General features: G+C 36.2%; 2 pseudogenes across 2 annotated transcripts; both read left to right on the top strand.

Annotated features, from left to right (window-relative positions):
* The first annotated feature begins 33,904 nt into the window (after positions 1 to 33,904).
* On the top strand, positions 33,905 to 43,453 carry LOC147509895 (uncharacterized; annotated as a pseudogene). The gene is made up of 15 exons (XR_015215967.1): positions 33,905 to 34,010; positions 34,334 to 35,062; positions 35,156 to 35,430; positions 35,572 to 35,732; positions 35,840 to 35,928; positions 36,008 to 36,100; positions 36,642 to 36,775; positions 37,644 to 37,708; positions 37,790 to 37,964; positions 39,155 to 39,366; positions 39,477 to 39,524; positions 40,189 to 40,333; positions 40,436 to 40,518; positions 42,434 to 42,635; positions 43,027 to 43,453. The product of XR_015215967.1 is annotated as an uncharacterized LOC147509895 (transcript).
* A 726-nt stretch (positions 43,454 to 44,179) lies between these two features.
* Positions 44,180 to 45,456, top strand: LOC147509894 (histone H1 pseudogene; annotated as a pseudogene). Its single transcript, XR_015218633.1, has one exon. The product of XR_015218633.1 is annotated as a histone H1 pseudogene (transcript).
* The last annotated feature ends 26,633 nt before the right edge of the window (positions 45,457 to 72,089 follow it).

Genomic DNA, 72,089 nt, shown 5'->3' with positions numbered 1-72,089 from the left:
TATCATCAAAGCTGAGAGAAATTCAATAATCTGCAAGTCTTATGTCCACATCATGGTTATGATAAGAGCACACTTTCTCATTTTTTCTATCGAGGACTCTCGATGATGAACAAGCAGATGATACAGTCAATGCACAAAGGCAAGTTTACATCAATGGATGGAGAAGAAGCGTACAACTTTCTCGAGAATTTAGCTAAAGAAACACAACAATGGACTACTAGCAATGAGGATGTCGCTAGCATGGAGGGGGAGGCAAAGCAATTTGGTTACCAAGCACATGAACAATCAGATCAAGAACTGAAGTCTACATTGACCAGCCTGGCCACCAACATTGAAACACTGAGTAAGAAATTCAACCAGTTCTCCATGAATCCCTCCAAGATCAACAAGTCTCAAGCTAAATCTCTCCCAGCCATGCAAGCTAGCTGATATTGCGAAGTCTATTCGGATAGTTCTCATGCAACTTTAAAATGTCCTGGTTACTATCAACATGCATCAGTTAGAGAGTACAATATAAACTCATTTCAGAGGCACAACCAAGGTGGTAATAACTTTCAAGGTAATTATTAGAGACAGAACGCTGGACCCCAAGGTTCTTAAGATCAAAGTTATATTCCACTGACAAGTCAAGCTTCATAGTTGGTTCCTCAACAACAATTATACTCTCAGCAGAATTCGAATACAAATGGGGAGTTAGTGCCTGATCCTAAGAGAAATTATACCGCACCTGCCAACCTGGAGAATGCAATTACTTTGCTATCACAGAAAAATCAGAAGTTTGAAAGTGTTCTAGAGCTTCTTGCACAGTCTCAACTCAATTTCCAGTAATCTCAAGCAAGTCAATGTTCTAGAATGGAGTCTCTAGAGGCCAAGGTCGACCAACTCACTACTGCTTTGTCTGTAAAGACACAAGCCAGTCAACCTAGCTTATTGGAACCAATATCGAGGAGTGAAGATGTATGCCACATTGGGACAACTACTAGTACCGATTGATCACCTCCATGATCCGCGTCGACTCGATTACTACTATCGATTAGGATTAAAGATAGACAACAAGGTTGACTTATCTTCTTATGATAACATTGCTACAGTGCAATCGGTCAAGATTTTAAATAAAGTTCAAAAGGAAGTGGGAGAAATCCTTTCAACTCCCATTTGTCAAGATAACCAAGATAAGATATGCAAGAATGCCAAAGAAAAAAAAGAGTAGACACATGCTGATGTGTTTGTACCAAAGGCTCCTCTTCAAAATTCTGAGTTTGTGATGTCCTATATGGTTTTAATTCCCCTTCAGCTTTATGGTTATCATCAATTAATACTAGATAACTGCAAAGCAAGCAGGGGGCGTGGAGGAGAAGAGAGAGGGATAGATGGGTTTGTAGTGGGAGAGAGAGTTGGGCTTGGTTGAGAAAGAAGGAGGGAGATTGAGGAGACGCATTAAACCAACCAAACTCCCTTTTGTCCCACGCACCGTGCCCACCACCCCCCTCAACCTAGATCGTTAAATCCTCGCCACTTGACTAAACTTTCACCAATTAATTGCAGATTTTCCATTGAAATTTTTTTTCACTCTCATTATTTGTATGGGAATTTTAGAATGACAATTTTGCCTTGCAAAAGAAGTGGGTCGATTTTTTTTTTTTTACCACTATTTGAGATAGTCTTAGGTTCTAAATGTATATTGAATGATTTGTTCCATCTATTTTATTTTCTATATGTATTTGTTTTATATTGTGGGTCATGTCTTATTCATAAGTTTGATGTTTGAAGCATTGTTATATGTTATTTCCAATCTGTTTTACGATGATATTTTTTTTTTTTTTTCTTTGTGTGTTAGAAAATTGTATATTAGTTGGAGCAATTTTAGAAGCTCCCTAGGACATGTTTGATTATAAGCCTAAGAGGTGAATTCTATTTACCATCCTATGTTCCTGAACTTTTGATTACATACTGTTTGGTGACATGTAAATAGTTTTACATTCATTCATCTTGTCGGACTTTCAAAAATTCTCCTCTCTCTTCTCCACCCTCCGCTCATGCCCCCCACTGCTTAGCAGTTATCTGGTATAACCCTCCCTTCTTCCAAGATCGTTCGCTCCGCTCACTCGATTATTATTATTACTTTATAATAATTATCAAGTGATTCAGACCGAATGATCTTGGCCGACAGGGGGGGTATGTGGCCCAAAAAGTATTTTGGTTGGTTTCTGTCTGTCCTCATCCTCGAGCAATTTCTCCTTCCCTCTCCCGCTCCCTCCCTCCTTCCTTCTTAACCAAACCCAACTATCTCTCTCCCTACCACAAACCCATCTCTCCCTCTCTCTTCTCCACCTCCGCTCACACCCCCACTGCTTGCAGTTATCTAGTGTAATATGGTAATGTTTTTTGTTTCAGAATCTATGGTTGCAGTTCATCTACCTTTGGAGGATTTGGTTTGAAAATATTAAGATGGAAGCTGAAGGGAATTCTTCTTCATCCAGTTCCACTGTTGCCAACAAGAAATTAATGAATATGAACAATGAAGACAGAATCAGTGGCTTACAAGAACCACTTATTCATCACATCCTCTCTTTCATGGACATGAAAGAAGTTCTCCAAACAAGCCTTCTTTCCAAAAGATGGACAAACCTATGGCGATTAGTCCGAACTCTTAAGTTTCATGAACATTCCTAGATGAATCGTTGGAATGGACGTAATCCTAAACTGAAGAAGAACAAGTTGACTAAGTTCAAGTATTTTGTAGACACGATTTTATTTCTCTGAGATGGATTTGATATAGACAAGTTGTATTTGTTTTTCCTCTCTGCCGAATATGCCAATTCCAGACTGATTGATAGATGGGTTACTTATGGTAAAAAACGACAAGTTCAAGTGCTTAGACTTGGTGGTGTATCTATTCTGTCTTTAGAATCACTCTATTTTTCTGGCCGAGTTAAAACTTTGGAATTATTTGGGATCTTGCTTCCGAGCAATAGTCATGGGGATTTAGTTTTGGACTTGCCAATTGTGGAAAGTTTTATTATTGAATATTGTGGCCATATTAGGGTTAAAAGGCTTGCAATATCTGGTCCTAAACTTAAGTACTTGTAGTTGGAGAATATTTATGAAGGATATAATTATAATACCTCGATTAAGATATCTGCGGCGCCCAGTCTCGCATCACTCAAATGTATTGGCTATACCTACAAAAACTATACCTTGGAGAATCTTTTCGACTCTAGTTATTCTTTGAGATTGAGACATTTGTGTATTACATGGTAACCCACAATATTTCATTTGGTAGATGTTTGAGTAGCATCCTAAAAGGAATCACTAATGCAAAGTCGCTTACTCTATCAGGACATGGCTTTCAAGTATGTTTTCTTTCATATTTCTCTATTATGAAAATGGCTTGGCTAGCATTGTGTACTTTTTTTTTATTAGTGAGAATGGTTCTTATTTCAATTGTATAAAGCTTTCAGAACATTGGGAAAACAAATGTGCTTTAGGATTTCTTTTCTTTTTTATTTTTGGTTAAGAAGTTTGGAACACAGTAATTTGAACTAACACTGTTTTAAATAAGTATGTCGGGTGACATAACAGATTTGTTGACTACAAACTTAAATGCCAATTTAGACAAACTCTATACTCTGAGGTACCTTTCTCCGAGGAATACCCCTCTACTGATTAAAGCTATGGTGTCGAATTCCAATGGTTTGTAACTTTTCTAGGTTGTAAATGGTTGATATATAGATGCTCTCCTCGAACAATTCAGTTGTGGCATATGGGAAAAATACCTTTTGTCAAGCACTTCCTCACTGTCAAAATTGTACCTGTGAAGTAGTTGTTTCTAGATTGCTCTCTTTTTCATTGTCAGGTTTTTGAAGAATTGCCGAATATGTTGGAAGGGGTGCCGGTTTCAGTCCAAAGTTTGAAGTATCCAAGCTTCTGAGAATGGTGTGACAAATCTTACATCTATTCATTGGCAAAACTGTTAGAGGTTTTCCCACTTTTAGAAACTCTTGTCTTGGAAAGAACCCCCAGGTATTGATCGATTACTATATCATATTTCAGGTTTTTTCAACTCTTATCTTGTAGTTATCTGATTCTGACTTAAAGTTACCAACCGATAAGAGCCCAAAACTGTAGTTTTAACCACAGAATGGACATATTTTAGACCAATTATGTGAGTAATAATTAAGAGTTAACACCGATTACGTGTTTTATGCATTTCGGGCTTCAAAGTCCATTATGTGCAGAAATGTGCCACTTTTAGCGAGATAAAGGAGCAAAGGTCGGTTACTAAGGAGTTCCGTGATTAAAGGCCAAGATTTAAGAAGACAAAGCCTTTCTAAAGCCCGGTCCAAAAGCTGAAAAGTCGGCCGGCAGCGTGACAGACACAAAGTCGTGAGAACTTCCGGGGCCATATCTTTGGACTCAGACCTCGGAATGGGGCCTACCTTATGTCAAAACGACCGGCTCGGAAAGAGCTTTCCAATGGTCTAAGCCATGATCCAATCAGAGAAGCAGAAGTTGACGAAAAGTCTGTTGTAGACAACTGCAGCTGAAGAGGCCTTTTTGGACTTAAAGAATTGGGTTTTGGGCCTGATTCTCTGGCCCAAAACATGGCTCCAAGCCCATGCACGATTTTTGGATCTGAAAGTATAAAAACAAAAGCTTAGCTCTTTGTTAATGGTAGATTTTTTTTGGTAGAGAATAGTAGATTTTTAGGTTAGAAAATAAAGGAGCTTAGAATAGAAAGTAGCCATTAGAATAGCTTCTAGATCTAGATTTAATTGTTTTAATTAAGTTAATTTCAAATCCAATTCTTGTTTTAGATTAAACTATTAGAATCATTACTCTTAATTTGTTTGATTAATAAAATAGCTAGTTGTTAAATTTCGATTCTTGTCATTTACATTTGTGTTAGATCTAATTCATTTATTACTTGTTATTCAATTCTTAGTTATTAATTAGATTTTAATTATTGTTTAATTTAGATTAGTAAATTTCAATTCTTTTATATCATGTTTAGTTTAAATTTAATCAGAAATGATTAGCGTAATGATTCTCTGCTAAACCTCCATTAGAGGGGTTGAGAAGCCTTGATGAAAGCTTGATTCCGACTATCGTAGAATCGCCGTAATTTCCTTTCCACTCTAGAAACGATTAGTTCACCATGAGAATGGGTTTAATCATTCACATGCTAGTTATGAATTGGTAGGAATGCCATGTGTAATTAGGAATTAGGAAGAACCAATTGTTCTGCGGTTCAATTCGGATTACGTCGATTAAATGGATTAATAGGATTAAGTCGAGTTGAGGTGGAATCAATCCCCTCTAACTCCTCCTATCATAGAATCAACATAGCATTCCCTTAGTTGATCGATAGTTGACTAGTGCATCTTGTGGGTAGTTGCATCGTGAGTCTAGTTGCCTTTTAAATAAATCTCTCATTAGACTTTACTTAGAGAATACTTATACTTAGAGAACATCAACATGCGGAAGGACTAGGAGTGGAACGAATCACTCTACTCCACTACATCTCATAAGATTCGAGAGTAGAAACTTTGATAAAATAGGCAACGTAAAATATCGTTTAGTTTTACTTACGTTTAGAGTTTCATCGCTTTATTTCTTAGGTAAAACTATTCAATTTTGTTTTATCAAATGGCCATTTGCCATCTTAGTTTCACTTTAGCATTGTTTTCATAGTGTAAGTACTTTTCTTAAAAGTCCCATTAAACCCACCCACCCTTGTTTGATTCATCGCGTGGTTTTCGATTGGCGTTGAAAAGTTCGAAAAATACAAATACGACCGACCGCTATAAAGCGCACTATATACCGAACTTCGAGCGACCGCCCCATGGGAGGCTACGACCCCTAAAACACTGTAATTTGAAAATTACGAGGAGAGCGACGACCAGCCTCTATGAAGCCGCGTACCAGCCCTTTGTTAATTTTTCCGAATTCTACAGTTTTGACTTCGAACTTTGATTTTTCAAATTTTTGATCCCTAACTTGTTATACACACCGAACAGCGTAAAACAAGGCGCTATTCATAAAGCGAAACAAGGGCTTATCAGGTATTCCTTTCTTCCGCACCTGCATCTCCCTCTGTAGAGGTTTATACTAGTATATCAGAAATTGTTTGGAGTGTTGATGTGTTTAGCTAAATTTGGTTTTAGCCTTGTATGAGATTAAAGGTGCGGCGAACAAAACACGAACGTAATTACCACACAACAACGTCAACAAACAAGTCTATCTAGTATACCACCCACTACACCTCTAGCTACTATTTCACACACATCACGACCTGATGCCCGCCGAAGAAGAGACTCCTCTCGACCTTCTACAAAGCCTTGGCGATAGCCCCAAATCTTGCATCGTTCTAGCGGACCCGATTGGGAGATTTCGAATCCCCAAATATTTTAATTTGTTACCCGTTTCTCATGGATTAGACCATGAAAAACCTTATCGCTTTATCGTGGGATTAAACAAGTCCTAACAACATTCCACCATCCCTACGGTTGGTGCGGAACAAATTAAACTTCGGGGTATTCCCTTTCACCTTAGCCGATAAAGCGGCTTTATTAACTTCCCAAACACCTAATTACATTGACTCGTGGGCTAAACTTGTTCAAATTTTATGGAACATTTTTACCCACCCCTAAAAGACGGATGAGATGCTTTCCAAGATTCATTTCTTTCAACAAAATCCTCATGAATCATTTTGAGGCTTGGAATCGTTCACCGATCTCCTTATAGAGTGTCCACATCATAATTTAGCGAAAGACCGTTAGTTCGTGCCTTTTCAAAGGACTTCTACACCACCATAAAGAAGTCCTAGACATAATGAATGGGGGTAGTTTCTTAAGCAAAGGAGCCTCCGGAGGCTTATAAATTTTTAGAGGATCAAACTAAGCAAAATAACAACTTGGGGGTAGTGATGATATCCACCGCTCCCGCTAGTTCATCAAATACAGATTAAGGCCGGCGGTATGTTTGAAATTAAACACGCGATGCCGAGCTTAAAACTCTAATTGAATCACTTTCACTAAAAGGTAGAGGCCATTTCTGTTCAACAAAAGCCTATCCCGTCATGAATGTAAATTCAAATCAATGTAGTTTCTGTTGGAGCCACGAGCATCCCGACTCCCCCGTCCTATAGCCTATGAACAGGGCTTGTTCCATTAATAGTGAACCTAACACCCCTTGGACACAAAATCCAACTTCGGTTGGAGAAATAACCAATCGTCACACCTCCGGTACAATAATCAATATGTTAGGCCAACACAAAGTTTTAACCAAGCTCCACCACGACAAGGACGAGGGGGGGTAATTTTAATAATTATAACAACCAAGTGCAACCTCGACAAAGGTCAAGCACAAGGTCAAGGTAGTTATAATAATTATAATGCTAATAGAGGTATCGTTCCCAGAATAATAACTATCAAAATCCACCCATAAATAATTCATGTGAAATAGTTCGGTCCACCCACCCGTGACTACTACACCCACAAACCGGATCGTCTTGACACCTTCATGCAAGTTGAGCCAAAAACTTTTCCAAACCATGGCTCAATCTAACCAACGAACTTCTCTACAATCCATTAATAATTTAACCAACAGTTGGCTTAAGATAAAGCCCAAACCAAAGGTGTGTTGCCAGGTCACGAAATAACTAATCCTAAAATAACAAACACAGCCTTTGAGGTAACCGATAATACTAGTAATGAATATGAAAATGTAGGTGAGCTAAAGGCCATCACCACTCTCCGATTACGGCGGTGGTTGATAACAAAGTAAATATGCCTATAGTTACCCCACCAATAGCCCTACACCGCTATTTTACTAGATAATCAAATAGAAACTAAAGAGCCTACAAGCTAAGAGGTACCGATTCTGACCTGACCTAAAGAAACGTACGGTTAAACATCCGGTGATACCATTGCTAAATATAAACGAAAACCGCCGTTTCCACAAAATTAGCCGTGTTAACTAGGGATACAAATTATGAGGGAGATTAGGGATGTTTTCAAGAATCTAACTATAAACCTTCCCTTCCCGAAGCTATAAAAAGCTACCACACCATGCTAAGTTTCTTAAGAATTGTAATTTACTAGGCGTAAGACGAATATACCAAAAGCGCCTTTTAACGAGAACAATTCCCCAACTCTATCCGAACATAATGGAATTGTTAAGTACAAGGACCACGGTCGTCCTACCATCAATGCACCTTAGGATATTCTTATCTGACGACCCGTTATTAACAGACTTGGGGGCTAGTGTTAACTTACTCCCATTTTATTTGTATAGACAAATAGGTCTAGGCGAGATGCAACCCACTAAAATGGCGTTGCAATTAGGCGATCGGTCTATTAAGTATCCTAAAGGTGTCGTCGAAAATGTTAAGTAAAGTTGAGGATTTTTTACTATCCCACTGATTTTGTCATCCCTCGACCGAGAAGTTGTTAACGACTCTGTCGATCATCTTAGCGTCCTTTCCTGCCATTTTGCCAATCGCTCATTAATTGTCAGCGATGGTTCAATGTCCATGTCTTTTGGCCATCTTGCTGTTGAAGTCAATGTTTTTAAAACAAAGACACAGGTTACGATTAGCCTATGGATGGAGAGGTAAATATGATCGAGAGCTTTGCTTCGAGATTATTTCAACAACACGTTCCCGATAATCATATGCCCAAATTTCTTTCCTTTGGAAGTTCGGACTCGAACATTTCCATCCACACTGAGTCGATACACATATTACGGATGAGGATGAAATAGATGACTTTCTCAAAAGATGTAGAGGACTATCCTAGTAACGAGGATATGACCAATCTAGATGAGCAATTCGATGAGTTTCTTAGAGCGGTGATAATTCACCCTATCAAGAACTACTTTCCACAACATCCACCCCGGACTTCCCTCCTTCCACCCTTTCAAAGGAATCTCGAGGTTTGCACTCGATCCTTTTGTTTCTTCTGGCTTCATAAGTTTTTAAATCCACCTAGTAAACAAATACTTGAGAAGACAAAAGCGTTTGACACCTTCATTTTCGGACTTGAGATTCCCTACCTACACTATGAATGAGTTTTATGCTAAACCCACATCCTCATTTTTACATGCTTTCCTTCTACAACTTATCCATATCTACCATATTCTCCATAACCATTCACTCTTCCACACTTATTCACTAGAACAACCACTCATTCAAAAATGAAAAGAAGGTGCATGCTAGGTTACATAATAAGGTTATCCGATTTAAGCTTTCATTTTACTAGGTTTAGCGTCATAGGAAATCTTGGTGCTTGATTGTGTTTGGATATATTTTCAGATATTTATTTATGGAATGATCAACAACTATTTTAGGTTGTTTTATATACTATGATAAACTGTATGTTCATACATATGTTTAGATAAGTCTCAAGCCACAATATTTTAGGATATATTGTGATGTTTGGGGATATTTAGTTTAGATATCAATCTTATTTAATATTTACCATCATATTTCAAATAAATATAAATGATATATCAAAAGATATCCACAATATTTGTCGATATAGCCTTTTAGATAGATACTAGATTTTGGATCCGGCATACCCTGGGATCTATTAAATATTTTATGCTGAAAAGGCTTTTATAAAATCGCCTCTTATAAAACATCTCACACAAATTTTTGAATAAGAATATATTTTTATTGAAAATAAACCCGAAATACGCTAATGACCAAATTATGGTGCATAAGGTACTTGAAACTAAGGGATCAAATTGAGATAGCATCATCACTTTGTGGTTTAGGATATTAATCCGTAATTTTCAAATAGAATTATCTTAAACTTCGATCTAGCTTGTATAATAGTTTTATTAGATTTATGGTGATTTAGCGGTAAATCATCACCGTTAAACTACGTCTAATGTGTACAAATCACTAAAACAAATTGATTGTTTTCATATCCTCAAAGAATACACTACTCCCACTTGAAAAGATTTATCACATGAACGTGTCCTACGAACGGGTGCCATTATATTAAATTATTCTGACAAATATTAGCAACTATGCATAGCTATGAGATATAAAAATTATATGAATTACTCGTTTAAATTTCTTGCACCGCTCTCTATAAAAAAGAAGCACCAAACCTTGATAAAACTGACCGACTTCTTTTTATTGTTAGGTTTAATAATAGGAGTTTGATTGAAGTTTTGTGAGAATGTCCAATGTGGCGAAGATAATATTGAAGCTACTTGAATAGCAAGGCATTCTCAATCACAATAAAAAAATATATAATGAACACTATTTAAAATGCAAAACTATATTTGTAAAGACATTTATTCCCCCTACATATAATACAAATATGTTTTAGGGTTATTAGTTCAATGCATTTGCATCAAGTTTCTGATTTTCCATTAATTATTCTTTGAGGTTAGTTTAATGTAGTACGTTGCATCCAGTTTCCAATTTCTTATTAATTATTCTTTGAGGTTAGTTCAATGTAGTTGCATAAGTTTCCGATTTCCCGTTAATTATTATTTGAGGTTAGTTCAATTCAATTGCATCCACTTTATGATTTCCCATTAGTTATGCATTAAGGTTAATTCAGTACAGTTGCATCCAGTTTTCGATGCTTTGTTAATTAGTCTTTGAGATTAGTTCATTGCATTTGCATCCAGGTTCCAATCTCCTATTAATTACTCTTTGAGGTTAGTTCAATACATCTCGCATCCGCCTTCGATTTCCGTTAATTGTTTTTTCTAGGTTAGTTCGATAGTTTACAATTTCTATACAGTTTGCATACATGTAAGAGTCTGTTTTTATAAACTCACTTTCATTTTGGGTTCCTAATTACTCATGTAAGAATGCTAAAAAGGTGGACATTTATGCTTTAAGGTCAGTGCGATGTAGTTACATCCGACTTTCGATTTCTAGTTAACTATTTTTTGAGGTTATTTCAATGCATTTGCATCCAATTTTTGATTTCCCATTAGTTAATCTCTGATTTTAGTTTAATATAATTACATCCAGTTTTTTATTTTTCGTTAATTATTCTTTGAGGTTAGTTCAATGCAGTTGCATCCAATTTTCGATTTTGTGTTAATTGTTCTTTGAGGTTAGTTTAATGCATTTGCATAAAGTTTCCGATTTCCCAGTAATTGTTCTTTGAGGTTAGTTTAATGCATTTGCATAAAGTTTTCGATTTCCCATTAATTGTTCTTTGAGGTTAGTTTAATGCATTTGCATCAAGTTTCCAATTCCCCGTTAATTATTTTTTGAGGTTAGTTCAATGCAGTTACATCAAATTTATAATTTCCCATCAATTATTCGATCATTTAGGTTAGTTCAATGCAGTTTCATCCATTTTTCAATATTTCGTTAATTAGTCTTTGAGATTAGTTCATTGCATTTGGATCCAGTTTTCGATTTCCCGTTAATAACTTTTTAAGGTTAGTTCAATACATCTGCATCTAGTTTATGATTATTTATGCCTTGAGGTTAGTTCGATACAATTATATCCGGTTTCTGATTTCCCGTTAACAATTCTTTGAGGTTATTTAAATGCATTTGCATTTAGTTTCCGATTTCCCACTAATTATTCTATGAGGTTAGTTCAATGCAGTTGCATTCGATTTTTAATTTTCTATTAATTATTTTTTGAGTTAAGTTCAATGCATTTGTATCTAATTTCCGATTTTCCATTAATTATTATTTGAAGTTTGTTTGATGTATTTGCATACCGTTTCCGATTTCCCGTTAAATATTTTTCAAGGATTTGCATCCAATTTCTGATTTCCCGTTAGTTATTCTCTGATGTTAGTTTAATGCAATTGCATCCAGTTTCTGATTTCTAGTTAATTACTTTTTGAGTTTAGTTTATTGCATTTGCATAAAGTTTCCGATTTCCCGTTAATTACTCCTTGAGCTCAGTTATGTATTTGAATCCAGTTTCCGATTTCCTTATAATTATCCAATGTGGTATGTAATACCAACTTCTACTAATCCATTTGTAGTGTCTTTGCAAACATGACATAAAAATTAAATTATGCTTAATTTACTATGTGGGATCATCGAAGATTATCCAATTCTCGATTTCCCGTTAATTATTCTTTAAATTATGCATGGCTCGCTATGTGGAATCTTCACAGAATATCTACGAACGAGTGTTGTTATATTAATTATTCTGAAAAATATTTGCAAATATGCATAACTATTATATATTAATATTATATTGATTACTCAACCAAATTTCTTATAACGTGAAAACCTCACTCTCCATTAAAAAAATATATATAACTCACCTTTGATAAAACCCCTCAACTTCATTTTGTTGTTTAATAATAGAAATTTGATTGAAGTTTTGTGAAATTACCTAATAAGGCGAAGTTCATATATATTGAAGCTACTTGAATAGCAAGGATATCTCAATCATACAGAAAGAGATAAGATAAACACCATTTTAAATGCAAAACTATACTTATCGAGACATTCCCACAATATATAACCCAACTATGTTTTGAGGTTAGTTCAATGCATTTACATCTAGTTTATGATTTTCCGTTATTTATATTTTGATGTTAGTTCAATGCATTTGCATCCAATTTCCAATTCCCGTTATTTATTTTTTGAGATCAGTTCAATGCAGTTGCATCAAATTTCTGATTTCTCGTTAATTATTCTTTTTAGGTTAGTTCAATACATTTGCATCCAATTTTCAATTTCATGTTAATTGTTCTTCGAGGTCAGTTCAATGTATTTGCATCCAGATAATTATTGTATTAATCCAAATTCAAGAAATGTAAATTATTAGTTGAGGTTAGTTCAATGAATTTGCAATCAGTTTCCGATTTCCCGTTAGTTACTTCTTGAGGTTTTGCATCCAGTGTATTTTTTTTAGATTAGTTCAGTGCAGTTGCATTCGGTTTCCGATTTCCCGTTAATTGTTTTATAAGATTAGTTCCATACATTTGCATTATATGTTTCCAATTTATAATTAATTTTTCTTTGAGGTTAATTAGTTCAATGCAATTGCAACCAGTTTCCGATTTCCCGTTAATTTAATCTTTAAGGGTTAGCAGTTAGCTAAATGCATTTGCATCCAGTTTTCGATTTTCCAACAATTATTTTTTTTATGTTAGTTTGATGTGTTTCCATCCAAGTAATTTCCTGTTAATTATTCTTTGAGGTTAGTTTAATGCAGTTGTATCCATATTCCGATTTTATATTAATTATTTTTTAAGATTAGTTTAATGCTTACATTTGTATCCAATTTCCAATTTCCTGTTAAATATTATTTGAGGTTAGTTCCATACATTTGCATCCAGTTTCGATTCCCCATTAATTGTTTTTTTACGTTAGTTTCATTTAGAATACATATTTTAAAATATTTGTCATTATTGTTTTGCCATTATTTTTTATATTTTTCATTTCTATTATATATTTTGTGATGTTATTTTTTGTATAATAACTATGTTTTGAGGCCATGTTAAGGATATATTCAAAATAAGTCGGTGCTTTATCATAGACACTAAAATTGTATAATTTGTAATAGAGAATTAGTTTCTACAAATCACCTAATTTTTAGTAATTTTTTTTATTTGATCAAACATATAAGAATTGGAACACTAAAAGTGTTTGATTTGTAATAGGAAATTACTTTCTACAAATCACCTATTTTTTAGTAATTTTTTTTCTTTAATCAAATATATAAGAATTTGAAATACACTCAAACTCTCCAAATATAAGAATTAGAAATATACTCAAACTCTCTAAAGAGATTCCATGTACGTGGGATTGTAGGCTATTAGAAAATACTATAGGTCTCTACTTTAGTATATAGATAGTAGATTACTTTAGATATATCTACGATATTTGCATATCAAACAAGGAAGGAGTTCTAGGGACATATTTTAGCTTAACACGTAAACAAACTCAAAATCGTTAGGGCATTATAAGTTTTGAATTAGGCTAATTTTTTATTGATATGATCTCCTAACTATTCTAAACATTCTCACAAATAATAAAATAATCCAAAAATTCAAAACTTGTTTAATGTAGTTAACAATTTACAAAATTTGGCTAATTGTAGACCGTTCATTTTCACCATTGTTGATACTGTACTTAGCAAGTTTATAAAAAATTTATTTTTTGAATATTTGTGACAATGTTTAAAATAGTTAGAAAATCATATCCACAAAAAATTAGCCTAATCCAAAACTTATAAATGCCCTAACAATTTTGAGTTTGTTTAAGTGTTAAAATAAGATATGTACCTTGAACCCCTCCCATCAAACAATGTAAAATGTCTCCAAAGATGGGGATATATCCACAATACATATCAAGAAATTGAGTATCGATAAACACTCATATCCTAATATTTTGTACTATGGTTTGAACTGCCCGATTCAAGTTATGAACCAGTGAGCCGGTCAACTCGGTTGTTCAAATGTTAAAAAACGTGTTTAACTTGGGAGTTTTCAATTAACTTGGCCGTGTTGATTCAACCAAATACTTACTTTATTAGCCTCAATTATAATTACAGGTTATAATCGAGTGGCGGAGCGAACTATCTTGGCATAAGGGGGGGGGGGGGTTATGCGGACAAAAACCAAGTTGGTTGGTTTCTGTCTGTCTGTCCTCAACTTCTCTTTCATTTTATCTTCGCCCCCAATACCCTTTCTCCTTCACCAAACTCTCTCTCTCCCTGCAGCTCCGCTCACTCCCCACTGCCATGCAGTATACTAGTCATATCGCTAAATCTACGGTGTGCGGGCTGTACTAAAACTAATGGCGCGCGATTTTTCTCTAACAAAGAACCGCTCTGGTCAAGTGAGCGGAGCGAACCTTCTGGGCCGACAGGAGTATGTAGCCCAAAAAGTATTTTGGTTGGTTTCTGTTTGTCCTCATTCTCGAACAATTTCTCCTTCACTCACCCTCTCCCTTCTTCCTTCTCAACCAAACCCAACTCTCTCTCTCCCGATCAAGTGAGCGGAGCATACGTTCTGGGCCGACAGGGCATGTGGCCCAAAAAGTATTTTGGTTGGTTTCTGTTTGTCCTCATTCTCGAACAATTTCTCCTTCACTCACCCTCTCCCTCCTTCCTTCTCAACCAAACCCAACTCTCTCTCTCCCCATCAAGTGAGCGAGCTTAACGCTTCAGGCCGACAGGGGATATGTGGCCCAAAAAAGTATTTTGGTTGGTTTCTGCCTCATTCCTCATTCTCAACAATTTCTCCTTCACTCACCCTCTCCTCCTTCCTTCTCAACCAAACCCAACTCTCTCTCTCCCCCCATAAACCCATCTCTCCTCTCTCTTCTCCACCTCCGCCCACGCCTCCCACTGCTTTGCCCATCTAGTTATCGAGTGAGCGGAGCAAACGATCTTGGCAGAAGGGGGGGTTATGCGGACAAAAACCATATTGGTTTGTTTCTGTCTGTCCTCACCTCTCCCTCTCCCTCTCCCTCTCTCTCTCCCTCCTTCCTTCCCTCCTTCTCAACCAAACCCTAACTCTCTCTCTCTACCCACAAACCCATCTCTCCCTCTCTTCTCCACCTCCGCTCACGCCCCCACTACTTGCAGTTATCTAGACTAGTCGAGAGTGAGCTGGCTTAACGATCTTGGCGGCAGAGGGGTATCTGGACAAAAACCAAAACTTGGTTTCTGTCTGTCTGTCCTCAACTTCCCCCTCACCCATCTCTCTCTCTCCCCCGCATCACCCAACTCTCTCTCCCCAGCCTCCCTCACCACTCCCACTCGCCATGCAAGATACTAGTTTTATTTGAACTAGTGGTCTAACCACTCTAACCTGTTCCGGTCAAAAAACCAGTTCTGACTTTGACCCAAATCGGGTAAGGTTTACGAAATTTAGTCAAATTTCCATCGGTTCTGATACTCAAATTTCATAGGGTCATACTGGTCAATACAAATTTCAAAATTTTGTGAAAGAGGGAAACCAAAGCAACCCATTGGCAATTTTGGAAACCAAAAAATCCCGCTCTATCATTATTTTGGAAACCTCAATATCCCCGCTCATATGAGGAAACAAAACCTCCCTTTCTCTTCTCTCTCCCTCACTGCCTCACTGGCTAGTACACACTCTTTTCTCACTGCTGTTGCGCGATATTCTAAACTAGCTAGGGTAAGTAGAATACTCCACTCATCTCTCCATTAATTGTTAACAAATTGTTTTTCATCTCTCTTAATTTATGATTTTTCGTTTCTGTTGCTTAGATTTTGCTTGCATTGATTCTGCTTTGATTTTCTTGCTTTAAAGGCATGTTTTGTGAGGATGTTTTATATTTTGTTAGTTATTGATGTGAATTTAATATATCGATACTATTCCGATTTTGCTTGGTTTGAAGATACTTTATTTTTATCTTATTTGTTTGAAATTAGTATCTTCATACTGTTATAATTTTGGTTGGTTCAAGGGTGTTTACTTCACAATGATTTTATTTTGTTTGAAATTATGGGGTGTCTCAAATTCCACATAAACTCTAAAAAATAATAGAGCGAAAAAAAAGTCTTGTTTCTTGAGTAAATTGGACGTATTTTCAAGTGAGCGGAGCAAACGATCTAGGAAGGGAGTTTGGTTGGTTTCTGTCTGTCCTCAATCTCCCTCCTTCCTTCTCAACCAAGCCCAACTCTCTCTCTCCCCACTACAAACCCATCTATCCCTTTCTCTTCTCCACTCACGCCCCCACTGCTTGCAGTTATCTAGTTTAGTCTAAACACAATGTTATCCTCCAATGTTATACATATTGTGATGTTGGTAATGGTGAATAGTGAAGTCCAAGTGGTGCTCAAACGTTATCAGGAACTTAAATAAGTTACATGGTAATGGTGCAAGGGGGAACTGGCCACGTCCCACTTTGGAGCATTGGTACTGGAACAAACCTATTCACTCACAAGAATGAGGCCTCAAGATAGTAGAACCAAATACTTATTCACTTGCAACCCATGGTAAACCTCAAGATAGTAGAACCAAATACTTATTCACTTGCAACCCATGGTAAAGAAAATGTATAGCTATATTAAAATGTGTCGGGTATTTAAGTTAGTTAAAATTCACCATCTGACCAAATCATGTCATATACATTCTACATATATGGTACAAAGGTTTAAATTCCATGAAAACTAGATAAATTTGTCCAAAGTATACATAGCAAAAATAAATATGCAACCCGCATAGGGTACTACCAAAAATATCTACAATATTTAGCCAATAATTAAAAAAAGGGTAAATCTATGCTCAAAAGTATATATGCAGGACGAGTCCGATGTAGACTAGGACTACTTCACTTGGTCATCTATGTTTGCTTAGTGTGTTTACACTTAGGTGTTCATTCTGTGTTCGACCATACTTCTCGTAATTAGAGTATGACTACATTAAATATTCTGGTTGTGTATAATTTTGTTGTTGTTCATCATGTATTTTGGACAATTTGTAGTTTCTTTAAGTTTGTTATATATATTAACTTGTGTAAATGGCATCACACGATGAAGTAGTGGAGTTTAGTTTTGTTACAAAGCTTTCGCACTTGTGTTACCTTTTGTGTTGTGGGTGGCAACTTGGCTTGTTCGGAGGACTCGCGTCATTGAGTCACCACAGGTGCGTTCCACAACCAGTATGCCCCAAAGGGGACCCTGATAAATTTTTCTATATAAATGACGCATAAATTGCTTAGGCTTAAGAGTCATGGAAAATAAATAGATTGTTCCATGTCATGTGATTTTGATTGCTACAGCTGACCCATGTCATGGTGTTATATCCATGTCAGGATACAATACCACTCTCGCACCAAACATTTTATACTAGGTGCACGAGATGTGTTGCGTTGCATATAGCCAGGTCTCAAGTTTGTGAAGGTGAGATTAGGTTTGTTTACTTGTCTTGTTAGTGAGTTGTCTTTTTTGAGAGAAAGAAAAGAATGTGGGAGACGGAGCAATTGAGACAGACCTGGGATGGTTGACCCAATTATGGTTACATATAATATCCCCATTTATTTGAATTGTATCTAAATTTCTTGATTTTGATGTACAATCTCTTTAACTTAAGTTATCTTTTTTCTTTTCTTTTTTAATCCTTGGGCAATTCCTAGTATCTCATACCCATCATTTGGGATATGTGGCTAACTTACTAAAGTAGCTAGGGTTTCAAACATACTTAAAAGGTAAATTGATGACATTGGAGGTTAGTGTTTTGGGAACAATGCTAGGTTAGGGCTTTTGCTTGGTATAGCTCTAACTAAAGGCAAGTGATTCTACATTGGTAGAAAATGGGTATTAAAAACAATAAGCTTTAATGCTCTATTGTCATGCGTACTAAACTATCAAATACTCAATATTGCTTATAAATATTATCTTCCATATCGTTCATCTCTTTTTCAATTTGTAATGTATTTGAGTATGCCTGGTGATGCAATTTTGTACTCTACTCTCCTCCACTGAATGAAAGCCTACAGTGTATTATGGAAAAAGACTGTCTTGGGATACAACTAATTGAATGCAGGTTTGGGTCGCCTTGAACCCCTAACCTTTTCATAACAAAAAAGAACAAAAAAAATTACATTTACTGCATTCACACTTCTTAAACAAGCTGTTAGAGCTTGCTGTGGTGCTCAGATTTCTTGCAGTTTAGTTAACTATAAGAAAATAAGAGGTCAAATCTCTTAACACTGCATTTGACTAAGCCTTTCTCATTTACCGCTCTCAACGTACTTTAATTGGTTGCACGAGTGTTCTTTGCATCATAGCATTATACTGATTACCTCCATCTCTATGGAATCAGAAAAACTTGAAATGCTTATTGCTTGCATCTTTCCTTGCATTACCTTTGTTACGATAATAAGGATATTTAGGTCATTCTGTAAGGGTATTGTAATCAACTTTTTTTTTTTTTTCCGATAATCGGTATTGTAATCAACTGCAGGGCATATATTTGGGGTATGTATATATTTGTATTAGGTTTCTAGGGTTATTGAACAAGTCAATAGAATGTAGCATTTAGATTTGTAATACCTTAACACTATTGTCTTTGCATCAGGTGTAGGTGAGCTCTTACTATTGATTCGAAACACGCACATTTCATATGTTCTTCTAAATGTTGATTCGCTAAACCGTAGACCTACTAGGGCATTAGGTCTAGCTCAAGACTCTTCAGAAGCAGGAATTTCCATGGTTATGACTTCACTTAGTTACCTGGAGTAAAGTATTTTACTTAGTTCATGTTCAAGAATTAATATGTTGCAAAACATTGCAGACTAGTGATCGGTAGAGCAATAAAAATAGTGAGATAATGATTGTAAACAAAATCGATGAGTAAGATTAACTACTAACCGTTTACTTGGACTCGAGATTAGATGCCATTAATTGAGATTTCATTGCTTCTCTTTTTCGGATTCCACTCTTTTTTTCGAATTTCCTAAGAATCATATGAAACAAAAATTTGAACCAACTAACAAAATCCATATTCAACCAAATTCTATATTTTGGAATTATTTATGTTCTGAAGTTACACACTTATCCAAAAAGCTTGGAGCCTAAGTATCATCTAAAATAGATCATCATATTTATCCATCACTATCCAAAATGCTATTGTGTAGCTATTGGACTCCACCCTACTAGAAAATTTTCCTAACTCTTACCATTCATTACGCATGCAACATTCATTCCTCCAAGGCTCCAAGGAAGCCTCAAAATCCTAGCTCACTTCATTAACACTTAAAACTTACAAAGCATTATATGTAGTAAAGTATGTTATTAAAAACGCTTCACTAAAAATAGTATATACAAATAATTGTCTATATCATTATGTTTGACATACATGATAGTATGTCATATGAATAGTTATATCCAAGAAAGTATGTCATGAGTATCAAATCAATAGTCCTAGGGTTAGATTCTTTACAAAATCCCATGGAATGTTGGTGAATTCAATGGAACCATTATGTTTCACTATAGTTCGACTGTCAGATCCCAAATTCAACTCTGTAAGGCCTACCCGAGCAGATAAAACGAAGCTATCTTGCATCAAGTATGTTGAATTGTTTGATTCTCGAAGTTTGGAATGGAAAAGGTTGAACGACTTGGACTTGGCATTTTATGATGAACGCATCAGGAAGCAGCCCGCGGTGGCTGCAAAAGGATCTCTTCACTGGTCTCTTTATGAGGAAGGCATATTGGTATTTAACATTGCCCTTGAATCTTGGACGAGGATTGGGCTACCGCAGACTAAATCCCCACCAAAGTCGTACAAACTGTTTCAGTTTAATGGTACTATTGCTATTATGTTCAGGTTTTGGGGTGAGGAGAACAATGCTACTGAGAAATTAGAACTTAGGGTTTTACATGATTATGACAACAGGTTATGGAGTGAACCGAGAACGTACTCGTTGGACAAATTGTATTCACTATTCACTACATTACCGTCACCCGTTTTTGCGTCGACCTTCCCACAGAAAATATTGTAGTTTTTGAATGCAACGACAATATCCTTTGGTACGATTTCAGTGAAGAGAAGTTGTTATTTGTCAAAAGAATCCCAACCATCAGCAATCACTCCATTCTCCCATTCATGTCAGACATCAATCTTTCTAGTTTATTATCGATTCCGGTTTCTTATGCTTGTTCTTAAAATAAACAATGTAGTTGGGTTATACGCCAATGTAGTACGGTTATACTGCAATTAAATGAGAACATAATCAATTTTTTTGTTTGTAGCAGTCCTAATCAAATAGCAGTCATAATGTTATACGCCAATGTAGTACGGTTATACTGCAATTAAACGAGAACATAATCAATTTTTTTGTTTGTAGCAGCCCTAATCAAATAGCAGTCATAATGAAATAGCCTAATCAATTGTAGAGGTTTGGTGTTTAGGGGACAACGACCTGATGACTTGGTATGAACTGGTGGAACACGACCTGATGTGTGGACACGTGTACTGCAGGGTAAAACGGAGGGTACTTACACAACCCCCTTTATTTTATGGGTAAATCTAGGGTGCGCAGGAGAGAGAAAGTGAGGATGAATCTGGGCCACTCACACACAGAGGTGAGGGTGTATTTCAACAAAGAAGTACTGATCCAAAGGCCCTCATTCCTGCGTACCCATATATCATGCTCTTATTTTATCCGTTCTTTGGACAGCTGTTGTGGAAAAAAGGAGGGGTAAAATAAAGTTTTAGAACACGTGTTGGACAACTGGTTTGTTTAATTAGGTTTTGAAAAATGTGCGGTGGTTTGTGGGTGAGTTATCATTGTTGTCATGGGAATACGAAAGGTTTTGTCAGTTTTTGAGGTTTGTGCAGGTAAGGGTTTTTGCCTTTTTGGTTTGTGAAAGGTTTTCGTCCCTTCATTCTTCAATCAAAGTAAAGGAAGAGCGCTAGAAAGAAAGAAATTTTTTCCATCCTTTGCTATCAGGTGCGTGCTTTTAATAAAAATTTGATCTTTCTTCTTCTTTTTATTTTGCAATGTCAATGACCAATGATAGTTTGAGTGGGGAATTTTATGTTGATCAGTGGATTGAGAGAACTTTGAGTGATGAAGATGTTAGGGTTCGTAGTGGAGGTGAGGCTTCATCGTCTTTGCCATTGGTACTAATCAGGCAAGTCCTCATCCTACCAGGAGGAACCAGCAGGTATATTCACAATAATTTTAGATCTTCCGAACTCCTATGATTAAATCAAGAATCAAAAAATTCCAGGTAAATTTTCTTCCATTAACCAATGCAGATTTCCCCACCAGCCCTCTGACACGTGTGATATTTCGAAAAAATTTCCTTCCCCTGAAATCACTGAAATTTCACTCCTCTCTCTCTCCAGTCTCCACCACGTCACCAAACTTCTCGAATACAAAATTGTCTCTCTCCAACTGTACAAACCCCCAGTCCCTTCCCACCAACCACCACCGCCTGTCTAGCCTCCGCCTTCGAACGAAACACCACTACCTAAAAACGTCTTTTCGGTATGCTGCTTTCATCTGGAACTAGAAGTCGAAAAAAACAGTACTTTGTAGAGCTTTATTATTTAATTAAGTAATATATCATTATGGAAATCATTTTATTTTGGAGCATTTGTACAGCTTTATAGTGCTTTAGTAGAGGTAGGGTGGTTGATTGGTACCTCAGAGAGTTATAAAAACTTTTTATTTCAAGTTTCATATGGCTCAGACAAATCGAAGTGGAAATGGTCTGAACTTTGAAGAAAGAAATCAACATATCATGTGTCGTTTTAGGCAGTCTAGGGACGAGCTGCTGATTCTTATAGAATCAATATATCGATAGAGGCAAAGAAGAGCGCTCGAAATGAAGAGAGGGCATCAGTGACTCCTCCCCAAATGCAAAGAGTTGATCAACTTAGTAGATGAAGAATTAGCTACTTTGGGCCATGGTAAGGATCAAAATGGTTAGTCCCTTTTCAGTTGTCATTTTGGTTTATGGAGTATGAATAGGATAAATGAACTATACACAGACTTAGTTGGTAACTTGGTAAACACATGTATTGTTGGCATCATTTTCTATGTCGTACTACTGTCAGGTATTAAGGTTATCAACTGATCGATTAAGTAAATATGTCTTTTATTTAGAACGAAGGCAAAAGGTGATGAAGAATGTTCAAGTCCCATCAACTAATGCTAAGAGGAATCGATCAACGCGATCAAGCAATCAATCCAATGCTAGGAAACTGCAAAAAATCACTGGAGAGGGTATGGAAGAGGCAATTCATGGCATGGAAACTATTGCAGTTTCTGAAAAGGGTAATAATATGAAGAAATAAATTACTAGTTCTAGTGTTGAACATACAGAAGAAGCAAAGATCATTGCTGAATTAGAAAATGTGCCTGACCTAGATAGCATTACTTTCATTAAAGATTTAGAGCTCTTTGATGATGACAAAAAAGCAAGGGTGTTCGTGGCGTTAAGGCTGGAGAGGCGTAGGGAATGGTTGCTATATCATCTAACCAAAAAATGATTTGGAATGTGGGAACTAAAGTGGTGATCCATTTTGTGTTTGTTGCTGAAACTGCATATCTTTTCAGGGGTCATTCGGTGCTTTAGTTAGTTTTTTGCCTATAAATTTAGAATGTGGATACTGGATGCTAATGTGATGATCCATTTTGTATATGGTGCTAAAAATGTATATTTTGTTCGGATCATTAGTTGCTTTGGTTGTTTACGAGTCCCATTTAGATTTTAGAATGTGGGGACAATAGTGATGATCCATTTTGTCCATGTTGCTGAAAATGTCAATTTTGTTAAGGATAATTTCATGACGATTTCATTACTCATTAGGTGCTTTGGTTTTTATGACTATGTAATTATTGGGAGATACTCATGATTTAATGAAGTTAGAATTTATTTTGGTTTTGGTACTTCTTGTTGTTATGTTCTCTCTCAAAGACCTCAAAGAAACCATCGAAAAGTTTTCTCTAACTCTCTCACAAAGGAAAGAAAATGTCATATCTAACTCTCTCACAATGAAAAGGTCTCTCTCTCTCTCTCTCTCTCTCTTAAATTAGATGCCATTACATGAGATTTCATTGCTTCTCTTTTTCGGATTCCTTTCTTTTCTTCGAATTTCCTAAGAATCATATGAAACGAAAATTTGAACCAACTAACAAAATCTATATTCAACCAAATACTATATTTTGGAATTATTTATAGTCATTTATAAGTTCTGAAGTTACACACTTATCCAAAAATCTAGGTGCCTAAGTATCATCCAAAATAGATAATCATATTTATCCATCACTATCCAAAATGCTATTGTGTAGCTATTGGACTCCACCCTACTAGAAAATTTTCCTAACTCGTACAATTCATGGACGTGTGCAACATTCATTCCTCACAAAGCATTATACGTATATACAAATGTATGTCATTAAAATATATGTATGTCATTAAAATTCACTAAAAATTAGTATATACAAATATATATATCATTCTGTTTGACATACATGATAGTATGTCATCCGAATAGTCATAGCCAAGAAAGTATGTCATAAGTAACACCTTTCGAAGGTACTATGTAAACATAATGTTATATGTGATTATAAAGAACATACATAGTATAGTATGTCATGAAAAATATCATAGCGTACCGTCATACATAACAAACTACATACCCAACGTGGTACGAATGTATTATGTAAAAATAATTAATGGAGCGATAATTAAGAGGATAATTAATTGTTAGATCTTAATTATTTGTAGTTTATATGTGCTTATAAATAATAGTAATACTCGTCACACTCCGAACTATGATCAATCACTGTTCATAGTCCAATTGTGATATGAACAAAGAATGTTCATAGCTCATAATATGATTAACTCAAAATGATTAACACTTAATATCACTGTTCATAGTCTAATTGTGATAACTCTTAATATGATTAACTCAAAACCAAAACTGAAAACTCTAATATAGACTACCAGCCTTTATATAGGAGAAATACCCTAATTACCACAAAACTTGAAATTTTTCAAAAATGGAAAGTTTTGGGATAACCACATATTAAGAAACTACTAATCAAAATATAACTAACACAGCTGACCAAATAAAAAATGGACTCTCCTATCAAAAGATATAGCAAAAACAAAACTTTCCTAAAACGGCAAAAATGTGATTTTGAATGCCTAAAAACAATGGATTTAAGGCCTGAGAGGGTGGTGCCCACGGCAAAGCGGTGGGTTATGCTTATTTTGACGTTTCCAATCAAATATGGTCTCATCCATGTCTTTCCAACTTTGTTGCCCGCTTTTCCAGTTCATTGACATATGCCAAGTTCATTGACATATGCATTGGCAACTTGTACTGCATCACATATGCCAAGTTCAATGACATATGCATTGGTTAATGCATCATCAATGGTTGTTCATATGAACAATGAGTGTCCATAGGTCAAGTTAAGATATGAACAATGAGTGTTCATAGCTCATATTGGGGTTTGAACAGTGATTGTTCATACCCCAAATAGGTATGAACAACCACAGCATAATCACTTTCATATATCAAGTAGAGGGTCAGAAAAATACCAAAATGCACAAAGCATGTGCACCCTTCTAACATATCATAGATTATGTATTAACCAATAAACCAAGCAACCTAGCAACAAAAAATACTTACATTTCACAAATTACGTCTTGTTTTTCTCTGGACAATTTCTCGAGTCATGGTTAGCAATCTTTCCACAGTTTCTACACATTCTTCCTGGATTGTTTAGGGCTATTTCTCTGGGGGATTTCCATCTCTCTGCTTTCTTCTTCCTCCCTTTTGTTTGAGAAATGTTGGGATTCAAAATCAATATCTGAAATAAAGATTTGGAAGTTAAAATATATTTTTTTTTATCAAATTAAACATTATAATAAATCAAATAACATTAAACACTAAACCTATATCAAATTAAACATTAATATCACAATCATAACCTATGAGGTATCAAAGAAAGACTCTTCAACTTCATTATCTTCGTCTCTTTCGTTTGAAGCTATATTCAACGTCGAGACATGCTTAGCCATTTCATCCATCTTTTCTATAAAATATGAATAAGCCTCAATACTACTCCCCGCATCGTAAGCCACTTGAGAAGCAACCTTGATACAATGAGCCACTCTTAAAAGTTCATAGTTTTCATGGCCGGCCACTAATCTAATATGAAACTCCGCTCTATACGTGTTTGCCTTTTGCATCCACCGCTTCAAAAGAAATTGCCTTGGAATCTCTTCGATTTCGTAACACTGAAAAATCTTTAACATGAGACCACAAAGTAATCCCATAAACTGAAAATACTTACATTCACAGTCTCCCTCTAAGGTTCCTCTATTGAAACTCACTTTCCAAACAGACTTCTTCTGCGGGTCTCTGAATTTCACCATGTAGCTTCCGGTTCCATTGTTGACAATCTCGTCCCCATTAATTTTGTACTCCATCTTTGCCTTCTCTAATTGCTCCTTAAATATATTGAATGCATTAATCGTCTGCACCTTCCAGCATGCATGCAGGAGGAAAGCATCTTTAGCCACAATTCGTGAACTATGCTCAGTGCGGTAATCAGCATCTCTTTCATTCCTAGCAATCAAAGCCAAAGATCTCTCATTACTATGTACAAACTCCATCAGCATAGTGCTCGACTTTACGAATTGGTCGTAATGAGAATTCATCGATTCACTCCTCCCAGTCATATGCATACCAACAAAAAATGTGTCACTGAGATAACAAGGAACCCATTTCTCCCGCATATTATACATTTCTGTCAACAAAGGATTTGCAGACAACTCATTCTTCTCTATTATTGTACACCATCTTCTTTCAAAATCAGCAATCTTATACGAGGAGAGAAATAGTGTTTTTCAGGTCAGTTACCAGTGTCTCAATTTTAGTAAAGGATAGCTTCTCTTGAAATTTCTGCATAATATGCCAAAGATAGTAACGATGATGAGTATCAGGGAACACTTTTGCAATGGCTGCAGTGATGATTGCAGTTGGCGCACGACCACCTATGGCTGCAAGCCAGGCTTTAAACAACCATATGAATGTATCTTCTGTCTCATCAAGTAACAGCGCGCAACCAAATAACTGAATCGACTGCATATGATGATTGACTCCAGTAAAAGGGGCAAAAGGCATAGAGTATGCATTCGTAAGTTATGTGGTATCAAAAGAGACAACATCCCCGAAATACTCATACTGCACTCGTAAAAGTTTACTGCAGTCCCATTTTGATCTAGATTAATAGCGTAGTAAAACTGGGGATTCTCGGCACTTTTCTGCATAAAATATTTAAGCACGGCAGTTGCATCACCTTCTTTAGGCATCTTTCTAGTCAAACCATAATGATTGTTCCAGCAATCCTTATTTGTAATGCTAACCCAACTTCTTCCCCACTAAAAACAGCTGCAACTTTACCGACAGGTAAACCATGTTCACCAAAAATCCTAGCTCATACGTAGTAAAGTATGTCATTAAAAACGATTCACTAAAAATTAGTATATACAAATAATTATCTATATCATTATGTTGACATACATAATAGTATGTCATCCGAATAGTCATAACCAAGAAAGTATGTCATAAGTAACACCTTACGAAGGTACTATGCAAACATAACGATGTATGTGATTATAAATAATATACATAGTATAAAATGTCATGGAAAATATCATAGCATACCGTCATACATAACAAAGTACATACCCAAAGCGGTACGAATGTATTATGTAAAAATAATTGTTTATGTGCTTTTAATTAGCATACATAGTATAGTATGTTATGCAAAATTTCATAGAGTACAGAGTACGTGGTCTATTACCTGATATATAAGATTGCATTGAAAAAACATGGATAAATGTTATAAAAAATGCCATATAGGCTGTAGTATGTAATTAATAGTTTTATAAATATAAAGTATATCATACTTTATGCCAAATATATGCAACTAGAAATGGCATTGTGGAAGCATACAACATATGCAGTGAGATGTCAACGATTGGAGTTTTTACCCTGCGAAAGTATGTCACTTAAAGTAAGTGACATGTCACTTAAAGTAAGTGACATACCGACCTGTCAGTTTTGTAAGAAGTGACATAACATATAAGTATGACAGTTATAGTGTCATATCTACTCATAAAGCTTATATAATGACAATGTATGGACGATTAATCGTATAAGCTATGCACAACACTATATAACAAAGAAAGTTTATATACGACAATGTATAAGCTGTCCAACAAGAGTATGAACATTCATTGTTCATAGTCCAACAAGAGTATGAACATTCACTGTTCATAATTCAATGGTATGAACACTGAATGTTCATAATCTAACAAGAGTATGAACATTCATTTTTCGTAGTCTAATAGGATTATTGATGTAGAGAAGAACTTATAAGTTGCAGATTTTCACAACCTACACTAAAGCCTGTTGATTTCTTATGAAATACCAGGGATTAATGGCTTCAAGGTTTGTTGATTCACACACAAGGAATACCAAACAATGAAAACAAGAGAAGTAACTCTTAATATTATTAACTCTAACCAAAACGGAAAACCTTAATACAGACTACCAGCCTTTATATAGGCGAAATACCCTAATTACTACAAAACTCGAAATTTTCCAAAAATTGAAAATTTTGGGATAACCTATATTAAGAAACTACTAATCAAAATAGAACTAACCTAACTGACCAAATCGAAAACGGACTCTCCTATCAAAAGATATAGCAAAAACAAAACTTTCCTAAAACGGCAAAAACATGATTTTGAAAGCCTAAACGATGGATTTAGGGCCCGAGAGAGGGTGGTGCTTCGCTGTGGGTTATGCTTATTTTGACGTTTCCAATCAAATTTGGCCGCGTCCATGTCTTTCCGACTTTGTTGCCCGCTTTTCCAGTTCATTATTGACATATGCATCATATGCCAAGTTCATTGACATATGCATTAGCAAACTGTACTACATCAACTATGAACACTGAATGTTCATAGTCCAACAAGAGTATGAACATTCAGTGTACATAGTCCACTAGGAGTATGAACACTGAATGTTCATGGGTTAATTTGAGATACCCCCCTGTGTGAGCCACTAGGAGTATGAACACTTAAAGTCTACTATGTAGTATGGAGGACAATAGAGTAGCATTGAAGATAAGATAAGAGAGTGAAGATAAGATAAGGGTATAAAATATATTTGGACCAGTTATAAAATTTTGGCAGAGAACAACAAATTCTAAGAACATTCAACAAGCATGAAAAATGTCATAACTAAATCAAAATGAAAGAGAGATGAACTTACTCTAAGCCTACGATGGTTGGCAATGAAATTTCTAGTGGAAGAGTTGTCAACAATGGGAATTGGTGGCACTTCGTTACATTTTCTTTTTCGGGTTTGGGTGCTTGATCCTCCTCGTGTTCGTGGAGGCATGTTTAAACTGATGGTTAGAACATTGATAGTTAGGGTTTAATGATAATTGTAATCTCCATGAAGTCATTGCTACATATGATATCCCAAACTTTATAAAAAATGTTATAAGAGAATGTTTGAAACAAAAGTTTGTGCAAAACGTGATTAAGAAACATTTGTCAGAGATTAAGATGTGTATTAGACTCTGGGTTGCTTGTTCCATTGCCAATTCACTAAATTAATGCAAGTTCAAACAAGTGCCAAAATTAGCTATAAAAACAGGATTCAAAGTACACTGAAGTTCGTCAGTCCTGAATTCTTATTATGAATTAAGATAGCTTGTTCTAGAACCCATCAGTCCCTCGTTCACTTTGTCTTTGGCAAAATGTGGTGTTTTTTGTCACAACACAAGTGATAGCTCACCTGAAGCTCGATATGCCTTTGGTTCCTACCTTAAACCGACAAAGCACTTACCATATTCGACATTTTAATACTATTTACAGAGCACTTAACAAAAACTAGTTAATACCATTTCTGACATATTCTAATACATTCTGCAATTTATGACAGTATATACACATACACAAAATAGATATTAAAGACAAAAAATCTTGTCAGTACAAGGATAGTTACGAAAGGTCTAAATCCATAACATTTTTTGAAACCCTTTTATACCACTTCACGATCCTTGGTTCCATTATAGTTGTCCAATCCCAAGCTTCTGTCCATGCAAATGACTCCCACCGCAAGTGGCGGAATAGGACTATCATCTTCAAGCACGAGTTTCACAAAATGTGTGCCTCTTCCAATGTGGCCTATTGCCGCTATCCGACACACGAGTTGGATCGGGGAGTACCCACAAAGGAAAGTATGACATACATTCTTTCTCTCCAATGACGACAAGGACATACTGAAAAGTATTAGCAGCTAAAAATCCTATTGAAGGAAGTTCAAACCATTCTTTGGGGTTCACGTATATGGAACTGTACATCGTAGATTTGTCTTGATCGCTTTTTTTCGTTCTTCTCCACCCATCATTAAAGTATAATCTGCCTCATGGGAAATTAACTCTGTCAACATAAGATCCCTCACAGTAATCCATACATCATCTCCAATGTCCATTCGGTTCAACATCTTGCCAATCCACAATGAAGTCTCGTATCAATGGATTTAAGTTACGTAGCCCATCATCCCAATTAGACCCAATTTCAGGTAAATCTACAAATACTTGAATATGAGTTCTTCTTGGTTTTCTTTTGCATGGTACCAACTTCTTGGCTTGACTATTCTTGCTTTCTTGAGTTACAATTTGTTCCTCAACTGTTTGTGCATACTCGAAAGCTGAAGGCTCTCTTTTTGTGTCCCTTTTATCTTTACAAGTCTTCACACCAATTTTTATTCTAGGTGGCCTACCCCTCACATTGGTGTTAACCCGAGGCTCTCGCATGAAAGTTGCCTTTGGATCACCTAGTTCTACACACTTTTTCAGCATCAAAACCTTTTGTTCATCTGAGAGCGATTGAAACTTCTTCTGAATCTGTGCAAGCTCGGGCTGAGTATCAAAGGACCCATTAGGAAGATCAATCAGAATGCTACTAAGCTGTCTCCACCTAGGGTGTATCAAAGATAAAGGGATGCTTCCCCTACCAATTAGATCAATTTCACATAACTCATGCGCACAAGGAAGCCCATACATACTCTTGTAAACACAATGACAACGAATTTCATCTGTCCCAACTCTAACAGACCTTATTAGCTCTTTTGCTATCAAATCCAATGCATCTCTAGAAATGTACCCTCTAAGTTGCACATATGTATTTTGTTTGTAACGATGATCCCAGAGATTCAAGCTCCTATTAAAAGAACTTTCAATTTCTGTCACTTGGTTTGTCAGGAGATTATTAATCAAATTAAAGTTTCAGAAGAAGTTACCATTATTGCTAGAACGCAAATGCCTCTTCAAAGAGGAATGCATACTTTCAACTCGGTTACTGCTCGAAGTACCAAAATGCATATGGTGATCTATCCAAGCCGAGACAAACCTTTCTTTGTACTTCGAAAGCCACTGGTCTTCTATGTATTCCACAACACCATAATGATCTCCGTACTCAAGTTTAAAACAACGTAGGTGTTCCAAGTACTCAACTTCAGTATGAGCTGTTATCACTGTTTCGAAGATAAACATAAATTGTTCATACTCAACAAATTTCTCAAATGTTTTTTTGGCCTTTGTCTCGATGTTCCTCCTGATGTGAACTCGACACAAGAAGTGTGCGACTTCGAAGCACTATAGCTATCGCGATTCATAAGTGCCAACTCACAATCATTCGTAATTATCTTTACGTAAGTAGCTTTGTAGTCCGAATATCACGCAACCTCTTCAAAACCCAAAGGTAAGAACCTTCTTTCTCACTCTCCAAATACCCAAAAGCAATACAGAATGTCTTCATCGTGGATGTGAACCCAACAATTTCAAACAATGGCATCTTGAACACATTCGTCTTGTACGTGCAATCCATGACAATGACCTCGGGAAAACACTTTGCCAAATAAATTTATTGGGGATGTGCAAACAACAAATCTACATTCACATTTATCCCTATGAACTCTAACCAAATTCATCTAAATTTCTTAGATTTTGGGTTTCTTCCACTCAACCGAACTAACTGATTCTTGTGATGATAATTGTATAAAGTGCTTTTGTTTGACAAATTATTGTCATCTCTCTGTTTCAAGAGGGGTAAAATTTCACGCGATTTAACACCACTCAAAGACAAATCCTTAACAATCAATTTTTCTTCAGCTTTTAACCTTCCGACGAATGCACGACCTATAAGATGCTCCCCAATAGTATGATTATGAGTTCAACACATAACACTCAGTATCCATCAACTTTCGTTTCGTAATTTCCCTTTCAACACAAATGGACAACCACATTTCTTTGAACTGGATTGCCTATATTCTTTCGTTTTTTTGTTCAATATTTTCGGCTTTACGAAATGGTCTAAATTTTCCACTCCTTTCGCAACTCAAGAAAACTCTAGGTCTTCGCCCAAGTCCCGAATTATTAGACCTTGATATCACAACCACAACTCCAACAGTTATGTCAACTATCGAACACCATCGGATCAACGAGTGACGATCTTCGAAGACCTACGTAAACCCTTGATCTTAGATACTATTGACGAAAATTGTTTTTTGCTAAGTTATTAATAAAATAAATAAAAAATACAAGCTTTCAAATTACATTATTACCTCAATTGTTGTAAATGATTCGGTCATATCGGGATAGCTAATTTCAACATTATTATAATGTTCATCATCTGAATAATAATTTGATTGCAGTAGTGTTAAAGCTGATTCCATGTCACTTGGAGAACCTTGAAAGTTATCATTTTGATTTTGGCGGGAGAATTTATCTTGAATGTTGCTTCCAGCACATGAGTCCATTCTTAAAGTGAAAATTTGGTGGGAATAACAACAATTTTGTAGGAGACTCAAGACATTACTAAGAGAACAAGAGAGGGAGAGGGAGAAATTTCAGAGAGCATGAGTGGTAGGAGTGTTGGTGGAGTACTAAGTACAGTGAAGAGCTTGTTTGAATTACAATGGGGTGTGGAGAGAGTTATTTAAGGTTATAATTGTCATATTAACAAAAAATGGGGTGTGGAGAGAGTTATTTAAGGTTATAATGGTCATATTAACAAAAAATGGGGTGTGGAGAGAGCACTAGTATAGTTTTTTATGAATAACTTGCCGTGTGTAGAGAGACAATCAGGGTGTGCCGAGTTTTACTAATAAGAATAACATACATAGTATAGTATGTTATGCAAAATTTCATAGAGTACAGAGTACGTGACCTACTACCCGGTACATAAGATTGCATTGTAAAAACATGGATATATGTTATAAAAAATGTCATATAGGCTATAGTATGTAATTAATAGTTCTATAAACAGAAAGTATATCATCCTTTATGGGTGGTCCAATGGTTCAATGTAAAACAATTGTTTAAGAGGATAGTATGTCAATAAGAGTTTTATACGTTTGGTAGTATGTCATAAGCGCTACAATCACTGATATATATCATACTCGAATGTTATGTCACTTTTCATAAGATATGTCAATAGGAGTTTTATACGTTGGGTCTCATAAGCGTAACAGATAGATATATGTCATACTCAAATGTTATGTCACTTTTTATAACATATATCAATAAGAGTTTTATACGGTGGGTAGTATCATAAGCTAGAATCGCAGATAGATGTGACACTATATATGTCATACTCGAATTGTATGTCACCTTTTATAACATATGTCAATAAAATACATTGGGTAGTATATCATAAGCTCTAGAATCACTGATAGATATGACAATATATATCTCATACTTGAATGTTATGTCACTTTTTATAATATATGCGACAAGCATTCAATTTATACGTTTGGTAGTATATATTAGCACTAGAATCACTTATAGGTATGACACTAATACACTATATATGTCATACTCGAATGTTATGTCACTTTTTATAACATATGTCAATTAGAGTTTTATACGTTCGGTAGTTGAATCATAGATAGAGTTATCTCACTTTTATAATATATGCAAATAAGAGTTTTATATGTTTGGTAGTATATATTATTAGCGCTCGAATCACTGCTAGATATGACTCTATATATATCATACTCGAATGTTATGTCACTTTTTGTTACTTTTTGGTTGGATTAACTTGTTTACCTGGAATAATAGTTTATGTGACTTTTTTGTTACATTGACTTGTTCACCCGGTTTGTTCCGGTTCTACCCTCTCAAATGTGTGGCTAGAAAACGCGCGCCATTAATTTCGGTACATCTGGCGCACGGTAGATTTAGCATTATACTAATATATATTTTGAAACCATCAAATATATACATCCGACATAACCGATTAAATCACCGATTAATCGCATATCGCTCCTTGACCGATTAGTTTCGAAAACCGATTTTTGAAACGGCTAGAGCAACACATGATATGTCCATGCAAAATTGAGAATGGCCCCACACTCCCACGTGTTACTTCCTAAGCTTCGGGGTTTAAGCCCACTCTTCATACTTCTTCCAGGGGTTTTGCACCTCACTCGGTCTGTTTGGCAAAGGAGTAAGTCTTTCACGTTTATTTTCTTGTTACTTTTATTAACAAATTTACAATGGATTAGATGATCATTGATTCTATAACGGATTTTATATGTGTTTAAAACTTGCATACATTTTAGTTTGAATGTGTAGGAATTATATAAGTGTGGTTGAGACTTGAGACTTGAGATAGAATATGTGCTGAAGAATCTTGAATATTGAGGATACCCATGCGTTTTGTTATAGAAATTGAGGACACTTGAACTGAGAACCGTCTTTTTTTCTTTTTTTTTTCCTGAAAAACGAAGTTGGGAGAGGAGGGGATTTGATGAATTTTCGGACAGTGAGGATACCTGATTGTTTACAAAGTTGATGAAATTCTTGATTGCAAAGTTGTTGTTGTTGTCATCGTTGTTGTTTTGATTGAGAGCCAAACAGCTGATGAATGTGAATCCTTTTATCAGCTTGGCCTATTTCGTGGCCGCGTCAAAGATGAGAATCATAAGTTTATTTGGAGAAGGGAAAAGTCTTTGATAGTGGCTTCAAGAGCAATTCTTAAAAAGAAGAGATTCCTCAGTTACCTGAACTGGCACACTAGTCATTCCATCCAGCAGGGGAGGACGTCACATCTTCATTCACATGTTGGAAGTAGTCAATTTTCAGATGGTGATATTAAGAACGAAAAGTTCATGGTTTCAGTTACTCCTGAAAATTTATTCGGCATTTCATCTATAGGATTCAGTAAGCCTAAATTCTAGTGGAATTTTAGTGTCGGATTGGGGAAGTGGAAGATTGGAGTCCGTGTTTCCGTGTAATGCTTCTACTTCCACAGCAAGGGAACCTGAATTTGACGATGTAGAAAAGGGGGATCAATAAGTTGCCAAGCAGAAAAAAGGTGGTGTCCCATAAGGATTGTGATCATGCTGTCCAAGGGTTTAGCACATCAAAAGAAAAAGAAAAACTAAAAACAGAACACTAGCTAGAGTTTAAAAAGTGTGCTAAGATCTTTGTCCAAAGAGTACGTAATTTCATTTTGGGGATTGGTCCTGCTTCGAAAGCTGTGGCTCTGATGAGAAGGTTAATGCAAATCTGTTTGCCCTGGGAAACTTCGCTGAACCAGTTATTTGTTCATGTTTAATTGTTTTATTGGATCTTTTCTCTACCTCACAGGGAGGATTGGATGAATAAATCTCGGCATTGGAAAGATGAGTTTAAGTCAGCCATGCAGCGTTATTGGGCGGGTACCAAGCTAATCTGGCTTGCCATTAGAATTAGCTACAGATTGCTATTAAAACTCGCTCGTGGAAGAAGTCTTTCTAGGAGAGAAAGGAGACAGCTGACACGCAGAACTGCTGATATTTTTAGAGTGGTTCCATTCATGGAGCTGTTGCTGCCAGTGTTCCTGAAGTTATTCCCTAATATGTTGCCATCTACTTTTAAGGACACAAGATGAAAGCACAGGTATTTTTCTTACCAAAATGTGGCTCCTACTCATGTTCCATCTCTGACCTTTATATATCCATTAGGCTCATGTGCCCTGATGTACCCTTTCATATTGTGAAGGGAATATGTTGCATAACTTGAGGAACTCATCTTGTTGGAAGCATTGAAAAGGAGACTTATTGCAAGAATAGAGTACGCAAAGTTTCTGCAGGACACAGTCAAAGAAATGGCAAAGGAAGTCCAGAACTGAAGAAGTGGCGAGATTGAGAAATCTGCTAAAGTTCTGGGTAAATTTTTAAATGAGGTATTGATGTGAAGTTCACTACTCCCTGTTCTTCTCTGGGTTGGAGTTTTCTATGTGCTATTATTTTTGTACCCTATAACTTAATGTGCATATATGTGTTGAAGTAGATTAGGAAGGGAGCTCATGCTTCTAATGAGGAGATATTAAGATTTGCGAAGTTGTTCAATGATGAGCTTACACTGGACAACATCAGAAAGTGGGTATTACTTTTTGTTCATTGGTATTGTCTAACTGATGTGATTGTTTTTAATTTCTGAGTACCAATGTGCTTACAGGCCCCGCTTAGTAAGCATGTGCAAATATCTGGGAATCAGCCCCTATGGCTCAGAGGCGTATTTACGTTACATGCTTCAAAAAAGAATTGAACGGTGAGATGGTCCCACATCACTGAGGTTCTAATTTGACTGCAAATCAGCTTAGCATGGATTTAAACCTGGGCAGGCTACCGACTTGAACCATTTAAACCTTCGCAATATAGATGATCCTCAGAACGGGGTTCTCCAAGCTGTTCATTACTTCATTTTAGAGAAAACTATATCACTAAGTAATTGAGCAATTGAACCTCCAATTCTATGAACCTTGTTTGCCTCTGTATTTTTTACTGTAGTCTTATGTGATGGATTACTTGCATATAAGAAATATTTTTATGGTCTATGCTATCACATGTTCTTGAATTCTTAACATTCACTTAGTGATTTTTTTCACATCTTGTCATGTCCTTTTACTCTAGGGCAAATTTACTTTTCATACAAAGTCTGTTACGCTGATTTCACATTAATATTTTAGTTAGTTATTCCTCAAAAAAAACCAGTGAGAATGTTTCTCTTACATTTCTTTGTTTTCAGTAGTATTCAATAAGCTGGATGGACACCTTGCATCATGAACTTCAATCCTGTTTGATTTGTCCAGGATCAAGAATGATGATGCGTTGATCCAGGGGGAGGGTGTGGACTGTGGAGTCACTTTCAGAAGCTGAACTCCGGCACGCTTGCAGAGACAGAGGTTTATTAGGTTTGCTTTCACTTGACAAAATGCATCAGCATGTTACACCTTGACCATTTATTTTTCTTTAAAATTACAATTTTCTTGGGCTATTATGACTTGCACCTGTTCTGCTGAATCATACCTTAGAAATACTGGATAAGATCATAGTACAAAATATCAGGATATTCTGTAGTATTCCTCAGAATATACCCGACACTATTACTTGTAACGCCACTAATGGACTGAAGATTCAAACCTTCAAAACTTACTAGGAGACTCTAACCAAAAAGCTCGAGTTATTGGAGGGAACAGAGCATAACAAGGGGGTGGCATGTGCCTAACAATGCCACTACGGTCGCCTCACACTCTCAAATTCTCCTTGGTACTGTAGAATTATATTTAGTCTATTAAGCTACTAAAATGTCGCATATTTAAATCAAAATTACATAATGGACTACTATGACATTTGAAGAGAAATAAGAAAGTACTAACAACGATATTGAAAACAATAATAACAACTCTTTACTGCATGAAATTTCTAAGTTTATTATATTTTTCTTACGAAATTATTTAACTTAGAAATTATTTCCTTATGAAGAGGTTTGTTAATACAAGATATTCATAAGCTACCTTATTCTGGAGCTTTTCATTGTGTTTTTGATACTTCCTAACTCAGATGCAGTTGAAATGATCTGTGTAGGGAATTTGGAAAGAACTTTTTTATTATCTGTGTGTGTCGTGTGCATGTCTGTGTTTTTGTGTGCGCGTGTGTGTTTGTGTGTGCCCGTGTGTGAGAGTGAGAGAGTTTGTGTGTCTCTGTGTTTTCTCCATTTTCTTTTTGAAGTAAATAATGGTGCTTCCACCTTTTAAAATTGGGGCAGTTTTGTATTGGTTGCAACTCTTTGAAATCATATTTCTTCTTTGCAGCTTCGTGATTGGCTGGATTTTTCTTTTAACTACTCTGTGTCGCCTTCTCTTTTGATTCTCCCCAGGTTATTGAAGCTCCATAAACACCATATAGATGCATTTATATTTTTGTTCACGGCTAACCGTTTTCCTTTTGATATCTGAAGATCCTTTATGGTGTCTTGAAAGCTGAGGCACGAGGAGGTTGTTATGAGTACAATGTAATCTCTACCAGATGAGGTTGTCGATGCTGTTGGTATTACTTCTATGCCACCTGGAAATTCACTTTCTGATAAGAGGAGGAAATTGGAGTTCCTACAGAAGGGAGAAGAACATATCAGGGTAGATAATACGGTTTTCCCCTTATTTTGTTCTGAATATATAAATATGAATAGCTTAATGCATCAGTAGTGCTGTAACAGAATATGAACCTTATTGTTTTTATTTTTACTTTTTTTTTGGGATTTAATAGAGCGTAATTCTTGATTTCTGCACCAATTATGACATATTTCCTCCCATGTGTATGCTGTTCATTCTGAGATTGTTCACCTTATACTAGAATACTCTCACTCTCTCTCAGTTGCCTATATATGATGACGCAACATTTGTGCCTTTTGCCACTAAAAGCTTTCGGTTTAGTATCATATCGAATTGGTTGGTTACTTGGTAGTAAGACACTGGTATTTCCTATAAGGCTATAACACTTAAAGGTTGAAGATAAATCTTTTTAGCAGTATCCCCCTTATACCCCATCCAAATAAATATGTAAAGTGAACTGGCATGTTAAAGTATCATTTTGGTGAGAACAACAAACCAACATTGTTACTGTTATCGTTATACATAATGGTTATTGTTACTGTTACTTTACTATTAGTATCTATTCCATGAGACATCATGCTTTTCCCAGTCTGAAAGAAAAGTAAGGAGACAGAAAAATCCTGCGAGATTGTCCTGCAGGGTCCGAGGAGAGAAATAATTGGTGCACCTCCATGAGACATAATTGGCGTTGAGAAAATACGACTACAAACAATTTTTTTCCCCTTAAAGCGTAATGGTATTGATAGAAAAAGAGTTCCAAATTACAAAAAAAAGAAAAACTTAGACTAGGGGGACTTGTGTGAGGACTGAGGAGTCATCCCTTACAATTCCATGAGTTTATAAATTTAATATTCTATAGCAAGTGACATCTGGGCTTCCAATTCAGGCCACCACATGTTACTACTCGCGTCTAGCTTGGCTCCTTTTCTTGGGTAAAGATCAGCTCCACAGTTTGCTTCCCAAGTTGAAGAGAAACTTAGCAATTGTGCCTTGTTTTAATCCGATCCCATATAGCTTGTTGCTTCTGGTGTACTTCATCTTCTGGGGTTGAGTTTGATTCAACCAGTATGGTTGATTCAACCACGATTTTAAGTAGTATTAAAATAAGTCTGTAATTTCCATGACACAAGCCGTTTGACATAACATCTGCTCTTTATCACATTCTCTTTGGAATTTGATACATAAGAAAGTTTACTAATGTAATGAATTGATAGGATGAGGAACAAAAGGAGAAAGAGCAAGCTACTTTGAAAGGATCTGGGAGTCGAGAGGAAGAATCTGGGACCACACAGGAGGATGTTGCTTTAAAGGAGATGAGAATGCCTACTGCAAAAGAAGCACAGCAACATGCAAAAGAAAAACTTTGGAGCAACAAGAGCAGCTCTGTGAGCTCAGTCGTGTATTAGCTGTTCTAGCCTCCACTTCAGTAAGTGTCGGATTTTGAAAAAAAGCCATACTTCCGTACGTAGAATGTTCGTATAGTTTGTCTAATTATTTACTCTGATATGTCATTGCATTTGACATTACTTCCCGCAGTCAGTTTGTAGGGAAAGTGAGGCGTTTTTGAGGCTTGTCAATAAGGAGGTAAGTGAAAAACCCTACCTACATTTTCATGCAAGTCTTGTGTCAGCTTCTGACAGTGCGTGTTACGTGAGTATTTTTTGCTAAACAAGTATTGTTTTTTGTTTTTTTTTTCTATTTTTTCAGTAATTCCACTTTTCACCCTAAAGTTCTTAGGGAAGGCAATTTATTACCTGAATATACCCCTAACAGTTAAACAGTTATTCGCGTGCTGGATAAATGATCTTAAGTATGAGCCCTGTCTTGTATTTTAGGCATCACCAAGCAGTGACCTCCATATATGAGGAGATCAATACAGCTATTCGGTAGAGTAAATGCCCATTTCTGGGAAGATGATTCTTCAAAACATATTATTTTAAACTCTGTCACATTTCTCTTGCTAATCAACAGAAACGTGCAGTGAATCGACTGAAAAATATTCATGTCAGACTCTTATCACCACTTGTTTAGGTTGATAAGTAAAATGTTCATATTTTTGCATAATTCTTTCTGCTGGTACTTGCAGACCCGTCTTATCGGCAGAAACTACCGTAATAGTATCAGCTGTACTTCATTATCTTTTTCCTGTTGGTTCTATTATTTATATTGCTCTTAGTGTTGTAATGGTAACACATACTCTCTTTTGATAATCAAATGTCCATACGTCTAGTGCATCATTTCTTTGTAGATAGAATTGTATAATAGCACGGTAGAGAAAGAGGGTACAGAAGGCGCAAAAAAGGCGAAGAAAGCATACAGAGCTGCCAGAGAGGAAAATAGACACGCTTCTGAAGTTTCAGCTGGTGACTCTGTTTCTTCTGCACTAAAAAATGGTAAGGGATTCGACAGACTTCTATCTTTTGCATATTCAAAATGAGTTAACCCTTTGTTTCTTTATAGTGATACCCTACTTTGTGATGCTCTTTTAACTCCAGGTGGATGCAATGCTCCAAAATCTTGGAAAGGAAATAAATGATGTGGATGCTAAAATTGGTGAATCTTGGCGATTACTTGATATGTGAGTGGTCTGCTAATTGTTTATGGTACATTTTTGATCGTCTACATATTTTGTTTTAGATAAAAATACTCTTACCTGCGAAAATATAGAACTGCATTTAACATGGTAGGAAAGACTAGCAATTAACTAGCCTAAGACAGAACAAGTAAGCTTACTACTTGGAGCACTTAAAGATTAATAGTCCCACATCTGAAGTTTGATGTCTAATTGTCTAGCATTACAATAGAAAAAACTTGAGGTCTATCCAACTATTGCCAATTGGTTTTGAGTTAGATGCTCCAACCTTTATGAAGGTATCAGAACATGCTATTTCAGCATTTGACCCAAGGGGCCGATTCCACGTCCCCCATTGCCAGTTGGTGATTGGGATGCTCTGAAATTATGCTACCTTGCTTCTTTACCCACCAGTTGAGTGAGGGAGGGACCTACCTTTTGTTTCGTTTATCCCAGTCACAGCCCAAATCCTTAAAGAATCTATCCATCATACTGGTAGTGGAGATTTCCAATTGATGAGGAGATATTAGAAGTCACGTGGTTGCACAAGATGCTTTTTAGGAATGTGGTATCCTTCGATAGAGCCGCCCTCTACTTTCATATTTACACATACATTGTGTTGCTATCAAAACATAGGAGACTTTGGAGTGTCCTTTTCTGGTATTTAACGTAAGGGAAGACTGGGACATAGTTTCTGTTTTGACTTTTGAGGTGTAAAGAGATGAGGCTGCTTAGGCAATGAACCTTAGTCTCCTTCTTGTGATTGCACATACTAAAAGTAGAAGAGCTAAGAAAAGGTAATATCTTTGGTATGTTTGTAGTCTCACTTTATTTAATCTAGAATAGACGTTAGTAGAAGTGCACAGAAGAACTGAACATTTAATTTGGTTTTCATTGCCTGGTTGAAATGATTGGCTAGTTGCAGTTGTATAGTACTTTGGAAGAAGTGTAATTTTTAAAAGACCGAAATCTTATTGCAAACACGTTATGGGATGAGATGAGAATAAAAATAATAATAACAGGTTTATATCAAAATTGTCCCGAGTAGAATTCAACTTTAAGACGATACTATGAAACATGGTAATGGGATCTGGGAATATTTGACTTATAATATGGGGGGTGAGTATGACACCAACAACACTTTCCCAGAAGCCCAATCATGCAAAAAGGTATACCATGTATGTTCACTAAGGGAGCACTGTTTACACAAATGGTAGGCGCTCGATGCTCGACTAATATTAATCACATGGGGTGAGCAAGACATCTACAACACTCTCTCACAGCGGGATTGAGGATCACATACATTGTAGGCACAATCCTAACCATAGACACATATACACGACAGGCACATTGGGCAAATAGCAAAAACTCGCCCCCAATGGTGCTTAACCACTGGATGGTTTCTATTTAATACTCCAAACAAACTTGAAGACCGCGACCTATTTATGTAGTGCTCCGTTAACTTGTTGAGGACCAGTTGATTTAAAACCCAAACATGTACAGAGGTGGCGTGTGCCAGAGCGAAGCATGGGTTTCGTGCATAGTTACTTAGGCACATACCTAATCACACACAGAGTTGCATCCAACAAGAGCTGACTAGTCATGATGAAATATTCCTTACGTGGGAATCTAACCATGGTTATGTTTTGAAGGTAATCAGCTAGCATAATCAACTAGTCGAGTAATTGAGTTCCTTATAGACAGCTTTGCTCATGATTATGTTATGTTGAAGGATGATGATTTAAAACCATCATTTCTTGAAGGCCTCCACATCTTGGACGCAACACCACAAGATAGAAAAACCATTTTTTATACCCACCAAATTAGAGTTAACATTATAACCATAGTATGTTCTAACCTGTGGAGAACTGCGTTATCTGAAAGAGGGAGATGGTCATATAATTAATTGTTTGATCAGCAGTATACAGTTTAACAAGAAAGGATAAGGTACATCGGAATGTCATAGCTAGCTAGGCACCATATTACTAAGGGCTGACACATTCCAGGGATTCTGATGGAAAAGGGACACCTGAAGAGGTCGCAGCTGCAGCTATGTACCTCAAGGATACGTTACGCAAGGAAGGTGTTCAAGAATTTATCAGTAAACTCTCCAAAAAACACAGGTCGGTACCTTTATGGCTTTATTTAGTTAATTTGTTTTTCTATTTAATAACAGTACCCTTCAGGAAGCAAAATATGATAAGCTTTTAAGTTCCATAAATTCGACTCTTAGAAGATATTTCTTGAAGCGGTAGAAGAATAAGAAAGTTCAATAAAATGTCCAACAATTCTAGGCTAAGAGAGTGATTGGGTTCATCCATTCTGGCTGACTTTGGTTATTAGTTTTTGAAACAAGAAAGCATCACATTAAATGGAGCATTCTACACTCGAGTTGTGAACTATCTGTAGACAAGGGAAGAGTTACAGTCCTGTTATTTACTCCGTTCGAGAATTCAATTCTTCTTTTCGCAATCCAAGTAAAATTATTTAGCTTCTGTTAATTTCATGCAACAGAAGGCACGATTCTTATTGAAGACATTGTCAGGTTGGGCAGTAGCACTGAAGACTAGAAGAATAGAAGAGTACGGTGATATTGAAGCAAAACAATGTGTAGACCATCCAGCATTGCTATCTTTTTTCATTTTTCCATCTCAGAGAAAGGGAAAAAACGCAAGAAAGAATCTACTTTATGTTACCTACTCTATTCTGGTGAGAAATGACAATGCGTTGTTCCTGAGTGGTAAGATTTTTGGGAAAAAGAATAGCATACTGGCAGGGATATTGAAACAACAGAAATGAGCACTCGCATCATTTTGTGTACTCATTATTTGTATGAAACTAATCAAACCCTGTGCGGTTTTATTAATTTGATCCCCAAATAGACGTCTTCTTTTATTTAAAAACGATGAAAAGGAAATATATTCCCCTGCCTTCAACCTTTTACATATTTCAATATTTGGCGTAACTGTGGTCGATGTTATATTTGCTGCGTCATTGTTTTGGTGATCAAACGTTCCATGCCCTCATAAAGTTTGACTAAGCATCTAAGCAAGAAGCACAACCTGATTGAACTGAACACTTTTGGTTGAGATGACATTCCTATGTTGAGAAAGTTCTTAGGAATGTGAACATATTGGGGTGTTTGGGGTCACTTTGGCTGGATTATACAACTTTAAGCACGAGCTATTGCAGTGACCTGGGGTTCAGCTGCAACATGAATGTTGGTCTAGACTTTCGCAGTGCATCCTTCTTGTAGCACTGCAAAAACACACACGAAAGTGAATTGATAAGACACAATTATATACTTGCCCATTTGATTCTCCACACAACGTATATTCAGTTTCCAAGATTTTATGGCTTCAGTGCTTCACGGAGAAAACACTTACTAGTACATTTTTGTTACTTTTGGATAAGAATAAAGCATTTTCAATTTTTAGTAGCATAAAGAAAGCCTGTAGATCACGTAGGGATTTCATTCCACTTGTAGGGCCAAATTTTAAAAACTCACCAAAAAGAGAATAATCCTTGTGATTTTAAATGAGCCAATCAGCATTCATTTTCCTTTTTAAAGCCAAACCTAGTGAATCTCTATAAATAACCAAATGAATGATGTATCTTTTCCATTTCAATTTAAACTCAATGTATTCCTTATGAGCCTAAGGAAAATTTAGGTTTTGACAATAAATATAGTTCACTAATAGTTAAACGTTTAATTGCCCGAATGTATCAACAGAAGCATTTTATTATTTTGGCTAATAATTATAATAAAAATAAATTTGTTGGGCATAATAAAAAATTTTATTCTCAAATGATATCAGAGGGGTTTGCAGTCATTGTGAAAATTCCATTTTCACTGCAACTAGTACCATTCTTAGAAGGTAAAGAAACAGTAAAATCTATTAATTTACGATCAATTCATTCCATATGTCTTCTGATAGCGAAATTGAAAGTATGGGAGTTGTGGAACAGAAGGTCGTGAAGGAAAAGAAGGCTAAAGTTACACAAGCATCCAAGGAGAAGAATCCGAAGGCTACTCTTTTTGATCTGGGGTTGCTAAAATTTTGACTTATAGATTTGAAATATATTGGTATTGTGTATGTATTTTATTTATGGGATTAAGTGTTGATAGATGATTAAGGAAGCTTTGATGGCTTTGAAAGAGAGGACTGGTTCAAGCCCATACGCAATAGCTAAGTACGTGGAAGAGAACCACAAGGATATTCTATCTGAAAATTTCAAGAAAATATTGACTACTCAGTTGAAGAACAATATTGCAAAAGGGAAACTAATTAAGATCAAAGCTTCTTACAAGTTATCTGAACAGGAGGGTAAGAAGGAGAAGGCTTCGAAGTCAGAAAAGAAAGCTGATCCTGCAAAGAAAAAGGCTCTGAAGACTGATAAGAAAACCGAACCAGCAAAAGAAAATAAGATATCGAAACCTGCAAGGAGAAATCCTAGAATGTTAACGGCTGCTTCTGTTGCTTTTGTTGTTGCTCTTAATCCTCCTCAGCCTCCTAAGGAAAAGAAAGTTGTGAAAAAAACTGAGAAAGTGAAAAATATTGCTGTGAGTCCTTCAAAGAAAGTTGGTGCGAAGAAAGCAAAGCAGCCTAAATCCATGAAGTCTCCTCCAAAGAAGTCTAGGAAAGGGAAAGCTTGATTAATGAGAGTGCATAATCTTGGTATTCTTTTAGGTGTTTATATGTAGGAGAGTGGATCATTTGCAGATTAAAGATTTTCATTTGTGTTCTCTTCTTCAATTTTTATTTCATAATTAATGGGAAAAGAACTTCTTTCCCCATTGTTCAAGGATTTCCTCTTCTTTCCCCATTGTTCAAGGATTTCCTCTTTGCTTGCTTATTAAAATTGTCAGCAAATTTCATTATTGTTTACTGTGATACACATTTCAGATCTTAACCTAATGCAGATTGGTGAGAATATTATTCAGAATATTAATCAGCAATGTGATAGATTGAAATCTGCGCATCTTAAATAATTTGATGTTTTTCTATGTGCTGTTTTGAGACATTCGAATTTAGATACAATGAATGAATGCCTTAATTCGGCTGGCATGGTTTGTGGCACTTGAGCGAGTTATTCTGTGACTTTTTGGATGGCATTATTTCAACAATTTCATAAATATCAACGGCTACAAATTGCTCTCAGTGTATTCCTAGTGGTAATATATAGGTCACGGCCCTCATTACGAGCTTGAACACAGGCTTCTAAGTGTTTGAGTTATCCCTCACATGAGGATGAAGGGAGAGAAACAGGTACTATTTGTGTGAAGACGTCTGAGCGCGCACGCGCACAGATTAGTGGTGACTAAGGCGCGCCCGAGCCCTTGCCATGAAAAAGAAGATAGTTTTTTTTCAGTCTCTCACGAAACATGTCTACTGGAGTTTTGGGATGGAAAAATAATAGGGCGCGCGCACTCAGATTGGCCTTGCCAAGAGCACGCCCGAGCTCATGCCTTAACATCTCAGGTTCTGATTTTTCTACAGTAAACGCGAAATTTCACAGACGCGCCGAAATTTCAGATTACTATAAAAGCAGAAGTTAGGTTTTGGAAAACCAAATCTTGAATAGAAACCCAATTTTGAGAGCAATCAAAATTGAGAGAAAACCCTTGCAAAGAGAAAAGCTTATAAGGAGAGTAGAGTGATTTAGTAAGGTGGAGAGACTTGAGAGAAGTGATTGTAATCTTCCTTCCCATACTTATAAAATGATTAGCTCTTCTAGAAATAGGCATCATTGGCAAAACCACGGTACATCTTTGTGTTATGGTATGTTTTACTTGTTTTATATTTCTATTGCTTGTTTGTGATAGTTATATTTATAGTTTAGGTTGTGGTTGTTGCTTGTAGTGAAAGATTAGATTTTTATTGGAGTAGTAGATTGTCAAAGTGCAAGCTATTTTAGTGGGGATCGATTGGTATCGTTTTTCCCAACAAGTGGTGTCAGAGCCAGGTTTGATTAATCACAGAAGATAGTTATCCAAATCTTAGGCAGAAGGTGTTTGATAAAATTAATAAGAGGAGGTTTGAGTTGAAATAGCTTGTTGGAATGGACCATTCTATAAACACTCGTATAACTAGCTAGTCTGAATAGAGGTAACTACACTATTTGGAAAGCCAAGATGGAAGACTTGCTATATTGCAAGGACTTGACACAACCCATTGAGAATGGAGGAGTAAAACCAGACGCAATAGTGGCGGCTGAGTGGAGCAAGCTTGATAGAAAAACAATTGGGTACATTCGAAAGTGGATTGATGGCAGTGTCTTCCACCATGTATCCCAAGAGACTACCGCTTTTGGCTTATGGAAGAAACTCGAAGACCTCTAAGAGAGGAAGTCGGCTGGAAACAAGGTACTACTCATTAAGAAGTTTGTTAACACGAGGTACAAAGAAGGTTCATCAATGTCTAAGCATCTTAATGAAGTACATAATACCATCAATCAGTTGCACTTGATGAAGATTGATATGGGTGACGAAGTTGAGGCTTTGTTACTATTAAACTCTCTACCCGACAATTAAAAGACATTAACAGTTTCTCTTGGCGGAGCTGCTAAGGATGGAATAATTTCCATGGAGATGGCTACCGAGGCATTGTTGAATGAGGAGACAAGAAGGGGTTCATGAAACATCTCCTCTCACTCAGAAATCCTTGTCACAGAGAAGCGGTGGAGAGGTAAGAGTAGAAAACCATCTCATTCTAGAGGTGATGACAGAAACAAATCTAGGGGTGAAGCTAGAACTCCTAAGGCAGAGAGACAATGTTATTATTGTGCCACCAAGGGTCACTTCAGGTATGAGTGTAGAACACTGAAGAAGGATAAGAAGAATAAATGTGTACATGAAGATATGGTAAAGAGGAACGGAAGCACATGCCGAGATACTACCACACTAGTAGATGATGGTCTAGTTAGAATTGTGTCAGATTGTGGTGAGTGTTGTGTTAGTACCTCATGCCAAGATGCAGAGTGGGTGATAGATACAGGAGCATTCTATCACGTCACACCGCACATAAGATTCTTCACTACCTACAACTGTGGTGAATTTGGTGAAGTGAAGATGGGTAACAGTGGTGTCTCTAAGATTATAGGCATTAGGGATGTTCATGTAGAAACCAATGTCGGTTACACCTTGACACTCGAAGATGTAAGACATGTCTCTGACATACGGCTAAGCCTAATTTCCACTGGGAAGTTAGATGATGATGGCTTTCAAAACTTGTTTGGTAACAAGGTATAGAAACTGAGCAAAGGTTCCATTGTGATAGCCAAAAGGAAGAAAACTTGCTCACTTTACAAAACACAGGCTAGTTTGTGTAAAACAGAGTTGAATGCGGCACAAGAAGAAGCTTCCTCCGAACTATGGCATAAGAGACTGTGTCATATGGGAGAAAAAGGCATGGAAGTTCTGTACGCATTTAAATAGATGTACTGATTGTTTGGTTGGAAAGCAACACAGGGTGTCTTTCCAAAGATTCCTATCTCACAAAAAGACAATGTCCTTGAGCTAACACACAAATTTATAATGGTCCTATGAAAGTGAAGTCCCACAGGGGAGCTTTGTACTTCTTGACTTTCATTGATGATGCATCAAGAAAGATTTGGGCATATAGTCTGGAGACCAAGGATGAAGTATTTGGCGTGTTCAAGACTTTCCATAGTATGGTGGAAAGAGAGATAGGGAAGCCTTTAAAGTGTATTCGCTCAGATAATGGGGGAGAGTATATTGGGCCATTTGAAGAGTATTGAAAGAGTCATGGGATTCGTTATGAGCATATCGTTCCCAAGACTCCGCAACATAATGTTATAGACGAGAGGATGAACTGTACCATTGTAGATAAGATGAGATGCATGTTGTCTCACTCTAAGTTATCAAGGAGTTACTGGGTAGAAGCAATGCGCATAGCCGTACATGTGATCAACCTATCACTTTTGAAGCCTCTAAATAGTGAGTATCCAGAGAGAGTATGGTCAGACAGAGATGTTGATTATGGATACTTGAGGGTATTTGGGTACAGGACATTTGTTCATATTCCCAAGGATGAGAGATCCAAGCTTGATAACAAAGCCAAGCAGTGCATTTTTTTGGGTTACGGGGATTGGAAGTTTGGCTACAAACTTTATGATCCGATCAACAAGAAGGTAATCTGAAGTCGAGATGATGTGTTCTTGGAAGACCAAACCACAGCAGACTTTGAGAATGGTGAGAAGCTAGAAGCTTTCATGGATGATCTTGTTGACTTAGAACCAGAAGTTCTTACTGTGGAACGTGTAGAAGGCATTGAGAATGCAGAAAACCATGAGTTTGAAGGTCATGATGATGATCCTATTGCTTATGATGGGATAGAACCTATTGATATAGAAGATGCAGATGAAGTGCATGAACCACCACCTGAGCAAGAAAAAGTGCATCCTCCTGAACCACAAAAAGATGGGGTAAGGAGATCTGAGAGAGAAAGATAAGCTTTAACCAAGTATCCACCACATACGTATGTTTTACTATCTGATGGTGGAGAACCTATGTACTATCAAGAGGCTCTTGAAGGTACAGACAAAGAGAAATGGTTGAAGGCCATGCATGATGAGATGAGTTCTTTGCATAAAAATTAATCTTATGGCTTAGTTGAGAAACCGAAAGGAAGGAAAGTTCTTAAGAATAAATGGATCTTCAAAGTCAAGCATGAGGAAAATAATCCACATTTAAGGCACAAAGCTCGCCTTGTTGTGAAGGGATTCGGTCAAAGGAAAGGTATTAATTTTGATGAAATTTTCTCTCCTGTAGTTAAGATGACTTCTATCTGGGTCTGACCGCAAGGATGAACCTAGAGGTTGAGCAACTAGATGTAAAGATAGTTTTTCTTCATGGAGACCTTAAAGAAGATGTCTACATGGACCAGCCATAGGGGTTTGAGGTCAAAGGCAAGGAGCACCTGGTATGCAAGCTGAAAAAGAGTTTGTATGGGTTGAAGCAGGCACCAAGATAGTGGTACGTAAAGTTTGAGTCCTTTATGGTGAAGCATGGATACAAGAAGTCTGCTTCCGATTATTGTGTGTTTGTTCAAAAATTTCCTGATGGGGATTTCATAGTGCTCTTGTTGTATGTAGATGATATGTTGATAGTTGGCCAGAACATCAACAAGATATCCAAGTTGAAGAAAGACTTGAGTACGTCCTTTAAGATAAAGGATTTGGGTCAAGCAAAGCAGATACTTGGTATACGGATCACTCATGATAGAAAGATTGGGAAGTTGTGGCTTTATCAAGAAAGCTACATTAAAAAGGTGCTGAAGAGATTCAACATGGATCAAGCGAAGCCAGTTAGTTGTCCTCTTGGTGGCCAGTTCTATGACCAAAGATATGTGTCCAAAGGGTGAGCATGAGTAGAGTCAAATGGAAAAGATTCCTTATGCATCCATAGTGGGAAGCTTAATGTATGCAATGGTATGTACAAGACCGGATATTGCTTTCGCCATTGGTGTTGTAAGCTGATTTCTGTCAAATCCGGGTCAAGAGTATTAGGAAGGTGTTAAGTGGATATTGAGATATCTCAAAGGCACTTCCAAGGTGTGTTTGTGTTTTAGTGGAAGTAAGACCTTATTTGAAGGCTACACAGATGCATACATGGCAGGTGATGTTGACTCTAAGAAGTTTACTTCCAGTTATCTGTTTACTTTTGTAGGGGGAGAAGTTTCTTGGCAATCTAAGTTGCAAAAATATCTTGCCCTCTCCACTACAGAAGTCGGGTATATTGCAACCACTAAGTATTGCAAAGAGATGCTATGGATGAAGAGGTTCTTCGATGAACTAGGGCTAAAGCAAAAACAATTTGTAATTCCATGTGACAGTCAGAGCGCCATCTATTTGAGCAAGAATCTGAATTTTCATTCTAGATCTAAACACATACACGTGTGTTATCATTGGATTAGAGAAGTTCTCGAAGACAAATATTTATGCATTGAGAAGATCCATACCAACAAGAACAGGTCGGATATGATGACCAAAGTCTTACCGGAAGGTAAGTTTGATGTTGTTGTGCTACCGCCGGAATGTTAGCACAGTCCTCCTATTGATTTGGGAATGCATGAAGGTATCCCCCTTCACTGTTCGGGAGGGGGAGATTGTTGGAGCTATCCCTCACATGAGGATGAAAGAGAGTAACATGTGCTGTTCGTGTGAAGAGGTTTGAGTGCACACATGGTCAGATTAGTCGTGACCAAGGTGTAGCCACGCCTTTGCCGTGAAAAAGAAGATAGTTTTTTTTTAGCCTTTCACAAAACATGTCTACTGGAGTTTTGGGATGGAAAAATAAGAGGGTGCGTGCGCGCTCAGATTAGCCTTGCCAAGAGCGCGCCCGCCCTCATGCCTTAACATCTCAGGTTATGATTTTTCTACAGTAAACATGAAATTTCGTAGATGCGTTGAAATTTCAGATTACTATAAAAATAGAAGTTAGGTGTTGGAAAACCAAGTCTTGAATAGAAACCCAATTTTGAGAGCAATCAAAATTGAGACAAAACCCTTGCAAATAGAAAAACTTGTAAAAAGAGAGGAGTGATCTAGTAAGGTGGATAGACTTGAGAGGAGTGATTGTAATCTTCCTTCCCATACTTATAGAAGGATTAGCTCTTGTGGATGTAGGTATCATTGGCCGAACCACGATACATCTTTGTGTTGTGGTATATTTTATTTGCTTTATATTTCTATTGTTTGTTTGTGGTAGTTATATCCATAGTTTAGGTTGTGGTTGTTGGTTGTAGTGAAAGATTAGATTTTTATTGGAGTAGTAGATTGTCCAAGTGCAAGCTGTTTTAGTAGGGATCGATTGGTATCGTTTTCCCCAACACTAAGGCTTCTAGCTTTCTAGGGCTACTCGATTACTCGATTAGCTATATAGATAACATATTCATATAGCTAACTCTATCAAAATGATTTGTGAATGAATAAAGTGAACTACAAAAAATATAATAAAGCCACGGCACTCATAATCATTTCTAGCCATGTCCGTATTACTTGTAACTTTTTCGATGTGATTACAAACACAAATAAAAATTAAATTCCAAATGGTAACGTGGAATTTCATTTTATTCAATTATTTCCTTACAAATTAAACATGGAACGTTTCAATTAGGTGACCCTGATCAATGTGTTCTCCAGCCGCTTGTCCTCTTTTATCTTTCTCCGTTTCATAAAAACCAATTTACGATAAATTACTTGAAGAAAGCACCATTTTTTTTTCTCCAACTTAAAAACCATCCCTGAAATGAAATGAATTACACAATATGACCAGTGTCAAACAAAGAAAGTAAACCATGGAACTATGGAAGAACCATGATTTAAACATGGGAAAGCTAGATGAAATATGGAGGATATAGATATCATGTATTGCATTTCTCCACTAGATGGAAGACTAAGGGATTGTCTGATTCACCATTTTCTTGTAAAACGTGGGAAAACTATTTTCGTTTGCTTGATTCATTCAAAGTATATAGGATTTTTTTTTTTGAGAAAATTACTATTTTTCCACCTTTAAAAGACATTTTCATACCCCTCCTCTCCCTTTAAGATTTTCTGACGGGAAAATGACAAATATTGATTAACTTGTTTCTCAAGAAATAAAACTAAATATGGTAACAAAAAATAACAATAAAAATAAAATAAATAAACAAATCTACAAAAAGTATTGTTGGTATAAAATTCCAACAAGAAAAATTGTCGAAATTCCTTAAGTACAACCAAACACAACTAACAACTATACATTCTGATGAGTTTTCAAGAGAAATTCCTTGATCAAGCTAGGTTTTGAGCAAGTTCTCTGGTGTTGAGTCCTTGACCATTGACTTTGAATTTTTCAACACTTTTTCATAGCAGTTTTGAGTCTTCATAATAAGCATTAATAAGACTCCTTTTGATGCTAAGATACAGCTTTTATGATAAGTGATCTGAAATGCTCTGTAACCTGAAAAAGATAATAAAAGCTATGAGTTGTCTTTTCATTATGTATAAAAAGGGCTGTAATGCAATAATATAAGGGTAATAAAACACACATTTGGGAGCTGATTACCACCCCCAAATAGCATTTTGCTTGTCCTCAAGCAAGGATGAGAGAAAAAAAAAATAAGTGATTTATTATTTATTATACTAATCTCGTTTCGCAGAATGCGATTGTATTGACCATATACAACAAGGCCTTAAACCACTAAAAATTCCCTAGTGGACGAGCTTAAGCCTCGTGAGAGTTTTCTAGAGAAGGTACTCACAAACTTCTTCTATTTAGTACAAAAGGTCTTGTCTCCTTATTTATTCTCAGAAGTTTATACATCTCATTAGCGAGGAATAAGGACAAACTCCTTTGAACTTAGAATAAAATATGTACAATAATTTAATTATCTAAAGATAAATGCGCAAACATGAGCAATGAAATGCAAAAGCAGAGTCGTTTTTGAAACTTTTGGAGAGCGTCCTTAAGGTGAGTTCTCACAAGGATGTGTTAAAACACAAACTCTCTGATAGATTCACTCAAGTTTTGTTCTCTCAAATGCAATGGTCATTTATATTCCTCACATACATGAATGACATCCAAAGGAAACCAGGGTCGATTGTTCACACTTGCCACTTACTATCACACCATCTTATTCCTAATTGAGCTAGAGGTCTTTTATTAGGAGTTACGGGGCTAGGGTGATGGTTTAAAAATGAAAGGGAAAATAAAATATGATAAGTTGAGAAATTGGGTCTTCAAGATGCTTGTAACTAGAGAAAAACCTCGTTTTGTTCTTTGCTTCCGAATTGTGATTCATTCTTTAGCCCTTTGGCTTTGTGACTCCATACGATTTTGATTTTTTGGAGTTCTAACTTTGCTTTTGTTTCTTTTGATATCGTTTCCTTTTGATTTTGAACTTTTGGGAGATTCTATTTTTGACTCGTTTGAGTTTTCGGAGTTTTGGTTTTTGATGGGTCTTTATTTTCCTTTCGAAACAACTAATTAATCTATTTTTGTACAAGGTCTTCTCTTTTCTCTTTATGATATTCATCCAATTCTCAACTCGTCAGCTGGGTAAGCTTTTTACTATGTGTTGTAATAGATCAGGAATTGGTGGTGAAGAATAAAAAGGTTTTTAGAAAATTGTGAAGGCTGAAAAGGGGTAACTAGAGGAAAATTATCTTTTTGGGTTTTCAATGTTTATTTACCTATATCGATAAAAAAAAAAATGGCCTAAATTATCTCCTAGGATATGGCGTGGTGATCAGACAAGTGGACATATAGTCTTTCTATCCGGACATCCTTTGTGTCATCACTTAATAATCATTATGATGAAACTTTTGGCTAGATTCTCACAGGATATGGAACTTAATTGTTCTAACTTTGGTCTCGAAAACTCACTGCTATATACAATCAAATGCTTATGCGTGTCATTCATGAAAAGATGCAGAAACTATTGTACGTATATTAGTCTAAGTTCGAAGAACGAATCCTTACTCTATTACTATAATGAGACTTATAAACTTTTTAGTCATCATAGAAAAAGAAAACAAGACTTTTAATACTAAACAAAAAAATATTTTTGGTCTTTTTAAAAAAAATTTTTATATTTTTTTAAGAAATGGAGAAATATACTACTATATCTAATATAAAAAATGCATAGTTTTTGCAAATGTTACTATACCACCCCCAAATAGAAATATCCTTAGTCCTCAAAGTATGAAGAGATAAGGAAATAGATTACTATAGAAATATGAGCAAAAACAGTGATACACCTGTATTATGTTCTTCATGATGAAAATATACCACCCCAAAATAAGTTTGGGGCGTGGGTTGTTTGATATAGAACGAGAAATATTTGGTTTATTGTACTAGGGATAATTATTCTACTATAAACTTTTTGGGTTTTTGTATTTTTGAAAACATATGTAATGCAGAAAGAAAAAATGAATTTTTTTGGCATGATGTATTTGTATTACCTTATACTCATATACCAAATTCCACATAAGAAACAAATAAACAAGCAGATAAAATTAAAATTACACTAATAGTTATAGTTATACATAAGTGCGAAAGAAAAGAAAATGAACAAACTAAAAATAAAACATAAACTATCTATACGGACACTAGGGAGCTGCCTAGTCAGAATCCGTGAGTGACTCGTCTTGACGTCAAGAAAATCCTTAACCTTGCTGACGTCAGGTCCTAGAGTGTCTATCACTGCGCGGGAGTGCATCTCTAATGCTCTGCAGTGTCCTTGTGATATTGTGCTGAAAACGTCGCTGCTCCTCCTAGAAAGACTGCTGCTCCTCTCTGAGGGTTTGCTGAGCCGCTATACTGACTTGCTGACCTTGCATGAGGTGGTGGACGTGCTGGTGCAGAATCCTTTGGCCCTTAAGAGGAAATAAATTCCATCCATGGGCTGAGTGAACTGTCGAGTGGCACCTTCAGCGAAGTAGTCCACTGATTCGGTTATGCGTGCTTGCTCTGCGACTATGGCGGCAGGTGGATGCCAGAGTTTTTGGACATAGTGGGCATATATAGGACCAATGGTAGCATCCTTTAACTCCACTAGAGCATATATAGCATCGAACCCCTTGTGTTGCATGATCCTAGTGACCAGCACTGTAGAGGGGAGGTGGACCTCTTGGGTTTGCAGAGTTGCTCCCATACGAAGGTGGCGATGCAGAAGCTGTTTTTATGCTCCTGAAGAATCCACAAGATGTGGAGCATCGCCTTACCAATATCATAAGGCTTGACTGAGCCTATCAAGTTGTAGGTTGTCCATTGAGATACGACCAACTGACTCCTTCGTAGCGAACTCTGAAATGCGCAGGGTGACGTAGGATTTTTCCTACCTTCGAGAAGCGTTTCTGCCATCATCACATCGATGGTCTTACCACCTCCTTAGTGAGCTCAAACGTGTGGCCATTACTGACAACCATGACGTGGTCATCCTCCCTTCGTTACATGTTGTTGTAAAACGAAAGAGTGAGAGAGGGAGAATAACTCGCGTCTTCCAACAAAACCCAAGACTCCCATCCTCTTCTTTTAATCTTAGCCTTGAAGTGCACTTCAAATAGATCGGAATTGAAGAGGGGTTCAGAATTTTGCTTCGGCACGATTTTTAGGACTCGAGTCATTTTGAGTAGGAGTTGATGAAATTGGGGTTTTTAGTTGGAATGAGGATTGAAAATGGAGCTTACTGTAAAAATTTAGAGTGGTGGTGTTTGTAGGTGAGTGGGCAATCGCACGGTAGAAGAAGGCGGACGCGCACTTGGTTAGGTGCGGCTAGTGTTTGGAAATTTAGGGAAGATAAGGGATGGTTGGGTGGTCGCGTGGCTATAAAAGGTTTGATGGCACGTGCCACCTTAGTTATTTCAAAATTTTGGCCCATGCCCAAATAAAATCAGGTAATTCCGATTATATCCTTAGTGCCTTAACAACTTCAAAAGCCGATCTGCGCTTCCTTACTATTCTGATCTTGATCCGTGCGGTACCAAAACGATTAGCATAGAAAATGCTACGTAAAGGAATAGGGTATACTCATATCCAACGGTGGATGAAAAACAGATAAAGAAAAGAAATGAGAAAGAACTGAAGGGAAATATATACAAATAAAAGAAAGAAAAACTTTAATTAATTTTTTTAGGTTTTGAATATGTTTGAACTGAAATTTTAAAAGGTGGGTCGTTTTAAGTCAGATTTCCAATACTTTTTGAAGTTTTTGAAAACTTGAGTCAATCCCAACCAGATGGTTCGATTACTCTCTTCAGCTGTGCTCGGTGAGTAAGTGGCTAACACATGAAAACCTTGAAAACTGAATTTTCACTATGAGGTTGAAGACCGAGACAAGTTGGTGTTTGACAGTTCAAGCACCAGCCTTCTCTCATAGCTCATCTCTTACGTGCGTATGAACTCTTACCCAAACCAGGAATGGTTTTTGGAAATATTTTGAGAAGAAAAGAAGAATTTTTGAAAATTTGTACAAGTTTGAGTCTTTTAACGTCAGATTCTCGAGACAAATAGAGAGGTAGAGGCAAAAGATAGAATCAAATAGAGAATAGTATCACTTTGGGTTACTCTATTTGTTTAATTCTCGTTTGAAGATGCCTCATTTTTATTTTTATTTTTTATTTATTTATTAAGTTGTTTTTCTCAAGTAAATGATATCTCTAACCATATAGAGGTTTTGACAATAAGATAAAATTATATATGAATCCGATATCATTTGGATTATTCGGGGTGTATAATTTTCATTTTTATATCCTCTAGTTTTGAAAACTATGGAGAGATGTTTTAAGAAACTTGTACTCAAAAGCCGTGATTCTAAACGCTAATTTTTGAAAACAAACTACAACAGGTAATCTTAGGCGTAACTTTCGTGTTAGCTTTGGGGCAAACCCAATCTAGACAGATGGACAGAGCTTCAGCTATGCGAGTTGGGGGATTTACTACGCAAGACATGGAATGTCCTGACCCGTGCGAATAGCACGGTGATATAGGCAACCCTTAATAAGCAAAATTGATCTCAAACCGCCCCTAGATTGCATTTTTCTAGGGGTTGGTATGTGTAGAATTCATTGCTCATTTTGTTTTTGGAAAATCACATGACTATTGATGTATTGAGAATCTTGCATTAATAGAACGGGGGAAAAAACTGTTTTGAAAAAGAAATGTAAAATAAATAAAAGAAAATTTTTATACTCACTCCACAAGTTCACACTTACTCAATGCAAACGACAAGTAAAAAGTGTTTTACAAAGAATATGTGAGATATACGTGGACTAAGGCTCTGGCACTTACAACTACACATTCCAAATGGAGGGTCCGGTTATCTTATTGATGTATTCCCTTTTAAGAAAAATGTGGAATGGAATGGGGAATGAATACGTACATCAAGAAAAATAGGATTTAATCCACATAGATAGGATAATCATTAAAGAAGTTTTAGTGATCCAGCTTCGTTCACATCACTTGTTGCTTCAAAGGCTGTGTTTGTAGGTTTAGTTAGAATAGCTTGTCCTGGGAATACACCTTTTTAGGTTTTGTCTTGGGCTAACAAGTTCAGAGATTATTGCATGGATGCTAGGATTTGAGTTTGTATTTGCATGACAGATAGCATTATCTCGGTGGGCTTATCTGTTTGGACACTAGTTGATGGTGTAACTGGAACTAGGTCTCTTTGGTTGTTGATAGGTGGGTTTTGGTAGTTCTGGTTAAAATGGGATAAAAACAATGTTTTGTTCTGATTGTTATAGGTACCTTGTCCTTGTCTGAATGTATTTGGTGGTTTGATGTGGTAATTGAAACCTGGAGGTGGTTGGGTTTGTGGATTATTGGTCCATGCGAAATTTGGGTGTTGACTCCATGATGCATTTGGTACATTGAAAGCACAGACTTCTTCTGTTGGAAGTGATGATAGGTTTGTGATCAAGGGACAGGTGACATCTATATAATTTAAGCTTAAACAGAAATTGCATGGTGAGGTATTTATGTTCATGACAGGATGAGGAGTTTTGTCTTTTTGTTTGGTTGTGAGGGCATCTATCTTTTTTGTGAGGGTTTCGATTAAAGTTTTGATTTCTGGATCGAATTTCACCTCAAAAATACCACTAGCCTTAGATGTACTGGGTTGGGCTGTTCTAGAATTGTTTATATCGCCCCAATGGGTACTCTTTTCAGCTTGGTTTTCAAGAAAGGTTAAAGCTTTAGTCACACCTCTATCCAAAAATTACCATTACTCATGATGTCGAGGGTTACTTTATGTTCTTGGGGAAGACCTTTGAAGAAACATTGGACAAGAGTGGATTTTTCTAGTTTATGGAGAGAACATGAATGGAGCAAGTCAGAGAATCTATCCCATGCTTCAGAAAATGTCTCACTCAGACTATGTTTGAATAACTGTATCTTACTTATTATCTTTTCTATTTTCTTTGGTGGAAAATACTTCTTCATGAAGGAGAGCACAACATTTTTCCATGTATCGAAGGAATCGGGCTTCTGAAAAAGAAGTCATACATGACTCTTACCAGCTAGAGTGAAAGGAAAAACTAGTAGCTTCACTTGATCATCGGTGGCGCCCGGATGGTGGAAGGTATTACATACTTTATGTATTCGGCATAGATGTTCGTACGGTAACTCGTGTTCATACCCGTGAAAGATGGGTAGAAGATTGAACACGTTTGGTGGAATGCGAAAATTGCTCGTGAGTGGTGTGAGTTGTATACAAGATGGAGGTCCATCTTGCAACGGTGTGTAGAAGTTTGAGATAGGCTCTTCACCTTGCACGACTTCGTCGGTCATCTTAGTAGGTGGGGGACGAGAAATTAGAGATTGTCTAGGATGACGTGCTCTCCTACGTGAGTAAGTTTTATTCTCGCTAAACCTTGTAACACCTGAACGCAGTATCATGTACTTTTAGGAAGATAACAAAACTATCCTAAAAATGCGCAAACGATGCAGTGTATGCTCAAGTAATCGAAATTTGTTTTTGCAAGTTTGGAATTTTGAAAATCTTTGCTGGGTCTATAAATTACTATGCCCTGTTCAAAAGAACAATTGGGCGCAAGACTAGGATGGATCTACTACACGGCTCAAAAGAGTAAGCAATTACTTCACCAAGTGATGTGCTACCAAGAATCCCGCTCACGATGAATCTAGGGGAGTGAGGAAGGTAGTTGGTCCACCGGAATCTGGTAACTGATTACTCTAAATCCTTGTGGCTATATTTTTGTCATTTTCTGGAGGAGCGTGACTACTTTAGGCTCTAGTTGATTGATTTTAATTTGATTGTCTTGGTCTAGAGCTTCAAGAATCAAGCAACGTTTGATTTATCTACATTGGGGAATGACTTCCCAATGGTTGTTATGTGGCTTGGGTTCAGCCTTATGCGTGAATTGAAATTGTAGTGCGGAAATTAAAATTCAAACAATCACGTAAGCATGCTTGAACACACAAGGTATCCTCTTACATGGGCTTCGAGGAGGTTTAGAGTTTACCTCTCAAGTAGTGTTTAAACGCTACTTGAGGAAAAGGCGATGTTGGTTGGCGCATGATCTAATAATCAAGTCCAACCGTTCGAGTGATCCCTGTTTTAGGTTACAAAAAAGGTCTACTTAAAAAAAAGCCCACAATCCGGGATTTTAATAATTAAACAACTTTGTCTTCAAGGGCCTAAAATATAAAAGTAAATTAACACTAATACTAAGACTAATAGATTAACTAGATTACCTAGACCTAATCGCAATTAGAGTGTTGATTACCAAGTTGATTCAAAGTGCGCAAGTGTATGATTCACGACTTGCCTCGCACACTTAAACTTTCCAAGGCAATGAAAACTCTAATCCTTGGTAAGTTGCACAACTTCAACCAAGTGCTCAACTCATGCTAATCTACTTAACTAACATATATATATATATATGTATTTTTTTTTTTTTTTTATTTTTTTTTTCCCCGATCTTTATCTATCACAACAAAGTCCACTGATTTATACTACTCTATTACAAAATCCGGATTTGGAGTTACAACCACGAAACAAATTTGATCAAATTGTGAAAAAACGACGGCAGCAGAGTGCCTGGAGGTGGCTAGGTGGTCGCGATCTGGCATACGGGCAATCGCCCCACCAATTCCGGCGAAGTTGAGTTGGCTTCCAGCAGCAGCTTCAGCTCCTCTCCAGTACGTAGTTGAACCTTGAACCTGGATTTGAAATAAAATAGATCAGTATTGAAAAATAAGGAAATAACTTGACAAAAAATTTAAAGAACAAGAAATGAAAGGGATAGAATGGTGCTTCCGTCCTTAGAGCTCAACCAATTCAAGAATCTATGTTCTTTCAATCCATGATGGCGGCGCCATTTGAAGTAATGTTGTATATTGGTAAGTAAATCAAAACATTGTTAAGGTTCACCATAGATTGTTTGGAAGATGGATTGATGGGAGTTGTGAAGGAGAAAATGTAGTATTCTTAGCATTATAACTTGTTTTTAATGACTCAATTTTGTATTGAATGAACAACTTAAATGAAACAACTTGACTGATGAAAAGAAAAACTTTGAGTAAAGATTGAAACATAAATTTGAAAAGAAACAACTTTGATTGAAGATTGAAACATAAACATGAAAAGATTGAAAAAGATTGAATTGAAGAATAAAAAGTAAAAACAAAACTTGAATGTAAATGACTTGAAAATAAATCTTATTCTAATCCTACATGACACTAGAATAAGTCTAGGTGTATTCTCTCCTCCTACTTTTAGGTTCTTATACCGCCACTTTTACAAAAGTTTGATTTGCCCTCTCTCCCTCTACAACCAAGACACCTCACCATGTTGCTTTATGCTTTTCCGTTTTGCTTTTTCTTTTGCTTTTTCATATCTTCTTGATCAAGCTAGGTTTTGAGCAAGTCTTCTTTTATATCAAAGTCATCCATCTCTAGTCTTCTGAGTTAAGGACGTGACTTTCAGTTCTCTGGTGTTGAGTCCTTGACCTTTGACTTTGACTTTTTAGCACTTTTTCATAGAAACTTTGAGTCTTCATAATAAGCATTAATAAGGCTCTTTTTGGTGCTAAGATGCAGCTTTTATGATAAGTGGTCTGAAATGCTCTATAAGCTGAAAAAGATAATAAAAGCTATGAGTTGTCTTTTCATTATGTGTAAGAAGGATTGTAATGCAGTAATGTAAGGGTAATAAAATGCACATTTAGGAGTTGATCAATAAGCCAAAAAGTAGGAGAGAAGGCACCTAGACTTAATCTATGGTCATGTAGGAGTGGAGTAGATTTTAATTTCAAGTCCTTTACATTTTCAAGTTTTTATTGCTTTATTTACTTTTTGTTGTTCAATTTAACTTTTCATTTCAAGTTTGTTATTCAATCTTCAATCCAAGTTTGTTCTTCAATACAAAGTTTTATTTCAAGTTTGTTATTCAATCTTCAATCTAAGTTTGTTCTTTAATCCAAAGTTTTTTATTCAAGTTTTAGTCAAGTTTCATTCATTCAAAAACAAGTCATGAACTTTAAGGATACTACCTTCTCACCTTCATAAAATCCCATCAATCCATCTCTAAAAATCTATGATGAACCTCAAACAATAACTCCCACTATACTCAATATCAGTCCACGACCTAACTCTTGGTATACATGCTGAGCGCCCTTCCAACGACCTCAATCAGCATCCCACCACCAGCAATATTTGATGAGTGAGGTGTAGATTTTTATCAAGCCCTCACAAAATCAAGACATAGTGAATCCGGATACGTCATTAATGTCCTGGCTACAACATTTTTATTTTTCATTTACATTTTTCTCACAAGTCTCTACTAACTACTTTTTGATAGGGTTATATACCAAAAACATTACTTTTGTATTAACTCTAATTCTTTATATTTTGAATGAGAATCATATGGAAAATGTTATGCATATTATATATGTTAGTAGTTATATGCATGCGTCTAATACTTTATGTTGTAGATGATATGATGTCTGGTGACACACAGAAGATCATATCATCAGTACCTTATAAAGTATAAGTAAACCTTCACAACCTAGATGGATTTGGACAAACCATTGGTACGGTTGTAGTATAATCTGGTATTAGTCTATCTTGACTATAGGATTACACTAGTACACTTTGTGTGTATTGAACATGACCAAGTGAAGTTGTTTCTCTTTATACTGACTATATAAGAGAACAAACACCTCTGTTATTATGGATGCTTGTCCTCTTAATCCGGATATAATAACGGACACTTACGTGCATTGTACATTGCTTTAAATCATTAATGAGTGAGATTCATTTGTGAATCAACAAACTCGATGGATTGGGTAATGACATTGTATGTAAGGTGTGTTGTTGATTATAGAAGGAATTCGTGACCCGCAGGAAGTCGGGTTGATGATGTCCCCTTGAGGAGCTCATAAGGATTGTCATGTAAACCCTGCAGATGGATATAATCCGACATGACAATGAGGTTGAGTGGTACTATTCAAGGACATAAAAAGTTGAGTAATGTAGTTGTCAGTAACTTGACTCAATTAACGGGCATTCGATATCTTAAACACGGGGAGATCAACAAGCATATAATATGGAGCCCATAAATGTAACACGTAATTTGGGATTAGGGCGGTAGTGCAACAATGGCCTTTAGTAGAATAAGTCATTTGTTGACGGACTTGGGCCGTGTGTTCTGGGCGAACATAGGAAGCCCAAGCCCGTCAGGAGACCTAACCCTGATTTCTCCTCATGGTCCCTGTTGTAGCCTATAAATAGAAGCCCTTCTCTCCTGGCGAAATACTCAAGGTTTTCTCAAGAAAGGTTAGTTCCAAAATCGGTTCTGACCTTGTGAGTGAAAGAGGCAAAGAGAGAAAGAAGGGGCTAGTAGATCGTTGGCCACGCAACGTCCATTCTAAGGATAGGAATACAATAGAAGATCAAGAGGTATGATTTCAAACAAAATCGTGAGAACCTTTACTTTGCTGCGCATGGTTTTCACGGTTTGTAAACTGCGACCATAAAGGTTCCTACACTTTTGACATCCATGCCAATCTAACAACTTTTGATCACTGAGCGCTAACAACCGCACCTACGGTCTCCAATAACTAAGGGCTGCCTTCTCTATTTGCTCAACAGTTCCATACAACAACTGAAGCCTTGGCTCTTTCATCACATCCCAGAAGAACGTCTCCTCCAATGACATCTCATCTGCCACTCATCCAGACTTCTCCGGATTTCTCGTCAGCCCATCTTCTACAAAGACGCCCTAACGAGAGGGCTATGTAAGGGACCTTCTACTCCAAGTCGATCATATCGACTCCACCAACCTGACTCAATTCCAGACATACAGGTAGTCGTCACTCAGGCACTCATCATTATACTCGGGCAGTCGTCACTATACTTGGGTAGTCATCACTTAGTAGCATCTCGTGACATCATCACCTGCCACTGTCATCATTACTAACATTATCCTTAAGCCTCCTTCCCACCATAATACGTGGACCATTACAACCACTCACCATCATTACACCCTATGCCAGTTCAGACAACACCTATAGCTACTACCCACATACCCCTTTGTGAAAGCATGCCATTCATCTCGATTGTACATCTGTACTTATCAGTACACGTGTCGTATCCGGTGCACACTTTCAATGGCTATAAAAGCCACCCCCAAGAACTACGTGTGACTTGATTCTAGTCTGGCTATTGATCCTAATAATTTGAGTTATTAGTTCAACCTTCACTACCATTTCCAATACACAGACTAGATACATATGCATCTTCATCCTCATGAAGAGAAACCATTAACAATAACCAAAACCACCATCTTTCTTCATCTTAACTTAAGAGTTAAGTCTTAACTTGGAGTAATGTCCTAATAATCCCTTAGAATAAATTTATACATTTACACAACTGGAGAAAAAAAATTATGGCATTGGAAGGAGGCTATGACCGCAGTTCTAAATCATGTGGGTTGCAACCTTAAGAGTTTTGCTTGGTGACAAAGTAAAAGAAATTTTTTCCAAGCAACCTGTTAAAGAAGAGACAAATGAAGTTACAAACAATGTTGTTTAAATGTTTAAAAGATATGTGGTCAACAATGGAGGCATAAAAAACATGTAACAAATCTCAAACACTTTGAAGATAATGATCGATCTATTGAATTTTCTTCAGACATTATCTGAAATGAGATATCTAGAGTGAAAAAAATTAAGCAGGGACTTGACAAATAATATTAATAAGATATATTTTAATTTAAAAACAAAAATATTTTCAATTCTCTTGGTGGCATGGTTTAAATCAAATGTAAAAAGGTTTGTTATAACCTATGTAACTACCTCTGCCCCAACAATGGTCGAATTGAAAGTGGGTGCCATGAGTCAACATATGCATTGTTTTTGCATTGACCAACCGATCTTGGATCTTTGTGCCGCTTCCTGCCGTCGTCTCTGAAGAATAAAGAATCCCTTCCTACCGGTTGCAAGCTCGTTGGATGTGTCCAAATTGAGTAGATACCGCATCCTTCGTTCTCTTGTTGTTTTCACCAATTCTATTTTAGTAGTTGTCATATATTCGATCCCAATAGTGTTGTACCCGTTGCCCAACACCAATAATCGAGTCTTCGTTAATGTACATCCATGCCTTGCAAATAGCAACGTCTTCTTGAATTGTGAAATTTCTGGGTCTTATTATAACAATTTTTTTTTTTTTTTTTTCCTTTTGATATTGTTGCTTGTTCATTTGGATCCATTGTTGTAGTTGGGGTGGGAAAAAATGTTTTGAGAATTATGAGCAAATGGTGAGAGAGTTGTGTGAACATGTTGTGCATATATAAAGCTGTTATAGAGTGATGAGTCTTCAAAAGTTTGTAAGAAGTTAGGTTCATCCTAGATTGTTTGGGCTTGAATGATGGGAGTTTGAAGAAAGGAAGGAAGAGTTCTTATCTTAGGACTCACGTTTTTATCTAAGTTATGAAGAACATTGAAAGCAAAGTTTAAGTTGTTGAATGATTGAAAGAAACATAACTTGGAAACAAGGAAAGGAGATTGATTGTTTGAACAATAACAACAATAAAAGAATATTGATTTATTGAAATAAAGCAAAATAACAAGATTGAAATGAAGAACAATAAAGTAAATTGCCCTCTTCCTCTATATTTAAGACACCTCACACACTTGCTTTTTATTTTTCCTTTTTCCTTTACGCTTTTTGCATTCCTCTTTCTTATTGAGCAAGCTACTTTTGAGATAAGACCATCATCTTCAGTCTTATGAGCTAAGGGCAAGATCTTCAGTCTTTTGGGTTTGAGTCCTTGACCGTTGATCGTTGACTTTGACTTTTCAACACTTTCTCATATAAGCTCGTGTCTTCATAACAAGCGTTAATGGAGCTCCTTTTGGCGCTAAAGTGCATCTTTTACGATAAGTATGTAGTCTAAAAAGGCCTGTGTAACTTGCAAAAGACAGTAAAAGCTATGAGTTGTCTGTTTATTAAGCATAAGAATGGTTGTGATGCAATAATGTAAAGGGATAAATATGCACATTTGGGGTCTGATCACCTGGGCATTTGCACTTTTCTGCTGCCGTTTTGATGAGCTCTTCCGTGGTGATTGGTACCCATAGCAAGACTCTGTGTTTTCTCCTCTTTTGGATCCCATGGGTGGAAGGGGAATGAATACAATACACTTGCTAAACAGGTGCATTATACTAGTATGACTATCTAACTAGCATAAGACCACTAACCTATTAATACAAGTACATATTAGTGCACAATTTTAAATCATATACAAAATAAGTAAATCAATATTTAAAATCACGAGAAATTTGTAACATTAAAACTTGTAAGCCAGCCCAACTATAACCACGACGAAGTAGATATGAGATGGAAAGATCATTGCACTCTTCGAGTAGTTTGGATATATGGAGACTTCTGGGACAATGCCGGCCACTTGCAAAAGGGAAGAAATATCAAATGCTGCCTAAAAGATAGATAGGGACATGATTGCACAAAAGTAATAGTATCATAAAACTTGAATGCTAGGAGGACCCCACTTGATAAAATTTACAAACTTTCTCTCATGTATTCTCTGCAAACTTTCATGAACCTTGTTTTAAAAGATCACAAGAGCGTGAATATGCAACATAATTTAAGTAACAGTATTGTCACAAAAACAAGTCTACAACATCCAGTACTAAACGGTATAGAAGTTAATAACAAATAGTGAAGTGTCTATGAATGCCTAAGTGAAACTATTGTCTCTGGAATGCTTTTCATGCAACCTTTTAGGGGACTCATTCAAGACTCAGTCCAACTACTATTCAACATATATATACCATTTCCAACAACAACCTTTTTCAGATGCATAAAGTTACAGTCGCCCTCTACGTCTCCAAGTCAACTTAACTAAGTAAACAATTATAAGCTTCATAACCAAGTAAGTATATTATATACAACCTTATTCGATTCTAAAACATTATCAAGAAACTCATAGAACACTATCGTAAACTATTTAACTAACTGTACATGATATGTATATTCTCTTATCAAGTCCCACGGTGACTACAAGCCTTGTTTGTTAAACGATAATGAGATATGATAAATAAAATGCTTACTCAGGTACATTCTAGATGTTCAAACTCTCAATCTCCCTATACTTACTCGATCAACTCCTCAGATAAATCCTCATAGAAATCCTGTAATGAAAAAAACCCATGTCAATTTTAATATGCAACCGCTAATAGATTGGAAACTTGAGAACAACTGGCGGTAGATTATTTAACAGACACGTCATTCTGGTTTAGTGACAGTACCATGTGAACCAAGGGTAAGAGCAAATTTATTAAATCAATAAAATTGGTCAAAGGACATGTTTATACTAGGCTTTAGGGAACATCGATCTAAAGTAAAGAAGATTGATAAAACTTGTTAAAGCCACCACCACTCCATCCAATCTTGTGAAGCACCACCAAATAAAGAGAAGCCAACCAAATGTTGAGCTTGAACAGCCATGTAAAAACAATAAAAACAATATTTACCTTTATCCGAAAGTGCCGCCAAAGAAGCCAATTGACTACAAGCCAATTGCCACCAAATAAGCTATTTTATCTTACAATATATCTTACAAACATCATTCACGAGGATACGATCAAACTTTAGAAACCAGTGTGACCATAGTATACATGTTTGGGTTCTATCTAAATTTGACATGTATCCTACTAGACAATTCAAGTCTTTTAGCCCATGATAGATCAAACTTGTCGTAACCTTTCAAAGAAGAGAGAGAGAGAGAGAGAGAGGTCATTTAAAAACAAAGATGTGCTTATGATGTAATCCATGGCTTTAAGCCTAATTCGGCTTAACTTACTCTGAGCTAACATTGTATATATGCATGTGCGAAACTACAGCCACTAAACTTTGTGAAGAACAAGTGAATCTATAGAGGACTAACATATACAAGATGAAATTATATTTATGAGCAACAAAATGATAGGTGTGTATAGTAGTTAGGGAAATAAGAAAAGCCACATTTACATTTCTATTGGGGTTTGACAAGAAAAGGGAGAAAATAAGACATGAATGTGTCTGTAGATTGTAACCCTCCGACACTAAATTATATTAAGTCACCATCTTTCACCTGCAACAGTAACAAGATCATTTAGTGTTCATTGAAGAAACTATGTTTGACCATAACTAGCTATAGTCTAAAAGAACAAATAACAAAGCATTAGCCACGTTATGAACTCCAAAATAAAGATCACAAGAAGGAAAACAAATCAAAATAGGCATAAAAATGGAAACCTATGTCCATAGCATTTAGTAAGATTATTCATCTGGTGAATGGGAGTGTGCATTGGTGCTTTCAAATATCAAGTAAGACTGCCCAAATCAGGTTCACCATTATTTAATGTTAGACACATGAGAGAAACCAGTACGTATAAAGTGTTGATTAAATTAGAATATAAGTGAAAATTTTCCACACATCAGTTGGCAATTCTTTAATTTCCATCCAAAAAAGCGACTCATTATTCTATCTTATTTTTTTTTTATATGAGACTTCATTTAATAAAATTATAATGAGCATCAGTGGAAGTCAAATTCAACGAATCAAACTACTGTATAGCCAAACCAATTATTTTCAAGTGATTTCTCATTAAAATCATCACAAATCATTGTTAGTGTAATAGGACTAAGGAATTGGAGTATACCTTCCGCGCTTGGATCCCAATCATAAGACAACCAATGATTCCCTAATTAGATCGATAGGCACAAAATCCGAACAATAGAACATCCATCATCGCTTATATCCCAGATTTCCATATAGCCAAGGTCTCAAACTAGTGGCGTCCAGAAACATTTCCAGAACACTTCAAATTATTCAGACATCTTATCTTTTCAGGTGCTAGCAAAAGCAAAGAGTACGAATAGCAGTCCCATTATGAAAAAAAAAAATCTATAGAATGCAACTGTACTTTGAGGTATGAATGTATTGTGGAATGATAGAAATAGAGTTGATGTAATTCATAAATGAGTTAAAAGAGTCACCAAACAAAATTCAGGAATGAGGATAAGTGGATAACACAAATTTGATACTGAATTTCATAACTAAAAATAAAAATAAAAGATAAAATTAGAAAATAAAGAACTATCACAACTAGAAGCTGAAAGTGTGCCCATTTACAGAAAAGACAACCAAAATACAGGATTTAATTGAAAAGCACAATAAAAGGAAAACATCATACCTTCACATTGAACCGCAGCATAACACTGAACCAAGACGAGAATATACATATCTACACAGCAATGGAGTAAAAGGAAGAAAGATAGAGGTCAATTTACTGAAACGTTAAGTTCGCTAGATTTAAACGATGGTGAGAGATCACGAGTGTTGAAACCCTAGGTAATAAAAGGATAACAAAGAAGGAGTATTTACGGTTGTTACACTTTCAACGTTTGCGTAACGATCCCAACAACAAAGTTAAGTAAAACCGTTAGAAATTAGTTCAATTATTACTGAAAATTAAACTAACGATTTACAATCATTCCTTACGGTAATAAAACAGTAGCAAGTCACTTACAGTAAAATATGTTACAAATCAAAAAGTGTGTGCGTTACAAATATCCAGTTTTGGTTTGGGGTGTGTTTGCCAGGTACAGACGGCACAAATATCCCGTTTTTGCCGTGTGTAACTGGTAGACACAAAAAAGTGTTGAGAATTCGATTCTCTTCTCCTAGACTCAACAATCCATTCAACCAAACAAAATCCACAATACACTATCCATTCAACCAATCAAAATTCATTCATTCATAATTTATCAATTAAACAAACATAATCCATACAAACATCAATCAATAAAAACATAGAAACATTTCTAAACTAACTTCATTCGACTCGACCCTCGCCAGGTTGCCCAGATCCCCATCTGTATTATAACATTTCATATACAATTGTTATATCTTCCTTAATGATAAAGTTCAAAATATTACATAAAGGAGGAGTAAAAACAAAAACATCTTTCTTCTCGCCAAGAGATAGTTTTGCCAAGTGATCGACAACTCTATTTTCTTCTCGAAAAATATGGAGTAAAGAAACCACATTAAAACAAAGCATCAATCTTCTTAATATGGCCACCAGATTCCAGCATTGCCATGGAGAAATCTCTATCTCTCTTAGAATTCGAATTTCTCTTAACGAGTCGGATGCCATTATGATTCTTTGAAGTCCATGAGGTTATGCATAGACTAAACCCACTCTCTACTGCCTTTAACTCTTGAAACAGGATCAAATGCTCATCTCCTCCACTAGTAAAGACAAATAAAACATTATCTTTTTCATCCTTTTCCAGTCTACCGTAACTGATGATAAACATCCAAAACTGTAATATAAAACACCGTAGAGACATAAAATTTAGGTTAATTATGTGATTAATAATTATGAAATAATTATATTTTCATTGTAACACCCGTATTTTTCATATTGATATAATTGTTTAAATAAAATATATATTGGTGTAATATGTTTAAAAACCAATATTTTTAGGGCACATTAGTGAGAAAACCCAAACAATGTTGGTATATGGGCCTTGGGCCATTTTTAGACCATTTGAAGGTCCATAATGACAAGAAAAGGTGTTTTAATATTTAGGTTTTAATTAAATTCGAAAATAGATTTTATTATTTTTTTTCAAACATCGATCATCGTTCTGAGGAGAGATGGACGCTAGTTGCTTGTCAATATAATCCATTCAACTTAAAGCGTGAAAAAGGAAAAAAAAACTTGTGATGGATGCGAATGAGAATCCAAGCAATAATGATAGACTTTTTAAAGAAGTTTGTTATGGAATATTTGATTTCCTACACGGTCGTTTATGGTTGGATTTTGATTTAGCTAGTCCCAAGACTTTTTTAGATAGTATGTTTAACAACATTCAAAAAACTAGTCCCACCGCATGTATCTGTTTTGATATAGGAGATTGGATGTCGAGAGAAGGCTTTTTTAATCTAGCACCACATGTTACAGATCTGAATAGAGAAACGATTTGAATATTTGTTTTTCTTGCCTCCAGAGACAGATCATATATCTCTAAGCCTCCAAATCTTATGAAATACTGCATTGGTTTTTAGCCTAAATGAGAGAATTGAGAAGGAAGAGAATGTAAAAAAAAAAAAAAAAATTGAGGACTTTAGAGGAGAGAAGAATCGAGGAAGTCTCAAGTCCGAGTTCACAACCAATGCCAGTAAAAAGCGAAGCACAATCTTAACAAGTTACCTTGGTTGAGACATGGGCTAGAGCAGGTTGAGTTGAAAAGTATAAAAGTGTAGAAGCAGATCTAGTTGAAAAGTTTAAAAGTGCATAAGCAGTTCGAGTTGAAAAGCTAGAGAACACACTTGCTTCTAAAAATGAATCTATACTGAAACAAGTGTCACAAATAAAAGAACTAGAGGATGAGATGGATATTTTAATAGGAGAGATGAAAACGGTTTATCCGAAAACAAGATTTAGCACTTTACACAGGTTATTCCAAATTTGATAAGTGAAATTGTATTTCATTTTCTTTTTGCTGATATGAAATTTGATTTGTAAGAGTACATGAAAAGTTATAGTAGTATCGATGTTCTTTTAGCAGTTTGATATGTTTACTGCAACTAGCAAAATTGCACGTGCTCTGCACATTGGATGACACTAAAATTGTAGTGCTTGTGCAATCCTATGAGTTGAAATCATTGCCACTATTTTTTATGTGTCTAGCAATTATCTATACAATAAAACACAACATGATTTCCACTGTGCAACAAATGTCAGATCATTCCACAGTTATTAATCTATTATAATAAAACAAAATAGGAAGACAAATGGTGATTGGGATTTCGTGGGGATCTGAGTTGGATAGAGGACATGTGTATGACTTAGATTGTTTTAAAACCTAATTCTCAATGACATTTAATATGTTATTTAATAACTTAAATATTTTGTAAATAAATTAAATGGTTTGTGAATGATTAAACGAATTATTACGCTTTCATAAATCAAATCACTTAAAAGAAAAAGAAACGGGCCTTTTAGTGTTTGGGGGTTAGACAGGTGTGCGGTTTATAGCATTTTGAAACACTTCTGAGGAGTCTATTAAAACACATAAATATGTTTGAATGTGCCAGCTAAAAGGCGCTTAAGACATTTAAAAGGCTTACTTCAATAAATAAAATGTTAACTCCAACGGCAATAGACCTGCAAACTTCTAGACTTCCAATGCATTTAAATTCTCTCTAAATTAGACGTGTGTTAAATATGCCTCATTTGCTCAACATAAATTTAGGCCCAATCACTCAATTTGGAAATTAATTATGGCTACAGTACCGGGTTAGTTATATTTATGGTTCCAAGACAAATCAATTGGGTCAGTGTATGCAATTATGGATCCAGGACAATTTTTTTCTATTTTCACTATATTTATTTCCAATAATAACCTTGTTCCTCCCCAATACAAGAAATAGGGGATTTCTTTGAAATTGTAAACCCAACATTTCATACGCAATCTTCCTACTTTTTTATTCGAGTTGCATTCTGAATTGTGATTGCTTTTGTTTTCT

Source organism: Coptis chinensis, chromosome 3, assembly GCF_015680905.1.
Source record: "Coptis chinensis isolate HL-2020 chromosome 3, ASM1568090v1, whole genome shotgun sequence".
NCBI lineage: Eukaryota > Viridiplantae > Streptophyta > Magnoliopsida > Ranunculales > Ranunculaceae > Coptis > Coptis chinensis.
This window is presented reverse-complemented; position numbering and strand designations above follow the sequence as displayed.